General features: G+C 32.6%; 13 protein-coding genes across 24 annotated transcripts in view; 11 read left to right on the forward strand and 2 right to left on the reverse strand.

The window, feature by feature from the left end:
• Nucleotides 1-7,663: 7,663 nt before the first annotated feature.
• On the reverse strand, nucleotides 7,664-11,551 carry LOC103866304 (NAC domain-containing protein 43). The gene is made up of 3 exons (XM_009144197.3): nucleotides 10,041-11,551; nucleotides 9,424-9,710; nucleotides 7,664-8,499 (listed from the first exon to the last, which is right to left on the reverse strand). Exons 1-3 carry the CDS (start codon nucleotides 10,225-10,227, stop codon nucleotides 7,879-7,881), a joined length of 1,095 nt encoding a protein of 364 aa, XP_009142445.1. The 5' UTR covers nucleotides 10,228-11,551; the 3' UTR covers nucleotides 7,664-7,878.
• An 8,917-nt stretch (nucleotides 11,552-20,468) lies between these two features.
• Nucleotides 20,469-23,873, forward strand: LOC103866305 (probable RNA-binding protein ARP1). 2 transcript variants are annotated; one of them, XM_033290786.1, is made up of 6 exons: nucleotides 20,469-22,091; nucleotides 22,178-22,313; nucleotides 22,461-22,602; nucleotides 22,695-22,731; nucleotides 22,806-23,151; nucleotides 23,235-23,873. In XM_033290786.1, the coding sequence occupies exons 1-6, from the start codon at nucleotides 21,900-21,902 to the stop codon at nucleotides 23,354-23,356; spliced, it is 975 nt and encodes a 324-aa protein (XP_033146677.1). In that variant the 5' UTR covers nucleotides 20,469-21,899; the 3' UTR covers nucleotides 23,357-23,873. The 2 variants fall into 2 exon arrangements, with proteins under 2 accessions (XP_033146677.1, XP_009142447.1); XM_009144199.3 differs by having other exon boundaries at nucleotides 20,478-22,091; nucleotides 22,455-22,602.
• A 1,169-nt stretch (nucleotides 23,874-25,042) lies between these two features.
• Nucleotides 25,043-27,752, forward strand: LOC103866306 (two-component response regulator-like APRR9). Of its 3 annotated transcripts, none has more exons than XM_009144200.3 (5): nucleotides 25,043-25,443; nucleotides 25,994-26,155; nucleotides 26,254-26,384; nucleotides 26,464-26,843; nucleotides 26,914-27,752. In XM_009144200.3, the coding sequence occupies exons 1-5, from the start codon at nucleotides 25,254-25,256 to the stop codon at nucleotides 27,473-27,475; spliced, it is 1,425 nt and encodes a 474-aa protein (XP_009142448.1). In that variant the 5' UTR covers nucleotides 25,043-25,253; the 3' UTR covers nucleotides 27,476-27,752. The 3 variants fall into 3 exon arrangements, with proteins under 3 accessions (XP_009142448.1, XP_009142449.1, XP_018514071.1); XM_009144201.3 differs by having other exon boundaries at nucleotides 25,421-25,443; nucleotides 25,994-26,162; XM_018658555.2 differs by lacking the exon at nucleotides 25,043-25,443 and having other exon boundaries at nucleotides 25,994-26,166.
• Nucleotides 27,753-28,105: 353 nt separating this feature from the next.
• Nucleotides 28,106-30,048, forward strand: LOC103866307 (metal tolerance protein 1). The gene is made up of 2 exons (XM_009144202.3): nucleotides 28,106-28,356; nucleotides 28,810-30,048. The coding sequence occupies exon 2, from the start codon at nucleotides 28,810-28,812 to the stop codon at nucleotides 29,956-29,958; it is 1,149 nt and encodes a 382-aa protein (XP_009142450.1). The 5' UTR covers nucleotides 28,106-28,356; the 3' UTR covers nucleotides 29,959-30,048.
• A 233-nt stretch (nucleotides 30,049-30,281) lies between these two features.
• LOC103866310 (transcription factor bHLH70) lies at nucleotides 30,282-32,673 on the forward strand. Of its 3 annotated transcripts, XM_018658556.2 has the most exons (4): nucleotides 30,282-31,035; nucleotides 31,368-31,907; nucleotides 31,998-32,282; nucleotides 32,360-32,673. In XM_018658556.2, exons 1-4 carry the CDS (start codon nucleotides 30,997-30,999, stop codon nucleotides 32,432-32,434), a joined length of 939 nt encoding a protein of 312 aa, XP_018514072.1. In that variant the 5' UTR covers nucleotides 30,282-30,996; the 3' UTR covers nucleotides 32,435-32,673. The 3 variants fall into 3 exon arrangements, with proteins under 3 accessions (XP_018514072.1, XP_033146679.1, XP_033146678.1); XM_033290788.1 differs by having other exon boundaries at nucleotides 30,282-31,305; nucleotides 31,350-31,907; nucleotides 31,998-32,673; XM_033290787.1 differs by having other exon boundaries at nucleotides 31,998-32,673.
• Nucleotides 32,674-32,807: 134 nt separating this feature from the next.
• On the forward strand, nucleotides 32,808-34,280 carry LOC103866309 (protein CURVATURE THYLAKOID 1B, chloroplastic). 5 transcript variants are annotated; one of them, XM_009144203.2, is made up of 6 exons: nucleotides 32,808-33,075; nucleotides 33,169-33,284; nucleotides 33,353-33,439; nucleotides 33,528-33,590; nucleotides 33,842-33,879; nucleotides 33,976-34,280. In XM_009144203.2, exons 1-6 carry the CDS (start codon nucleotides 32,937-32,939, stop codon nucleotides 34,034-34,036), a joined length of 504 nt encoding a protein of 167 aa, XP_009142451.1. In that variant the 5' UTR covers nucleotides 32,808-32,936; the 3' UTR covers nucleotides 34,037-34,280. The 5 variants fall into 5 exon arrangements, with proteins under 5 accessions (XP_009142451.1, XP_033146683.1, XP_033146681.1 ...); XM_033290792.1 differs by having other exon boundaries at nucleotides 33,787-33,879; nucleotides 33,976-34,279; XM_033290790.1 differs by having other exon boundaries at nucleotides 32,813-33,102; nucleotides 33,787-33,879; nucleotides 33,976-34,279.
• Nucleotides 34,281-34,539: 259 nt separating this feature from the next.
• Nucleotides 34,540-38,749, forward strand: LOC103866311 (atherin-like). 2 transcript variants are annotated; one of them, XM_033290784.1, is made up of 3 exons: nucleotides 34,540-36,105; nucleotides 36,264-36,325; nucleotides 36,604-38,749. In XM_033290784.1, the coding sequence occupies exon 3, from the start codon at nucleotides 36,799-36,801 to the stop codon at nucleotides 38,041-38,043; it is 1,245 nt and encodes a 414-aa protein (XP_033146675.1). In that variant the 5' UTR covers nucleotides 34,540-36,105; nucleotides 36,264-36,325; nucleotides 36,604-36,798; the 3' UTR covers nucleotides 38,044-38,749. The 2 variants fall into 2 exon arrangements, with proteins under 2 accessions (XP_033146675.1, XP_033146674.1); XM_033290783.1 differs by having other exon boundaries at nucleotides 34,540-36,325.
• Nucleotides 38,105-38,899, forward strand: LOC103866321 (glycylpeptide N-tetradecanoyltransferase 1). The gene has a single exon (XM_009144222.1). The coding sequence runs from the start codon at nucleotides 38,105-38,107 to the stop codon at nucleotides 38,897-38,899; it is 795 nt and encodes a 264-aa protein (XP_009142470.1).
• A 277-nt stretch (nucleotides 38,900-39,176) lies between these two features.
• On the forward strand, nucleotides 39,177-43,047 carry LOC103866312 (FBD-associated F-box protein At3g49020). The gene is made up of 3 exons (XM_033289432.1): nucleotides 39,177-42,430; nucleotides 42,497-42,634; nucleotides 42,727-43,047. The coding sequence occupies exons 1-3, from the start codon at nucleotides 41,249-41,251 to the stop codon at nucleotides 43,045-43,047; spliced, it is 1,641 nt and encodes a 546-aa protein (XP_033145323.1). The 5' UTR covers nucleotides 39,177-41,248.
• A 961-nt stretch (nucleotides 43,048-44,008) lies between these two features.
• Nucleotides 44,009-45,936, forward strand: LOC103866313 (soluble inorganic pyrophosphatase 3). 2 transcript variants are annotated; one of them, XM_009144210.3, is made up of 9 exons: nucleotides 44,056-44,156; nucleotides 44,255-44,390; nucleotides 44,474-44,502; nucleotides 44,587-44,652; nucleotides 44,735-44,842; nucleotides 44,925-44,990; nucleotides 45,141-45,261; nucleotides 45,355-45,436; nucleotides 45,535-45,936. In XM_009144210.3, the coding sequence occupies exons 2-9, from the start codon at nucleotides 44,255-44,257 to the stop codon at nucleotides 45,575-45,577; spliced, it is 651 nt and encodes a 216-aa protein (XP_009142458.1). In that variant the 5' UTR covers nucleotides 44,056-44,156; the 3' UTR covers nucleotides 45,578-45,936. The 2 variants fall into 2 exon arrangements, with proteins under 2 accessions (XP_009142459.1, XP_009142458.1); XM_009144211.3 differs by having other exon boundaries at nucleotides 44,009-44,390.
• Nucleotides 45,937-53,023: 7,087 nt separating this feature from the next.
• On the forward strand, nucleotides 53,024-55,640 carry LOC103866314 (B3 domain-containing transcription factor NGA1). The gene has a single exon (XM_009144212.3). The coding sequence runs from the start codon at nucleotides 54,160-54,162 to the stop codon at nucleotides 55,072-55,074; it is 915 nt and encodes a 304-aa protein (XP_009142460.2). The 5' UTR covers nucleotides 53,024-54,159; the 3' UTR covers nucleotides 55,075-55,640.
• Nucleotides 55,641-57,837: 2,197 nt separating this feature from the next.
• LOC103866315 (F-box/FBD/LRR-repeat protein At2g04230) lies at nucleotides 57,838-59,568 on the reverse strand. The gene is given in 4 exon segments (XM_033290514.1): nucleotides 57,838-59,086; nucleotides 59,088-59,249; nucleotides 59,345-59,469; nucleotides 59,553-59,568. Coding segments are annotated over 3 exon segments (378 nt in total). The 5' UTR covers nucleotides 59,393-59,469; nucleotides 59,553-59,568; the 3' UTR covers nucleotides 57,838-58,918.
• Nucleotides 59,569-63,730: 4,162 nt separating this feature from the next.
• Nucleotides 63,731-67,712, forward strand: part of LOC103866316 (auxin-responsive protein IAA20) — a 5,075-nt gene continuing 1,093 nt past the window's right edge. The window contains exon 1 of the mRNA XM_009144214.3: nucleotides 63,731-67,712. This exon is cut by the window's right edge and continues 487 nt beyond it. The gene's annotated coding sequence lies outside the window, so the exon portion shown is untranslated.

Raw genomic sequence — 67,712 nt, forward strand, 5'->3', positions numbered from 1 at the left:
TTTATCAAATCTTTATTATTCAAAATTATTAATTGTCATATATACTTTAGTTACATCAAACAATTCCGTAATTTTTATCTATTGAAAGAATGAAAAAAATTAATAATTAATTTATGGTTAATTTAATAAAAAGCTTATTATATAATTAGATGAATCAAATTTTTTTCTAGAGATTTTAAGAATCATTGTGATGATGATATATGACTACTTCAAATAGTGTAATTTTGAGTGTAATGTTTCTTTTTTAATATATAGAGGATGATTGATTGAAAATTCAAAATAATTGCACTACACGTGTGTGTGTTCTAATCTTCTGGAGTAAGAAGAAAAAAACATATTAATGTCTGTTGTCATTAATTAATGATACTCAGTCGTAATCTCTTAAAATCGAACATAGAATCGACTGATAGTACTTGAGATGAGATCATATATATTATTTTCTTTGCCAACATAAGAAACACATACTGTATAATTCTTCTTTTACGAAGATAAATGTATTCCTTTGCTAATTATCGTTGGAAGACTCGACAACTGTATAAGTGTATAGTATCCTTTCGGATACTTTCCAAATATTAGTTCCTGGGAAAAATATTTCCTTTTGCGATCATGTGTTAAAATCTGTTTATTTAATCTTCTAGAAGCAAAACCAATAAGTAAATCAATGGAAGACATTTTGATTGATGATATTGAACATAATACTGAAGTCTATGCTCTCTATTGTTGTTTTAAAATTTCTAAACACATTTTACAATTGTATTAAGGTATATTAAACTCTCTTTCATGGTACATGAGTTTCGTTTAAATTTATTGTCAATTAATTTAGTAAAACTTCATAATACTCTCTAAATTGGTTGACTAAGCACTATAAAATCGCTATTATCTAGAAAAACGGAGACAAAAAAAGTTTCAAACCTCTTTGACCTTCATCATATGTTATTGAAGGATGCAACTATGCATTAAAATAGAATTTTTATTTTTTTGTATTTTTCTCAATATCTATGGGTTAACCCCTATGAAAATATTGATTTTTCGGTAAATGCTCTTTGTACTAAGCCTATGATCTTTAGTGTTGTTTTAAAATTTCTAAACACATTCTACATTTGTATTAATGTATATTAAACTCTCTTTCATAGTACATGGGTATTGTTTAAATTTGTTGTCAATTAATTTAGTAAAACTTCATAATACTCCATAAATTGGTTGGCTAACAACTATAAGATCGCTATTCTCTGAAAAAAACGGAGAAAAAAGGTTCCAAACCTCTTTGACTTTAATCATATGTTAATAAAGGATGCAACTATGCATTAAAATAGAATTTTCATTTTTTTTTAATTTTTCTCAAAATCTATGAGTTAACCCCTACGAAAATATTGAATTTTTTTGGTAAATGCTCTATATACTAAAACATATGATCTTTACTGTTGTTTTAAATTTCTAAACACATTCTACATTTGTACCAATGTATACTAAAATCTCTTTCATGGTACATGGGCATCATTTAATTTTTTTTGTCAATTAATTTAGTAAAACTTCATAATACTCCATAAATTGGTTGACTAACCAATATAAAATCACAATTCTCAAGAAAAACGGAGATAACAAAGGTTTCAAACCTCTTTGACCTTCATCATATTTTAGTGAAGGATGAAACTATGCATTAAAATAGAATTTTCAATCTTTTGAATTCTTTTCTAAATCTATGGGTTAACCTAACCCCTAACGGAAATATTTAATTTTTCGGTAAATGCTATATATACTGAATCATATGATCTTTACTGTTGTTTTAAAATTTCTAAACACATTATATATTTGTATTAATGTATATTAAACTCTCTTTGATGGTACATGGACATCGTTAAAATATTATAGCATTACTAGGAAAATATCGAATTTATAGCATTACTAGGAAAATATTATGAACGTTCAAGTTTCGATTCCATAACATCAAATTTATATATGCATACAAGCTAGGAAAATAATATGAACGTTCCACCCAACACAGCAATGATAGTGGAATATATGTGACTTTTGAGTCACATTGTTGAAATTTGCTGCCCATATAAGTTATGACATGCCTTTTACTATAGTAAGTAACCTTCCAATTCCTAATCAATGATATGTTTCTGTGTATATATTAATTATGACGTTATGGAGTAATTGTCAACTTCTTGGACAGATGCATGATCTTTCTATAGACCCATTCCTTAAAAATTATATGACAAAAAGAAGAAGAAAGGAAATTTCATTAACTAGCTAATTGAAAGAGGACAATTCAAATATTAATTGTATTATCTCCAAATGTCGCGTTTGTAGAATATGTCTTTTTGTGGTTTAATGTATAGAAGCAAATATTATTGCAGATGTAATGTTTATTGAAATTAAACATTACTTTTAAAATAATAAATTTTTAATGAATACTAATACTAATAATTAAAGTTTTGAATATTACGAAAGAATATCATATCATCTACGATTATATCCAAAAATCAGATCCAAACAAAAATAATTATATAAACTGCTAAGATAAAATAAAATCAGTTCTTAGTGATATTACGGAAGATAAGAGATCAAAATCAGAAAATTGTTTTATTGATCAAACAACAATGGTACAATGTATTGGGATAACATTAATCCTAATTCTACCCACTTGATTGTAGTAGGAATAGGTTGAATGTCTTAATCTGCATTCTTAGGATTTTGATCTTTTTGTCCAAAAAAGGGATTTCGACCTTATATTTATAGTATATAGTCGGTGTATTTCTTAAGATTAGAATACATTCGTTTATATCCACAGATATTAAAGATTTGTTTTATTCAAAATATTTTTTTATCCTTAAATCTTATATATTAAAACAAAAGTCACAACCTTGATTCATGTGTGATTTTTAAAAAAATGGACCTAATGGACCTATTCATAGAAATTCATACTATATTTTAATTCAGACTAATAATAAATATAATTTTTAAAATATTTTAATCATAGTATCTTTTGATATCTTTTCATTTTAAATATAAATATATTTATTTTAAAATTCTAACAAATCTGTTTAAAAATATTTTTACAAGATCTTCATTTTTGAAATTATACTTAAATATTTTCACTAATTTTGAAATTAGTTTAAAATATTATTATACATTAATATATTCAGTTATATAAAATGAAAAATAAAAAAATCTATAATATTTTAGTTATTATATAATCATAATCAATTATATTAAATTAAAATTATTATATTGAGCTAAATATAATAAAATTGTATTAAATTTATATATTTATATATTTTACTTTCGTAATTATAAAATATTTATGTTCAAAAATAAAATCTAATATGTTGGTAAGATGGGTTAACATTATCAAACTATATAATACATGTATAAAAATTAACATGTATTTCTTTAAAGTTAATAATATAAAATATTTGTAACTACTTTAATCATAATATATTTTCATTTTAAATATAATATATATTTATATATTATATTTTAAAAATTCTAATAAATCTGTGTAATATTTAAACAATAACTTAATGTATTTTAAGTTATCGTTTAGAAATAAAAATAAATAAATTATATCCTATTTTATCTACTTTTATAGTCATGATCATGTTAAAATATAATTATTAGACTAAAATAAATATGATAAATTTATATTCAATTGATAAATTTATAAATTTTATTTTCATAAATATAAACTATTTATTTAAAATATAATATGATGATAGAACGACTTAAAATTAACAAACTATATAATACATGTATAAAAATTAACATATCTTACACTTTTATAGATACAATAATAAATTATCTAAAATGAATAAGCATAAAAATATTGGTAAAAAAGAAATCCAGTTTTGAAATACGTGTCAGAATTTAGCATAAATTAAATACAAAATATTTTTTAAATATATTTTCTCATGAATATATTAATTTGCTTAATAACTAAATGCAAATACAATAAGATAAATATATAATAAGAAGTGGCAAATACATAAGGTTTAAACAATTAATTAATTATAACATGTAAATTATAAAATTATTGTATTTGAAATAGTTATATAAATATTTAAGTATATGATTAACATTAAAAATATATACCACTTATGTTCTAAAACAATAATTTATGTATAGAAAAGTGAAAACAAACACCCGTGCGGTTGCACGGGTCAAAATCTAGTATAAGTTTTATTTCTTAAGCCGTAGGTTTTATAGATGCTTCATGGAATCATGGCCCATAAATTGGTGTTTGGCATATTCTCAACAAATTTTGTTTTGTACGTACCAAAACAATTTTTTTAAGCAGTTTTTTATATAGAAGACTAGCTTATATAAACATAATAATCGTTTTAGGTATTATATTTTCTTAGCTAAATAATTTGGTTGCACATGTGTGTAATTGGTACATTGTTATAGTCAAGACTCAAAACGAAGAATAATAGGATACCTTTTCGTCGGTATACCACATCACTCGGTACTATAGTTTAACGATTAATAGATAACTAGGTTAAGAACTGCTAAGATAAAATAAAATCAGTTTTAATATTAATACTAGATTTTGACCCGCGCTTTGAAAGCGCGGGATTGTATCTTTTGAAATATTTTATTTTATAAAATATTAAATTTTATAACATATATTTTTCTGAAAAAATTGCATATGATTAGATTTTTTTTTTTGTATATGTGTAGTAGTTCTTTTATATGTTTAGGATGATAATTCATAAGATATAAAGGTAATAATATATAATCTAATGCTAATTTATAATATAATATATATATCTATACTATTAAAGCAGAATTCCTCCTATGATATTATAATATCCTACTTATTATTAAATTTGTAGTTCTTTCAAAGCGCGGAATCGTTTCTTTTTACGTACTTATTATTATTATCCATTTTAGTTTCTACCAAAAATTGATATCATATAATTTTATGATTTTTTTAGTAGTTGTTGTTATAAGTTTGGATGATCTATACGTATATAAAATGTTAACCTTAAAATGAAATAATTATTTTGCTGTTGGAAATTTCAGCAAGAAATTCAATTCAAAAATATTTGCAATATAATTTAATTTTAGAATGGTAGTATAATTTAAATTAAAAATGACTTGCAACATAATTTAAATTAAAAATTGCTAGTAATAACATCTAACCCATATTGTAAATGTATGTTTACGTTTTATAATTGTATTTTTCATTAGAATCACTCAATTTTTTTATTTGCATTTTAGAATCCATTTTTTTGTTTGACGGCATGAGTTTGATTAGGAAGAGGCGTTGTTATTTATAATAGGAAGAGGCGACATGGAGAGGTGTTTAGGTTATTGGAAAAACTTGTGGCATACTCTAAATCTTGGCGAGATTTTCTAGTTAATATTAGTAAATATAGTTACCAATTTGAAACCTAAGATATTATTGTACACGCAATATAATTATGGATTATATTTTTTGAATCGTGATTGTAGCTAATTGTATCATCTTTTTTTTCTATATTTGTTTTTACATTTATTAAAGGTATCAAATAAGGAATATTGGGGGTGATTGCCAAAATCTATGAGTACCTTACTCTTTTAAAATCGAACAAATGAAATAGGGAATATTATGCTGTTACAATTATGAATACTTGCTACAATCTAGGAGGACATACTCTTTTTTTTTTTTTGGTAAACTCTTTTTAAACCGAACACTGAAATTAGGGGATGGGTTGAAAAATATACTTCGAATAAATTTGGTATCAAAACTTTATATAAATTAAAGGTTGTTTAAAAGATAAATAGATTTTTTAATTAACATTTTTTGAAAAATTGGGAATATGCTGTAGTACCTTTGATTCAAATTCGATTTTCATATTTTTGGTTAGATTAAATAGTCCATCATTATACATTGCATTTTGATAAACGAATCATAACATATAGGTAGGTGTAATGAATCATCTTAATAAGCATGTGAACATTGATTTAATTTTCTGAGAATCTATACGTTATATTCATCTTGGTTAGTGTTTCATAGTTTTAAATTATTGTGTTATGGAATATGGTTTGTTTAGAGTTTTAACCCCGAAAACTTTATATTTCAGGGTGTAGGGTTTGATTACGAAAGATGATTTCGATGGGATTTTCATGGAATAGGGTTTGATTATGAAGATGATTTTGATGGGCTCATCATTCTTTCCAATTTATTTAAAAAGGCACGAGCTTACGCGGAAGTGGGCCTTAATTGTTTCAATGCATTTTGATGACGTTATGGATATGTTTTAATGACTGAAGATTTCTGATTGGTCGGAATATATTGGCGTCGTTTATTTTTTTTTAAAGGATAATAGGCAATGGCAGAGGATTGTAATTAACTTGAAAATCCAGGGGCAGAATCCTAGTAGGGATTCTGCTTTAATAGTATAGATTTATTAAATAATTTTTTTACTCATATTTTTTTGATCATTTATATATTTTTATAACAAAAACTTTGAATCACTAATACAAAAAATTTCATTGTGTGATATTTAATAGTTTTTTTGTAATTTATAATTTTTTTAAAAAAATTAATGCAAAGTTAAAATTTTAACTATTAAATTTTTAATAATTTTTCAAAGCTTTTATAAAAGAAAATTGTTCAAAGAAATTTTTAAAATTAATTTTTTTTTATGTATTTTATATGGTATATAGTTAATTCAAACGATATTAATATAGGCATATATATATATAATCTTAATATTTATTAAATGAATCTTCGTACTTATATGATTTTGTAATCATTTGTATCTTTTCATAACAAAAAATTTAAATCATGGTTCACAAAAAAATATAATGTGAGATTTTTAACAGTTTTAGTAATTTATATTCGTTTTTCAAAATTCAAAATATAACATACACGAAAAATCTAAATCTATATTATATGATTAATGTGGTTGTTTAATTTATTTTAATAAGTTAAAATTGAAAAAATGATAAAGGATACACTTTTTTATCAAATCTTTATTATTCAAAATTATTAATTGTCATATATACTTTAGTTACATCAAACAATTCCGTAATTTTTATCTATTGAAAGAATGAAAAAAATTAATAATTAATTTATGGTTAATTTAATAAAAAGCTTATTATATAATTAGATGAATCAAATTTTTTTCTAGAGATTTTAAGAATCATTGTGATGATGATATATGACTACTTCAAATAGTGTAATTTTGAGTGTAATGTTTCTTTTTTAATATATAGAGGATGATTGATTGAAAATTCAAAATAATTGCACTACACGTGTGTGTGTTCTAATCTTCTGGAGTAAGAAGAAAAAAACATATTAATGTCTGTTGTCATTAATTAATGATACTCAGTCGTAATCTCTTAAAATCGAACATAGAATCGACTGATAGTACTTGAGATGAGATCATATATATTATTTTCTTTGCCAACATAAGAAACACATACTGTATAATTCTTCTTTTACGAAGATAAATGTATTCCTTTGCTAATTATCGTTGGAAGACTCGACAACTGTATAAGTGTATAGTATCCTTTCGGATACTTTCCAAATATTAGTTCCTGGGAAAAATATTTCCTTTTGCGATCATGTGTTAAAATCTGTTTATTTAATCTTCTAGAAGCAAAACCAATAAGTAAATCAATGGAAGACATTTTGATTGATGATATTGAACATAATACTAACCCCATCTATAACGAAATATCTCCTTTTTGAGATCTTTATTCTCCTCTTTTAAAGTTCTTTAGTTTTATATCATCTATTTTACAATATTTCACATAACCACTGTAATTATCACAAATTTGACTTCTTTTTTTAATGTCTCAACAACTATATGATATGATTATATCTTTCTACACAAATGTGAAATGTCTTCTCTGTGTGTGTCTCGCTTTCCCTCCTTTTCCTTATCCACTACCGTTAGACACGTGGCAAAATGGGTCAGACGATGATGATAGTGATGACGTTGTCGTGTTCCATAGCTCCAACTCCGCTGGATGTTCCTGCGATAACCCATCGTGGTACGAACCGGACCGGTTTAGGCTAGGGTATGGAGATCGGAGGGAAGATAAAGCGAGGTGATCTTGATCCGCGTGGCTCTCATCGACGGCTGAGATCGAGGGTCCGTTTAGCTGCGAGGCCACAAACCGGTCTAAAGCGGACCAGCTAGAAACGAAGCTAGTGTCGATCACGTTGCTGACCTGGATGACATGATTTGTGTCGGGGGAGCTGACGTGGCAGTTGTTGTTGAATGTTTGACTGTTAGGGCTCTCGAGGTTTGGGAGTTTCATGAGAGGGTCTAGAGTTAGCTCTTCTTTACAAGATCGCCCCATAAGTTCTAAGAATTGCTCGAGACTATCATCGTCGAAGAAGTGAGATGAGGACGACATCCTCGCCATGTCTCCGCTGCCACTCAGGGAAGCTCCTCCATTGGGACTGTTTAGGGTTTTGTGAAGATTCTTCTTCTTGAAAATACGACACACCACCCATCCTTCGTCTTGTGATGCCTCCCCAATGATAGTCACCACCTTAAATATTCAAAATAAGATAAAATTATATCAGAGAAATCCATATTTTAGATTTAGATCTCGTTTTCAAAGAGAGCTTGCTTATTCCCCTTAGGTCTCGCTTTACTTGCAACGAGTGAGCCATGTTTTCTTAAGTTTTTTTGTTTTAATTATCAAAAGAAAACTGTATTAAAAATAGTATTTTATAATTTACGTATATGATATTTTTGTGTTTATATATCTTTGTAATTATAATTTAAACATTTAAACATAAACATATGTCTATAATATACATATATATATATATATATATATATATATGACAGTTTTGATCAATGTTCAAGAAAGCGGCCTAAGCCTAGTCGGTCGCCTAAGCGGTGCTTAAGTGCTACGCTTTGTAAGACTGTAGTGATTAACTTCTAAACCGTCAAAATTACATCAATGTAATAAAAATAATATTATTTTACTATTCATAAATTATAATAATTAATTAATATATTATGATAGTTTTATGATCATAAAATAATATAAATTTTATTATTTGTAAATAATGATATTTAATATAAAATGTTATATATATATATATATATTTAATATATTGTTATAATTTATAATTAGTTTAGCCATTTAGTTGTTCTAGGCGCTAAGCGTTGAGTCACTGTCCGTTTAGCGTCTACCATTTTTTTGAACACTGGTTTTGATGATACATTTCGAGTGGAAATCACAGCAGTGCTTTATAGAAAATATTGTTTTGACGAAAATATTAGTACAAGTAATTAGTAATACCTTTTATAAGGGTCAGTGGCTCATAATCAAAATAAAAAGACCAAAACTGTGATGTACAATGAGACTTAACAGTCTCACCATATTCAAGAGAGAAAAATATATGGTTGAATCAGATATATCATAATATAACCCGTATAAATGTTATGAAATGATACATACCTCATGAACGGTGACATCTTCAGGGGAAATAACTTTGTCTTCGAGTCTGTATTCATGCATGATCCAGTCAGATTTTTGGCCATGAGGAGCTCGGCCTTTGTAGAAAACAAGAGTCTTTCTCATCCCAATCCTACGGCCATTACTATATATGATCTTGTCGCGGCCCGTTGCTTTCCAAAATCCGACAGTCGTAGCTCGGTTAGTTCTCGTTCCCGTCGGATATTTTTTGTCTTTGTGGCTAAAGAAATACCAGTCGTTTTGAGGCGTTGTTCCTATTTTACACATCTCTGCATAACGACAAAAACAATCAGAATAACTTTAACATAAATTATATAGTTAACCAACCTAGCCTATCTTGGATCTTTGTAGTAAATAACTAACTCCTAATATACAAGCAACAACAACGACTAAGTGAAGATTCTTTGCACTCTAGTCATATTCTCGTAAAAAGATACATGAGAACGTCATGTATCGAAAGTACTATATACAAGAAAACCATTTATACAGAAGTAAACTCATTCAAAAACTGAACAAAGAGAGACTGTGAAAAGGTTCATCTTTTTTTTTGGACAAAAGAATTTGTTCATCTTATATAAAAAAAAATTATGGAAATAAACCTTGAATATCCCAAGGCTCGAGCTTGTTGAGATCAACGTCGCGAATAACGTCGAGGTCGATCTTGATGCTATTTACTTTCTTCCGGAGATAATACTGCAACAGCTCTTCCTCGGTCGGGTGAAACCTAAACCCAGGAGGCACTTGAGATTGTCCGTTCACTGATATGCTCATAGATTCCGACATCATGATCAACACAGATTTTAAGATTATCTAAATCAAGAATCAAGATCAAGAGAACAGAGCATGTACTGTTTTTACAAAAAACTTATTTGTAACTACCAATATGAAAATTGGAGAATGAGAGAGCTAGAGGAGACTGAGTCAATATATATATATATATATGAGTATTGCTGTCTAAAACAAGATGCATGAGAAAACTCTTTGGTCCAAGAAAGAAAAAACACCAACTCATCAGTTGCAAAAAAAAACAAGATGCATGAGGAAAACACATGTGTCTGTTTGTACACCTTTTTTGTTTTCTTGAATAATAAATTTAACTCTTATTATACTTTCCATTTTGTTTTCATTTATTAGTTTAAAATAAGAGTACATTTCACTGTTCAATAATTAATGATTATTGCACTTTTGTTTTCTTCTCGTTTATTGTTTCAACTCTTGTTAATTATAGTTTTGTTATTTATTTCTTTGTTATTAGTTAATTAGTTTACAAATTAAGAGACGAGCCTCTCTGTAAAGCCAGTGCCGTGCGAAGGTTTTCGGAGGCCCGAGGCGAGTTCAAAAATATATTTTACATGATATATTTTTAATAACATATATATATATATATATATATATATAACACTCAAAAGTTTTGAAGTATTACATAAACGTTTTCTAAATTTTCTTCACCAAAATTTTATAAAATAAAATTTTAAATCATGAACAAAAAGTATGAATTTGTAATATAAATACAAAGATATAAATTTTTGATTGAAATGTTGGTAGCTGTCAAAAATATAAATCTTAGCATTTAAATTAACAATAATAAACTATATATTGAAAATATTATATTTTCTTTATCAAATTCTCATAAATATATAAAATAAATCTAACTCATAGCATATAAAAAAAGAGCAATGTGATCAAATATTTACAGTTTTTTAGAAGTAGAATCTTTATAGTTTTATTTAAAATATAGCAAAAATGATTACAAACCTAGTTACTTTAAACAGAAGTCCAATTTAAATTTAAATAAAAATAAAAATCTAACTAATAGAATATGTTAACTACCATGTAAAAGTATTTTTTTAATAATTTGGGGCCCTAAAATTTCTACAAAATTTGAGGGCCCTAGGCGAATGCCTTTTTTAAAAGGCTCTAAGCACGGCTCTGTGTAAAGCCATTTGATTTCTCTTGTCTTTTTCAGTAACATATATATCATCATATCTACAATTATGTGAATGTTTCCTTCGTCCATTTATTCACTATTTTCTCGAACGAAAAAACACGTACACTATTAAAACTTCAATTCATGAATGTACATATTTTTAAAAATCTATCTTAATCTCTTTTATATGTTTTCAAGACCTATTTCTGTATATTTACAGATCTCTCGATGAGTAGATATCGTGAGGATTAACAAATGGAAAACAAAAAAAGGTGATGTAGTTATCAAAAGGAAAAAGGTAGGGCCAGTAGGGCAACTAGATTGTAGGAAGCAAGCCCACATCGTAACGATGACCCTTGACCTTAAAAATCTCTTAGAAAAGCTCCCTTTAAACAAATTAAGAACCCACAGTCATCGTAATAGTAATGCATTCCCTATTTTTTATTGTAGAAAAACGATTTTCACAATGCATTCCTTTTTTCTTCTTATATTTATAAAGTATAAATTTTGTATGTCAGAAAGCTTCTCTCCGGAAGATGTGGCCTTTTTCATCGATAATTAAACGTTTCACTACAATAAGTTACTTGATCTTCAAGACGATTTAGTATATTCATATATATCTAACTTTAAATATTAAAACCTGAATTTCGAAAAAGCATATTTGATTTTTTTGGGTGCAAAAGACCTATTTATGTAATTTGTAGCGGAATGAAGTGAACCGGCAATGCCGAAAAAATTGAAGAAATGTTTCATGATGTCTTTCAAAAAATAATTGTATAATTTAGATTAATATACATTTTCAGCTTTTCACATATACTAAAAACAATCAATTAATTAATTTTAATGCTTCTTCTTTTGTGACTAACAATCTTTCGTAACTATTTCTCCAAAGAAAAACAATCTTTGATAACTTTAAATTAATAATAAATTAATAATTATTCTATATTTTTTAGTAATTTCTGATTATTAACTAATAAATATGTAGAAACTTCAAAATTTACGTTTTTGAAACATTCTTTTTTCTTTGAAACAAGTATTTAATACTTATAGTATTTCACTTAAGCTTTATAGTTAATCTTTAAAATTAATTAATTATTAATTTTCTTTTTCATTATTTTCTATTGTTATATCCTTAGCGGTTGGTTGTTGCTAGTCAATACATAAAGGTAAGGCGATAGGAAAATAATGATGACGTCAAAAGTCACGTAGTTATACTATAAGTACGTATACATATTGTGTAGAAAGTAGAAACTTAGCTTTTTTTTTTGATCAAAGGAAGCAAGTAGAAACTGTAGAAACTTAGCTAAAGGAAGCAAAATTAATGGAGTTTGTGTGATTATTGACAGTGAGTTGGAAGACGACTTTGTTTAAGATTAGTTAAGAGGCCTTTTTGCAATTTTCTGAACACAGAATCATTTCGTTTGTTTCGATTCCAGAATTCCATGCTTCTAATCATTATTTTAAACTTGATTAATGACATTGCACCCAACGTTTTGTGCGTCTCTCAGTTCCATGTGTTTATTGGGTGAGCTTTAAAAACTCAAAATTATAATTAAATTAAAGCAAAAGGTTTAAAATTTACAGGTCGGTAGTTATTTTCCGTGACGAAGACATATTTTATTTGTAATAATATTGGTTGAAAAAGTATTTTCAGTTTATATGTAAATTGTCTTTTATTAAATAGTGAGATAAAAAAGAAATATGTTACTTGAAATATACTGTATGATCAGTTTCAAAAAAAATATATATATATACTGTATGATACTAACTGCAGACATGTATACTATATATATACTTTTGAAAAAATTAGTGTGTTTGAAAGTTTTTTTTTTTTTTTGTAAACTAGTGTGTTTGAAAGTTTTAATACAATATTTTTAAAATATGAGAATAAATAAAAGAAAGCTGTGTTATTTGATATTATACATATTCCTAGATTACCAGTTTACCTCTGAGAAACAAATATACCGAAATAACACTGAATTACAAGAAATAATAACGGTGAATTCACCAACAAATTTACTTTATAAGGTATGATCATAGGCATGATCAAACTAACTAGTTCATTTTTGAAGTTAAATTTTAGTTATATAGAAGACCACATTTTATTTAACCGTCGATATGCGTATCCTTCCGTAGGTAGGTTTTGAGGCATTGCGTATACAGAGTTGGTGGTTCTTTTTTCCATAGGCACGTTAAAAGAACTTTAGTTTTTTATGCTATTGTCAATCATTTAATTTGGCTTACACGTTGACGCATATATCTTTCACACGCATAATATATATTCATGTACATTCTCAACAACACGCGTCCATAAAAAGTTTAGCACTGCTATTACTTAAATATTACCTTTTTCGTTTTACAAAGAGTAACGTTTTCAAGTTCCATTTCATAACAGTAACGTTTTAAAATTTTAATTTCGTTATATATAAAAAGTGTATTATTTTATCTTTTCAATACAAAATTTTTAATATAATATGTTTTTTAACATTGATGTTTTACTGTGTTAAATCATTAATAGAGAGAAAATATTACTAATATATTAATTGTACGAGACTTAATTTAAAATTTTTTTATACTACTCAGTACACATTATACGTACGATTCTTTTGGTGACGGATAATAAATAACGAAAGAAACTGGTCACAGTTACGAGTTTTAATAACATAAACAAATTTCGAAATTCTCTAGAAGATATGAAGAAAATTTGCATGAGAAGCAATCCAAGTTTGGTGGATTTTCGTCAAAATTTGTTATGGCCTCAATGGTAAGACGTCATGACTCCACACTCCATTTTCTCTAATGGCGGCAGACGAGGGGCAAATCTGTAGGTTCGATAGAATCTGTTGGAATATCGATTCCACGTGTTTCATATATATAATCCTTTTTTACATCCTCTATAGAGGTTGAGATACAGCCCTCCTGGATACCCCGAATTCCTACCTGTCAAATTGATGCATCATGGATCAATAATGGCAGCGTTAGTGGCTTAGGGTGGAGTCTTAGGGATGAAATGGGCTCGGAGTATTGCGGATTACGAGCGTGTAACCGGAGCCTCTCAGCTTTGCATGCTGAGATGGAAGGTTTACTTTGGGCAGCTTCATGTATGCGAGACAGAGGAATAACCTCGATACGGTTCGAGACGGACTGCTCAGATTTAGTGGACATGACAACAAACCCGGTGGACTGGCCAGCATTCGCAACAGAGATTGAGGTGTTCCAGAGGTTACATGAAAACTTCGAGGATGTGAGTCTGTCTCATATTCCTCGGAGTAGAAATGGCCAAGCAGACGCGCTAGCAAAAGAAGCAAGAACGAGAGGCTATGCTTTTTCCCATATAGATCAGACCCGGACAGATGGAGATGCTCTTCGGAGAATCGGCACGTCTGTTCTCCACTTGATCTAGTTTTAGATGGGTAGACGACAAAAAAAAAAAAAAAAAAATCCTTTTTTACATGATTTTGTTTAACATTTATTGTGTGAAAGGACTCAACTTAGAGTTTAGTAACTTTAGTTAACGTCGATTACACAAATAATATATTAGTATTTATAAAAAAAATTGTTTGAGAAATGGCATTAGTATCTACTCTATTAAAATAGAGTCCTAAATTTATCTACCATTAAAGTTGTCATTTAAATTTTGGACTGTTTCAAGTTTGTTACTATATTACTTAATTTTTGGACCATATCTGAGTTAGTTACAATATAATTATATTAGACACTATTATTACATTAAAACCGGACAACTTAAATTAAACCAACAATCTACTCTATTATAAGTAAACCAAACGAATTATGTTCTATTAAAATTAAAGTAGACCGATTGTATTTTTTTTAATTTATTAGCACATACAATAACTCTCACTTGGACCTCTTTTACTATAGATGAAACTTTGCTCTAAGTTGATTTATATTTTTTTCTTATCGACATCATATCAGCACACAAAGAACATGTATATGTTTGGTTCCTCTTTGCTTCTATAACAGACTAGATACGCTAACTCTTTTTACACCTTATTTTTGTGCTATATGTTAACTGAATCTAAGTTGATTGATTCTTTGTTAGACTTAAAAATAGCCTCGAAGATAACAATCTATTTACTAATAATTAATAGCAAACTATTTAAAAAACAATTAGAATTCGATGATAGCCTCGAAGATTACAAAATATTATCCCACATAATAAGGAATCCTTAAGCTACAGCAAACCTAACCATAAACATTATATATAGACAACGCTCGATTGCATTTTTCTAATCACAAGTTCACAACAACACCTCAAGCGTTCAAATTGAAAAAATCATCTGAAGCTTATTCATTTATGGATATTTGTAAAGGCTATGAAACCTAAATTAAAAGAATAGATTATATATTCGTTACAATAAATCTTAATTATCAACATATATAATGATTGTTACAAAATCGGGTAAGATTGATCTTAGGAATGGGTTGAGGATAAAACCTGATCCGCGTAATTTGCAAAGTAACAAATTTATAACCGCATAACCCGCAAAAAAATGTTGGTAACCAGCAGGATCTGCCAGTATTATTAAATATAAAATATATATTTTAATTATTTAGCTTAAAATCATTTAACTAATATATTTAAAATCAAAATAATATAAATATTTGTAATATTTAATATATTTCAACGAAAATATTTTTAGAAATTTGCGGGTTGGTGGTACATGTCCCGCCTAAAATAATTTTAACCGCACTCGCAATTCATATTTTTAAAATAAATCGATCCGCAAGTCAAACAGGACATGATCCATCGGTTTAGACTAAATTTCTCAGCCATAAATGTTTCCGCAATAGTGACACAAATCCAAACAATCAAATATCTAATCTAATATTTTGAATTAACAATAATTTTGATTATCGATTTTATAACTAAAATGAAAAAAAATATAACCGCGTTTCAACGCGGGCCAATATCTAGTTTATAATTTAAAATAAGGGCACAACAAATATATGTATCTTTAATTTATGACTTGAAATAATGAGTTTATTCAATTCATTAAAAGGATTTAGTCATTTTGGCCCTTCAAACATGTAATGAGATAAACTAGTTTTAATCTAGACTTCCCTTTACAACAATATGGATATTACAAATTATATGAATTTAAATTCGGTACGTATCTTTCTCAAGGTCATACAGACATGCATAATCAGAAGATATCTTTAAAATATAAACATATATACAAAGATATAAAAAGCCACAAACATTGTTTAACACAATGATTATCACAAGAAATGACGTTTCATTGTTGAATTAGTGTTTTGCTGTTGATTATTGGTGGATTTTTAGAGCTGAGACGACCGTCCAATTTTGTTGGGTAAACCCTAAAAACACCTAAGTGAATAAATAAATAAACAGAAAATATCGTCAGGGAATAATATGTGAAATGGATGGATGATCTGTCGACATTTTTCAATGTATTCATCTAAAATGCATTATGCATATACGTACGTAGCTAAAAAGATAACATCATTTTATTAGCTATTGTCGTAAAAAATTTCAGGATATCGTGTGATATATAACTTCAAATTTCATTCAACAAAAACAACTTCAAATTTTAACGCGATACCACTTGGCTATCTGCAAAGCTTTTCGTTTGAAAAACCATAATTATATATATATCTCAGGTTTTGGTCTGAATTTTCGTGTATATTTTCACAATTCTAAAAATTAAAATTACTTTTTTATTTTTTTGAATTTAGACTCGTATTTATTAACTGACAGCACATATATACATATATAAATTTTAAAAAATAAAAAAGTAATTTTAATTTGTAGAATTGTGAAAATATACACGAAAATTATATATGTCATTTTCCTGTTGTATATATATATGTCCTTTTCCTGTTTTTCTTTTTCTTTTATAGAACAATACTTTAAGGGTAGAGAACAATTTCACTCGATTAAGAATGTTATAAATTATAGGCGAAGATTTCCAAAACAAGAAGAGTATTATAGTTAAAATTTACAAAATTCTCTTAATGTTTTTTTCCTGGTTTCAACTCTCCTAATAAAAATAACAACTTGCCAAAAAACTGACCTATTAATTTATCTTAAACTAATTAAGACGTATATATTTAAACCCTTATAATATTATATTTTTTTGTAATCACACGTTAAAAGTATCTCTAACCCATTCCTATTTTCACCTCTATAATAGCATTTAAAGGTGAAATTGCTCCAACCCACCTCTATTTCTTCCTCTATAATAGAGATCTTTATATTTTCCTCTATTTATAGAGGAAGAAATAGCATTTCTTTATTTTTTACTCTATAATTGGAGATTGATATTATAGAAAAATACATTGGAGCATATCTTATTTCTATTATAGAGTTCCTCTATTTTAGAGGTGAAAATAGCAAAATACATTGGAGATAAGTGATAGTGTAAACCAACGAAAGCTTGTTACCTTGGACATTGCGTTAAAATATCATCAAAGATTTTCACTGTTCGAAATATCAATTTTACCGATAATCTTTACATATTAAACAATAGTTTACTCAAATAAAGGTGTTGTGTGTAAAAAAAAGAAAGAAACTTAGGTAAAAGAACCGTTCGGATATATAGTATATTGAACATTTGTTTTACTTTCTATGATACTTGCAATACGAACGTTGTAGTTTTTTTAATGTTATATATATCCTTTGTAAAGTTCTATAATAAGGCCTCATTACCTTTCAAAGTTTGCTGGTTGATGATGCTGCTGGGAAACCAGATTCCGAATCATTGTTAGATTTTTAATAAAATCTTTGTCGTCTAATATTTGTGTTCTTCTACGTATTGGTATCTCTTGACGGCTCGTGTTAATTAATTGCATGCATGAGAGGAAGGTGCGTATCCTTTTTACAAATAAAATAATACGATCGTGTAATTTAAAATTTGAACAATGCATGGTCAAATTGTTGTGTTTTGTCTATTTAATACAAACATGTTAAATATTAATATGTGATATTTTAAAGTTATAGTATAACATTTCAGCTTATTATATGCGCTGCATTTATTTCTTTATATGACCACCCAATGGATGGTTATAGAATATTTGTCTCTTCGTCATGATTGTGTCCCCATATGCTGGCAAAACTAGTATTTTTGCATAACTAGGTGTCCTTAGCTAGAGCACAGCCGTTAGCTAATTCTGGTAAATGTGCATTTCATGAAAGTCGATATCGTGCAAGGTGCAACTATAGAATTGGACACACATTAGATATCTGAATATATATTTCATAAGCAAACATTAGAAGCTAGTTTCGTGGCCAAAACATTGGACTGTATAATATTGTAAAAACATATTGAAATTGAGGAAGTTTTTCAACTTTTTTTTATGCTGAGCAGACATTTATTACAAATAATTTAAATACCAAAAGATTTATAAAAATCAGAAAATGATACACAATTAGTGAATTTGATAGAAAATCTGAGACATCATAATAATTTACAACACTACAAAATTTCAGTGTGATATTTCAAACTTGCTGAAAGAGTTTATCAGATGAATTGCTCCACGTTTGTTTTAGGAATGGATTAAAACTTCATTAAGATAATTTTTATAACCATCTATGTTTACATATAATAAAAAAATTATACGAATTTAGTAGTACAAAAGAGTTGGGATCTTAGTTTATGATAAAAACTTAATTTGAATCCAAAAAAAAAAACTTTGATCGATCTCTTGATCATAGTTTTCTGTTGCAATCAAACATTTCATATAGTATTCAAATTTTAAGATACCATTCATCGAACCATCTACACTTAGAATGTTCTTTATTTTAGTCTATCAGACTAGCTATTAGCAAATTAAACACAAGCTTTGTCTGAAACCAAACCAAAAATCTAACTAAACGAACTAAATATATGACTTTGACTAGAGTTTGTTTAACTAACAGAACCAAACGTGAATAAAAAGGACCGATATATGCACACCCCTAATCAGATCTTAGGGATAAAGAGAGAACTAATCAGTGAATCTGAAACCTAATAGAAAATTAGAAATGTAGTGTACGAATGAAGTTATAAACGGGCCTTTAACCAACGGGTCTGGTGTGACGCATGCATAAAGAGCTTAACACGCACGAAGACTGATTAAATGGGCTTCAGGCTTTGTAATATAACAGATGGATTTAAGCCCAGTAATTAGTATCTGCTAGAGTCCAATTTGCTGGAGTGAATATTCTATCACGTGGCACAATAGCGTTGACGATCAAAGCAAACGGAATCCGTATCACACGCTGTCACGTTCAAACGCCACGACACAATAAACCAATCAACATTTCTAACGGGTTTCAGACTTTAAGGAAACAAAATCGCAGGATACGTCACGCGTTAATTAACATATCAGCATGATGGCAATGGCATGCAGGAGGGACCGCGTACGCGTGAGAAAGTATAAACATTTATACCGTTGGATGAAAAAGTGCGATCCATCTAACGGTAGTCTTGTGCAATTAGTGAAAAAAATAAAAGATCCAACTAACTTTTTTATAATAATAATATTGGAAAGTGGCTGAGCACAAACATGCATGTGCATGCCTGCCTGTATCTTGCAGCCTTCATGTGGGGATCTATAGTGCGACAATCCATTATCAAAATAACTCATAATATGCACTTTCTTATACATTTCCTAAAATATCTATATTCTATATTTTTCACACATTTTAATAAAATACATTAAATTTGCATAATTTTTTGTATTTTTTTTTTCAATAACTTTAAACCAATAAAAAATCAATTATTACAATTAAAATTTTTTGAAGTTTACAATTAGTTAATAACACATACATTGAAAAAATAAAAAATAGATTTTTTTGAAACAAAAATTTTCTCTAAAATATACTCCCTCCGTTTTTTAATATAAGTCGTTTTAGAGAAATTTTTTTGTTCCAAATTATATGTCGTTTTCGGTTTTTTATGTAACATTTATTAGTAATTAATGTTGTCTGACCAATGATAATATATCTTCTATTTTTCTATTGGTTAAATTGTGGTTAGGTAAATAATTAATGATGTTTTTGTTTCGAAAATATAAGAAATTAATGATTTTCTTAATCTATGTGCATAGCTTCAAAACGACTTATAATAAAAAACGGAGGGAGTATAACTTTAAGGAACGGAGGAAGTATAATATATTCCAACATTAACTCACTATAGTAATAGTATTAGCGGTAATAAAACATACTCCCTTTGTATCATATTAGTTGGTGCTTAAGGATTTTACACAAAGATTAAGAAAATACAGAATTCTATATAGTTTATCTTGGTTACATAAAAGTAACATTAAATAAAATTAGTTTAACCAATAAGAAAAAATACAATATTTTATAATTGGTCATAATTTTTTAATGATATTAAATTTTATCTAGAATAATGAAAACATCACATAATATGAAACAAAATTAAAATCCCTAAACATCACTTAAAGTGATAGGGAGGGAATATATCTTGATGTTTTAGATTATTATAATATGGAAAAGAAAACATTAAATTGCATGTAATTCCACAATAACCGTTAATACTTAATACTAGTACTGAATTTGGCGGCTCTGATCATTCGAATAACCAAAAAAAGTAGTACTTAATTAGAGACTTTATATTATACAAAAAGACAAAGCTAATAAAAAAAATAGTAGGAATTGTAGTGTCTGAGAAGGGTTGGGATGATTTGAGGAAGACAACCTGCCTTGGTTATGTTCTGTGTTGTTAAAACTCCTAGAACTATAATTATCTTATTGTTTATGATAAATGATTCATTTTAATACTTTGAAAAAACTAAGTATCATATATGGATGAATTTCAATGATGTAATAATTTTCTTTTCTAATTTTGCAATCAAACGTATACAAAAATACGATGGCGAATTAACTTTCATGAAGTACTCAGAATTCTATGTTTTATGTTGATTTTGTTTTACCGATTTGATTTTTTGAATGAATTGTTGGCAAAGCATCCAGAAAATCTTCTTTAATTTTTTTTTAACACCCATCCAGAAAATCTTAAGATGGAAGAAAACATAGTATTATTTAGAAGGTTGTGCCCGAAAGTGAAGACCCACAACAACAACCAAAAATCATCCATATACAATACAGATATATGTAATATATTATCTATAATAAAATCATTTATTTTATTTATAAGAATATGAAGATTTCAAGAGAGGGAGGTTGAAGACAGCGAAGCAGATGTTTTGTGCAGCGGACCCAATATATATACAGCGAAAAAGCTTTTCTAATCAACTTGCTTCTCTCTTTAGCCATTGACGTGGGTTCCCACTAGCAGCTTTCTTGTCTGCTCCATCTCCATTGGCTCTCTCTCTCTCTCTTACTCTTTTCTTTTGTTCCTTCAATCAACACAAACATCCCACTCTTCTCGTACAAAGAGTTTAGTTTTTTTTTTTTTTTTTTTTGTTGGAAGGGGAAAAGTTACAGTTTTCTTTTCCTTTTGTAAATCGCATATAGATTTTTAAAAAGGGTAAAAACTAAAAACTTAGAGTTTTGATTCTGGGGGAAATAATTAATCAGATGGCTCAGCAGAGACAGTTTCAGATGGAAGGTGGTAATAACGATACGAAGCTGACGAAAATCTTCGTTGGAGGATTAGCATGGGAGACGCAGAAAGATACAATGAGACGTTACTTCGAGCAGTTTGGTGAAATAGTAGAAGCTGTCGTCATCACCGATAAGAACACTGGCAGATCCAAAGGCTATGGCTTCGTATGTTCTTCTTTAAAAAAAAAGTTTTACGTAAAAAGGAGTCTGCGTTTTTTTTTCCCCTAAATGGGTTTTATTTCTTTGATCAGGTGACGTTTATGGAAGCTGAAGCAGCGATGAGAGCTTGTCAGAATATGAATCCTGTGATTGATGGAAGAAGAGCTAATTGCAATCTTGCTTTTCTTGGTGCTCACAAACCTCGTCCTCCTACTTCTCCTAGACATGGTTTTTTTTCTCTCTCTCTCTAGAATGTAATGGTACATCTAGTTAACTAGCTTTTAGGGTTATACAGAAAATATGATCTAAACTAACTTAGATCTTTTTTGTTACTTGACTAACAAGCGAAGGAGGAAACTTGATTTGTAGGAACAGGGAGATTTAGGTCGCCAGGAGGAGCAGGACTAGTGGCTCCGTCTCCTCAGTTTCGAGGCTCTTCTTCTTCCTCTGCTTTGGCTCATCATCATCAACAACAACAACACATTGGTCAATTCCCATTTCCTTACTCTTCTTACGGGTAAGTATAATTAATCATCTCATCAACAACAACCCATCTTGTTTACGTGTGTGTGTGTGTTTTCATTCTTGTTTGTGTTTTCTTTTCTTCAGATTTTCTGGTTATTCTCAAGAGGGAATGTACCCAATGGTTAGTTAATTTATTCATCTTTCAATGTATTTTTTTTTTCAGTTCCACTGAATGTTGATGTTTTAATGTTGCAGAATTACTACAACCATCATCTTTATGGAGGACAACAGTATTCTCCATATATGGGTCCTCCATCATCAGGATCAACAGGAATGTTCCATGGCTACTATCCTTACTATCCTCAGTACAATGCAGCACAAAGTAGCAATCAAGCTCAAGCTCAAACACATCATCATGGTTTCAGCTTTCAATACACTGCTACTACTCCTCCTCCTCCTCTTTTGCAATACCCTTACTTGCCTCATCAGCAATTCAGCTCCCAGCCTCCCCCACCACCAATCCTCTCCCTTCCAACCTCTTTGGCTCTATCATTAGCATCTTCAGCTTCATCTTCCTCCTCTTTGTCAACCTCCACCTCAGGTTTGATTTCACAAATCATTAAATCTAGATTGAAACCATTGTTTCGATTCATATTCTTGACTATTTTGTTTTGTTTATATTAGCTGCCACATCTGCAACAAAAACAGTTGTTATTACTACAACAGCTCCAAAAGCAGCAGCTGAAGCTAGCAACAAAGATGGTCATGAAGCAATTACATCATCATCCATCAAGATAGAGGATTGATTTAGTACTACAATAGCAGAGCAAAGGGACTACTTCAGTGTGCACTAACTCATGATCAATCTATCCAACATGTTCTAGCTAGAAACATTTATTCATATCATTTTTAGGTTTCTAGAATCTTAATTAGTACCTAGGAGGAGGAGGAAGAAAGACAGAAACCATCCTTCACATTCATTGTTTTATTTATTTTCATGATTCATATTGCATTTTAGGTTAAAGAATCAAAGAAAAGGCATTGGTGGCCTTTTTCTGGATTCTTGGATTGATGCAGAAAGCATCATTCAACATTACATTAATTTGGGGATTTATTTTTCATGTTCAGAAGAATTATTTTATGTCTTCTTCTGAACCCAAACATGATTTTAAAGCTTCGGATAAGCTTGAAATCCTTTTTTTTTTCACATTTGTAATTCTTGAAATTGTCTTTTAAATCTCATTGCTTGTTCTTGTTCTTCATTATGATTATATAAACTTTTAGATGATAACATCTTTTAATATCAGCTGGAATATTCTACTTTTTTGTCAACTTGTAGATGATATGAACTACTCTGCTTTATAGAATGTTCAACTTTATAATTGATTAATTTGAATTACCATGATTATATTATCAAAGTAACAATGATCATTGTCTTTGGATTCCAAAGGGGATCTTATGAAGACAAAAGTACCGGTCAAAAGACCGTTGGGAAAGATGGATCTTTTTCTTTGCCAGTGGATACCATTTCACGATTATTATTGTTTAAACAACTTTGAAAGAAACTCAGCACCTACTTAACACACATATACATCAGATTGTTTTGGTTTTCATTAACTTATGAGAATGTTTTGGCAGATACAACATAATGTTATTTGTCTGCAAGTACAAATTAGAAAATGGACAGAAACAAGTTATTTGAAAAAAAAAATTGTTTGAAACAACCAAAGAAAATATAGCCAAGGAAAACTTATGTGAAAGTCAGACTTGGGTTCCAGTTTAAGCCTAAGTCTACAAACTAATGGGCTTAATACATGTAAGGCCTAATTTTTAACAAAGCCATTAAGTTTGGTACTGTAGACATGTGTGATACATATGGTAACCAAGTTAGGCATAAAAGCTTATAGCCTAATATATCTAACCACGTAAGCATATGTGAGTTGTTTATTACGTATTAACTGTCCATATCATAGACCAATAGATATTTTGTTTTGCTTTAACTTTGATGGGGCATTTTTCTACTCAAAGCAAATTTTATAGATTGTTCTAGAACTCTTCTTGTTTCCACACAAAAAAATATAAAATTTACACCACAAAATATGACTTAATCAATGCTGGCATTTAATATTGAGGCTGATGGGTCCATTTTTTATTCCAAAGAGTCAATATCTAATATGAAACTCTAATTTGAAATGCTGCAGAAAGATAAAGAAAAATATCTACATTTGAAACCAATCAAAATCCCTAAAATCAAAGTTAGCCACACAAATAAAATAGAACCCCACGTGTCATCCTCAAAACCACTAGATATTCCAAAAACTATACAATAACGACACGTGTAATGTGGACCTGGGAAGCAGAGCTACGCCATCTCCACCGAATCAAACACGATACAGGAAAGATCAAAATAATGGCCCATATTGAGCCACGTCAGCCCAAAGAAGGCCCGCATGATTATTCACCGTTAATTAGATTTCCCCAAGTTGTTTATTGCTATTCTCCGTTGTCCTCTGAGAAAGCAAAGCATAGAAGTCGTCTGATATTTTGGCGAGAGTTCTAGTGGCTGTGAATTTAGATACTAATAATAATAATAATAATATAACTCTTTGCCTTCTTCTTCTTCCTCTCGGCGAATTAAGATCTAAAATCTCAGTTTTTTTGTTTTGTTTTGGAAAGTTCTGCTTTTTCTCTGTTCTGAGATCGATGGGGGAGGTTGTGGTTTTGAGCAGCGACGAAGGTACTATGGAGACGATGATGAGCAGAGGCAAGTCATCGGAGGTCGTCCGGTGGGAGAAGTATCTTCCGACAACGGTGCTTAGGGTTTTGCTTGTCGAGTCCGATGATTCAACTCGCCAAATCATCACCGCCCTTCTTCAGAAATGCTCTTACAAAGGTCATTTCTTTACTCTGTTTTAATAGGATGTTTTAAAGTTTCCTTCTTTGTCTTGATTTTGAACTCAAAAAGTATGTCCGGTCTTAATCTTAATCTGTTTCAAGTATGTTCGGTCTGTGAATTATTTGTTCTTTGTCTTATTCTGTTTCAAGTGTCGTTCTTTTATGTCTTAATTTTGAAGTTACAAGTATCATGTTCGGTCTGCGTCATTGTCTTAATCTGTTTCAAGTTTCAATCTTTTGTCTTAATTTTGAAGTTACAAGTATGTTCTTGTCTGTGAATTATTTGTTCATTGTCTTAAATCTGTTACAAGTATGTTCGGTCTTTATATGTCTTAATTTTGAAGTTACAAGTATTATGTTCTTGTCTGTGAATTGTTTGTTCATTGTCTTAATCTGTTTCAAGTTTCGATCTTTATGTCTTAATTTTGAAGTTAGAAGTATTATGTTCGGTCCGTGTATTATTTGTTCATTGTCTTAAAATTTTGAAGTTAGAAGTATGTTTCTTGTCTGTGAAACTAAACTCGAGTTTTGTTTTGATTTCGAAACAGTTGTGGCTGTCTCCGATGGTTTAGCTGCGTGGGAGATTCTCAAGGAGAAGACACATAACATCGACCTAATACTAACGGAGCTCGATTTGCCAGCTATATCCGGTTTTGCTCTACTCGCATTGGTGATGGAGCACGAAGCTTGCAAGCACATTCCTGTCATAAGTACGATGTTGGTGATCCCCTAAGTCCGTTCTTTTGTAAAAAAAAAAGCTTTCTCTTTAGTTTTTGTTGTTCTGATGATTTTATTTGTTTTCTTCTAGTGATGTCGTCGCAAGATTCGATGACGATGGTGTTGAAGTGTATGCTTAGAGGTGCTGCTGATTATCTCATCAAGCCCATGAGGAAAAACGAGTTGAAGAATCTATGGCAACATGTCTGGAGAAGACTTACTGTAAGTTCATTTCGTTATGTTTAATTAATTTTAAGCTTGAACGAACGACTTATAATAATTTTTTTGGGTTATGAATCAGTTGCGTGGTGATCTTACTGCTAATGGTCCTAGCTTACCAGCTTCACAGCAGAACGTTGAAGAGAATGATGAAACTTGTGCAGATTCAAGATATCATTCTGATCATGGAAGTGGTTCTCAGGCTATCAGCGACAACGGTGAGGATAAGCTGATGGGGGATGTCAAACCGCTGTTTGAATCTTTTGATGTGACAATGGATTTGATCGGTGGGATAGACAAACGGAGTGAGTGTTACTATGGAGACAACGCACGTGAGCAGCATGTTGGGCCCGAGCTTGGGCTTTCTCTGAAGAGATCTTGCTCTGAAAGAAGTTTAGAGAAGAACCAAGATGAAAGCAAGCATCAGAAGATTAGCCTCTCTGATGCATCAGCCTTCTCAAGGTTTGTGTGCTTTCTTTGAATAAAAACAGAATGCCTTAAATAATAGATATTAATTATTTATAACTTGCAGATACGAGAATGGGAAGGCAGGAGAGAAAGCAGTTGTTGTAGCTGTAGAGGCAAGTAGTTCAGCTGAGCCCAAGACACCAAGCGAATCACATGAAAAGTTGTTCAGATGTGATCACGGAAGCGCTACAACGAGCAGCAACCATGAGAACATTGGTTCATCAAGCGTAAGCGGACACAACCAGTTTCTTCAGTCCGGGACTACGAAACAGAAGCAAGAATCTCTCTTCCCAGTAGAATCCAATCGCCCGAAGGCAAGCAAGGAAGTGGAAGTTGGTTGTCAGAGCACCAACGAGGGGACAGTAACAGCAGGAGGACAAAGTAGGAGCAGCAGCACAAGAGAGAAAGCAAAGGAGGAAGAAGAAGAAGGTGAAGGTGGTGTCACTGCCCAGCAACGCAAGAGTGAGAGAGAAGCTGCGCTGATGAAGTTCCGGATGAAGAAGAAAGATCGATGCTTTGGTAAAAAGGTAAGATATGAGAGCAGGAAGAAGCTAGCAGAGCAGCGTCCAAGAGTGAAAGGCCAGTTTGTGCGTGCTGTAAACTCAGATGCGTCTATTACTAAATAATGCCTCGCAGCCCAACGAGAGAAGTTTCCACACGGTGAAAGGCCCAGTTATAGAGAGACTCGTTGTAATATCAAGTGTGGCTTATTTTGTATTTGAGTGTTATTTTCTCTGCTAATCTTATTAGAATATTGGGGTAACTATTCCACTTACTATTAGATAGATCATCTCTATTATCTGCGAATGATCAAAGCTACGTTAAACCGTAACTCCAGATTTTCTGCAAGTTTTTTTTTTCCATATTGACTTGGCATTTAATGTAAGAGGACTATCAGTATTATCTTCTTCTTTTTTTCACTTAAATGGTAGTACTAGTAAATGATTTGGACATTATTTTCTTTGTGATTCAATTCAATGTATCCAAATATTTTTCCAATTTTGTATTTATTCTACTTTTACAATTTGTTTTCTTCTTCTCAAAACTGTGAACCAATAAAATTATTTCATTTAAAGCCGTGGAAAACCACTGAAAAGGCCCAATCATTTGAGAGTAAACCAGGTAATTAAAGCCCCAATCATTCGGTTGGATTAGTAAAGTAGTGCCAGAAAGACAGGAGAGCAATAATTACGGTGTAATAAGTAGAGTGGCGATGCCACGTGTATATAAAATTGACCGTGGAAAAGACACAACAAGAAAACAAAACCATAGAGAATAGAGATCTGTAAAGGAGGAGTACAAACAAGGATAAGAGAGAGAAAAAAAAAAAAGACCCCGGAAAGAAAAGGAAAAGAGAAGCTGCCCCCATCTCATCTCTCGTGGCCGCCTCATACTTTTCTATTCATAAATAAAAGGCTCCTTCCTTTTTCCTTGACATTCTTTAAAGGGCGAGGAGGAGTAGTGAATCTATCAAACCGGCAACTTCAGCCTCTCGACTCTCTCTCTGGTTAGTTCTTTTCTTTTTTACGTTTTGTACGCTCTGTGTTTGCTACCTTTATTATTATTATTATTATTCGTGTCGAAGTTGAAGAATCAGTCTTTTTTGCCGATGCATCTCTGTAGCTGTATACTATATCTGTTACAGTGTTTCTAGATTCTTCATTGTCACATCTGGAATTGGTCTGATTGTGACTCTTTCATACTTTTAATTAATTATTATAATGATTAGTCTGTTAATATTATTATATCGTATCTATGTGTTTGTGCTAGTAGAACCTCCTCCTGTACAGGACTAGTTGTGCGATCCATGTCTGATTTGTTCTTTTTTAGATTATAAAGTTGCTTTCTTTTTCTTTTTGCTTCAAACAGGTTTACCCAATTTCGGACAACTATATAGCTCCCTTCTTGTTCTTGTTCTTGTCTCATTCTTGCTTACCCCCTTTTATTTTTATTTTTTCAGATGGCGTCTTCAAGCCCCCAACATTGCCACATCATCGAGGTCAATCGAGGTAAATCCGCTGAAGAAAGCACAACAATTCTGGCAAGCAAAGCCTGTGGAGAAGCTCCCTGCGGCTTCTCAGATCTCAACAACGCTTCCGGCGACGCCCAAGAACGCAATGCCTCCATGCGCAAGCTCTGCATCGCCGTGGTGCTATGTCTTCTCTTCATGACCGTTGAAGTCTTCGGTGGCATCAAAGCTAACAGCTTAGCTATACTCACCGACGCAGCTCATCTTCTCTCTGACGTTGCTGCCTTCGCCATCTCCCTGTTCTCCCTGTGGGCTGCTGGCTGGGAAGCGACGCCGAGGCAGACTTATGGTTTTTTCAGGATTGAGATTTTGGGAGCTCTTGTCTCCATCCAGCTCATTTGGCTCCTCACTGGTATTCTTGTCTATGAAGCTATCATCAGACTTCTTAGTGAGACTAGTGAGGTTAATGGTTTCCTTATGTTCCTTGTTGCTGCTTTTGGGTTGCTTGTGAATATCATAATGGCTGTTCTGTTGGGACATGATCATGGTCACGGTCATGGCCATGGTCATGATCATCACAGTCATGGGGTGACGGTTACCACACATCATCACCATCATGGTCATGGAGAGGACAAGCATCATCATCACGCTCATGGGGATGAAGATGTGACTGAGCAGTTGCTGGAGAAATCAGAGAAGAGAAAGAGGAACATCAATGTCCAAGGAGCTTACCTCCATGTCCTTGGAGACTCAATCCAGAGCGTTGGTGTTATGATTGGAGGAGGTATCATCTGGTACAACCCGGAGTGGAAGATAGTTGATCTGATCTGCACGCTTGTCTTTTCCGTGATTGTCTTGGGGACGACCATCAACATGATCAGAAGCATTCTTGAGGTGTTGATGGAGAGCACGCCGAGAGAGATCGACGCTACGAAGCTGGAGAAGGGTTTGCTGGAGATGGAAGAAGTGGTGGCGGTTCATGAGCTTCACATTTGGGCTATCACGGTGGGGAAAGTGCTGCTTGCTTGCCATGTCAATATCACACCGGAGGCAGATGCTGATATGGTGCTTAACAAGGTCATTGATTACATCCGCAGGGAGTATAATATCAGTCATGTCACTATACAAATCGAGCGCTGAAAGGCAAATCAAATATCTCAAGAGTATTTTGTATAAGCATTTGCATTGACATGATGATAAAATCAATAAAGTTTTTTATCTTTTTGTCCACTTTCTCTTGTTCTTCATGCTTTAGGTATATTGGTATAGTTATATGTCAACTTGCTTAAGAACAGAGACGTCATCCCAACTTTTTATGAGATTAGGTGTGTCTTTCAATTATCCTAGGAGTCACAGGGCTTGTGAATGGTGTTAGAAGCAGGATCTGATTTGTCACAAGTGGGGCCATTGTTTTGTCCTGAGAGTCTGGTAACAAGAGGTCGTAAGTTACATCAGCTTTGTACTTTTATAAGCATTATTTTAAAAATGACTATGTAAAGATTGGATGTTATTAAGTTGCATAGGCTGTTCTGGTTTTATCACAGTAGTATGAATATGAGTGAAGAAAAATAAATATATTTTAGAGACAAACACTGGTTAGTACCCTTGAAGCCAAGGCATCAACACTTGTATGCTTAACAGGTAAGAATCCAGAATTCACGCGTTGAGGGGATGAATGTATAAACGCTTCCTTAGACTTTTAAAAGGTTAAATGGTCTTCTTCTTCTTCCTCTTCCTCATCATCATCATCATGTATTAACGAAAGCCCCCACAACTGACTGTCTTCGCTGCCAGACAAAACTGCCAAAGCCAATAATGTTTCTTTGAGGGACCTTTCTTATGTCAGAGATACTCTCTCTCTCTCTCTCTCTCCCTCCTCTCATGTTCTTTGCTCTTCAACAAACATCTGTTGTCATCTCTTTGGTCTTTATTTTTACCTCTTTGTTTACTTCCCTTTCTCCTCTCATATCTCACTTTCAAGTTCCCATTTCTATTCAACATCTTCATAACAATTTAGGACCAGTGTTGTATATAAAGCTAACGGCCTTAGCTGCAGAAGCGAGTACATGAGTATCTTTTTTTTTTTAATTCTTTAAAAACCCCTCACATTTATTTCAAGAGAGATACAAACAAACAAGAGAGAAAGAGTATTAAAGAGAGAGAGATCTCAGCTCTGTAATGGAGAGGATACAAGGGCAAAACAAGCTATGTGTAAATGTATCTTTATCTCAGTTTGGAACGTTTTTCATTTATTTTATTTCTTCTTTTCAACTATTTGAGCCTATAATCAAAAGATGTGGACATGCATATTTACTCCTTCCCCTAATGAGTTGCATTCAGTGCTTGTGGATGTTTGTTATACAGAAAACACTAACAAATCTGCTCTCAGCTGATTACCTCTCTTTGAAACATTCCATTTTTCATTATAGTTTTGTTTCTCGTTACTGACGCACTCACCAAACCACCCTACAGTAGATGAATAACCAGATTTCACTTGTTTCTATATTCTCTCTCGCTCACTTGGTAGGTACCTCTTTTTTTTCTTGCAGTTGTTGGATCAAAAAGTGAATGTGAGAAGAAGCCTACAAGTTCAAGCATCTCCGGAGGATCATAGCTTTCCTCTTGAGGAAGATCAATACTCAACTCTTACCTTGCAAGGTACAAGACTTCCATTTCAACAAATGCTGCAAGACCCTTCTTCGGTTTTGTCCTTCAAAGACCCACACATTCTAGGAAACTATCTCCCATATGAAGTTCCAGAGTTTCATTCACCGTTCCACTCAGACAACAACCATTACTATCAGAATCCATTTTTAGAAGGAACCAATGAAGACATCTCAAGCCAAGAACTTCAGCTGAACCCAGTAGACAATGCGTTTTCAAGACGCAAGCTCAGAAACAACAACTTGGCAGCATCAGTGAGCAGAGAGAAGAGAAAGAGAAGGAGAAGCAAACCAATGAAAAACAGAGAAGAGATGGAGAGCCAGAAGAGAATGACACACATAGCGGTTGAAAGAAACCGCAGACGCCAAATGAACGTTCATCTCAACTCACTCCGCTCACTCATTCCATCTTCCTACTTCCTTAGGGTATCTATACATAGCACAAACCAAAACTTGAAACCTTTATAATTAACAACGTTAAAGTCTTTTAACATAGTTTTTTTTGTTTTCTTATAGGGAGACCAGGCGTCAATAGTAGGAGGAGCTATAGACTTCGTGAAGATCCTCGAGCAACACTTACAATCCCTTGAAGCGCAGAAGATAACTCAACAAACTAGTAAACTGATAATCGATGCCACAGTGACGGAGAGGCACGTGAGTCTCAAAATCCAGTACTGCCAGAGGAAACAAGGACAACTTCTCAGATCAATCTTTTTGCTAGAGAAACTTGGACTAACTGTTCTTCATCTCAATGTGACATCTCCGTGCAACGCATCTGTCTCTTATTCCTTCAACCTCAAGGTACTTATAAAACAAAGAACCATATTATGCAAAACAAAAACACATATCATTTCTAAACATTTTTTGGTATTTTTCAGATGGAAGAAGACTGCAACTTGGGATCAGTAGATGAGATAACGGCGGCGGTTCGTCAGATATTCGACTACTGTTGATTAAAATAAAAGTTATTTAGGTGGAGTCTTCTTCTCAGCATGGTGGCATTTAATTTGACTTTAGTTTAAGGATACTCTGCAGAACTGGGCCCCACCAGATAAAGTTTGACGTTTGTTTTAAGAGTTGTGTACGTACGCCACGTCAGCACTATCCTGTTTGAAAAGTCGTTATCTTTCTTCATTGGAAAATGTAAAATGTATCTACAAATATGTTTTCGAAAAAACTCTAGGCAACACCATCAAATCACAGTTCTATCCAAATGAAAGCTCCAAGATGGCCTGTACGTACGCCACGTCAGCACTATCCTGATCGGGAAACCCAAAACGAGTGGTGGGAATGGTTACTTTCCCGTCTGCTCATATCTCCCTCCAAAAAGAAATATCAAATATCTCTCACACTCAACACTGATTCTCCCATTAATCTCAAAGATAATTATACTATTTAATAAGCTTCTTCTGATTTGTTGGTTTGATTCTGTGATTGAAGTGCCACCAGAGCGCCATGGCTTCCCTTTCAATCTCTTCATCTTCGACTATCATCAACTCTAGAGCTTCTCCTCCTGGACAAGCCTCCTTCTCTTCTCCATCGTGTATTTCACTTCCGATGCTTCCTCCTAAGCCGCTTCAGTCCACTGCTTACTGTCAGTTTCCCACTCTCCACAAATGTGAAACCTTTTTTTCATTGTTAATGTCCGATTCCGAGTTTTAAAAATGGCTTTTTGTCTTTTTTATAGGTCGGAAGATTGCGAGGAGGAACGTTCCGACGAGAGCTACCGAAGTTGAAGCTCCGGTCACCGCCGAAGCTGAGACTACAGAGTTGCCGGAAATCGTCAAGACCGCTCAAGAAGCTGTAAAGAGACTTTTGCTGCTTTGTTTTGTCTTTCCTATGAAGTGAATTGGATTTTGATTTGTTGACAGTGGGAGAAAGTGGAGGATAAGTATGCAATTGGTTCTCTCGCATTTGCTGCTTTGCTTGCTCTTTGGGGATCTACTGGCCTCATCTCGGTCACTTTCCATCTTCAAAACTCTTTTTAATTTCCTTTTTTGTTTGATTCTAATTTTGTTTTTTTGAATATTTGTGGTGGTGAAACAGGCAATCGACAGGCTTCCGTTGTTTCCTGGTGTTTTTGAACTTGTAGGCATTGGTTACACTGGGGTGAGAGTTTATTTCTACCTGTATGATGAGTATCATCTTTGCCTTTGTTGTACCTTTTCTGAGGATTTAGAACGAGATTGGATTGAGGATTAGTCCTCTGTATCCTAAGAAATACATGCAATTTAGTGTTTTCCTTACTAACATCTGATTTTCACAAATGGATTGCTGCTTCTCATGACTCATCTTGAATCTCAAGACTTGGTTCATTTTATTTAATGGACCTTTGAAACGTTGTTGTTTTGTTAACACAGTGGTTCGTTTACAAGAACATGATCTTCAAACCAGACAGGTCAAGCAATCTCCCCTCAATTACATAATTTGGTTTCGTCTAGTGTTTTCTTTGAGAAATATGAAACTCATATTTTTCTATCGTAACGTGTTTCAGGGAGGTGCTGTTTCAGAAGGTCAAGGATACATACAGAGACATATTAGGGAGCAGCAGCTGAATCAAAGGAAGAAGTGTGAGAGACATTCATGAAGGAAAATCAAAAGAAGAATCTAACACGTGCCTCTCTCTCTCTCTTTGTGCTCCTTGTAGCTCAAAATATCAACCACCGTCTTATATAAGTGTTGTAGATTCCATCCTCTATCTCTCTCTATGTGTTCCTTGTAGCTCAAAATATCATCCACTTTATGTCAAAGTGTTGTAAATTCTTCAAGACTGCAATGATGAGATGTTTATTTCATTCCTCTCAAGTTTTCAAAGTCTCTTCTCCATTTTAGTTTATATACAAAGCAAAGACTTTTAGAACGTTCTTAAATTGATCATTTAGGCACATTTAGAATTTGTTCAGGATGCAATGTATTGCATTTGTGTGTTTTACAGGTTTGGAGAAGTGCTAGTCAGATTTTGGAGCCCAAGGAGTCAATAAACGTTCAAAGGTGATGAAGAATGGCGTGGTAGCAGTCAACAGCCGCGATTTTAATTAGTTTTTTTTATCTTCCTCATATACAGCTCCTCCACTTTCGGAGTACTTTGATGAGATCTAATATCATTTTCTCAGGCATAAGAATAAAACTATAGAACAATATTCTCTTTCCGATTGGCCCAGGAATGGGAGCAACGTCCAAAATGCGTACCGGAATGTTTGTTATTCCATCTTGTGACATTCCTGTGAACAAGATACTTATGGGAACAAGATGAAGAGCGACAAGTGGCAAAATACATTTTGAAGAATGTAAGATGGTTGAAGAAAGCAACTTTCTATACAGAACCGGAAGATGTACGTCGAATCCTTGGAAGAGAAACCTGAGATGCTAAACGAGTTGGCTAGTGTAGTTAGAGCTTCAAATTCATGTCACCTCGTCTTTGAATCATCCAACTAATCTCTTTAACTTTTTTTTTACTACTATGCTCTTGTTGAGTCATTGAGAAATGTGAAACTCGATAAATTTAGCTAAGTACGGATGGTAATACTAAATCTTGATGACATTTGGGGGAAGGGACTGATGAATATTATAAATGGCACCAATATGAAACTTGGCATCATCACTGACTAACCATATCGCTGATTCAGTCAAAGATATAATAAATTTGTAAGTTTTGCCAGAAGAATTGTATACCTTGTAGCTTTCAGCTTTCACCCAATGCATTCTCAAACACAAATTATTTACGGATGTCTCATACAGCGCCGTTTGAAAATTGGTTCTATTTCTTGTGTTACAAGGTATCTCCCTACGCCTTCAATGCAAAATGGGCTCTCACTCAAAGATGCAACTGCGAACTGCCCCGAGATTATTTAAATGGCTTGTGGTACAAGCTACGTACGGTATATAACATCTGGGCAGAACGTAACCGAAGACTCCATGACGGCGAAAGTACAACTCCACCTTCAATATACGCTCTAGTCAGTTGAAAATATGATAACTGGTTAGATCAAACGAATTAAAAATTGAACTGGAGTTTCGAATAATCAAGGTAGAGTTTTAGAGTTGAACCTTAAAACAATCACACCAAATATTATTTTTATTAATAACTAAACAACATGTTGTTTTCGTTTTACAATCTTTTTTCTCAGTATAGCTTCTGCACTCACCGAAATCAAACGTTATAAATTTTTTGAAAAGTAAAACTCTAATCTGGAATCATATGGCGTTTCTGAAAGTTGATTTGTAACAAAAAAAAAAAAAAACAATGAACAATCAGTCATTTAGTAAGAAGAAAAAACGCTACACGTCAGCAATCCGCGTACTACACAGTTAACGAGAAGTATGAAGAAAGGGCAAATCGGTAAAAGCCTAGAACAAGGAATCAGGGTAAGACACTTGTCATTAACTAAGTGGCTGATTCAAAAGAGTTTGTTAGAAGTGGCAAATCCGTCATTTTACACACTCTTGAACTTTATTCCTTCTCTCTCAAGTCTCAACACGCTCTCTCTCCCTCTCAAACTCAAACTCTCTCACCACCACCAGAGATCAAATCTTCTGCAATTTCGGTTCCCGTTATCGTTTCTCGAGAAATCTTCACTTTCGATAGTTCGTCAACCGAGAAATCAGAGCAGAGAGCGATTCACAGGTTCGATTACTTGATCACGACGAGTCTTGTTTCGATTGTTCAAAACAAGATGAGTATAATATGTGTTTATCGATTGTAATATGAGTATCGATTGTATAATATGTGTATAACAAGATCACGAGAAATCTATGTTGAAAGATGATTCTGATTTTGTTTAGGTTTCGTGCTTGGATTGGCTGATCATTCTGTTCCTTCATCACTCCCAAGTTCACGAACGCAGGTTTCACTTTGTCGCAACTTTTTTTTTTCTTTTTTTCGTTTGTTGAAAGATGATTCGTGACACGAAATGATTCGATTTAGAAGTTGTTTATATATATATATATATATGATGTGTGTTCTCTTATAGAATCCAGAACTTGTTGTTCTGCCGCTTGCTTAGTATCGGATAGATGATCACTCGCTTCGTGTTTGTGTTTGACGGATCTTCTGGTTGCGCTTAACTGTTTTTAGTCTTGTGGCTTTCTCAAAAATCCTGAACCATTGCTTTTTTTTTTTCAGGATCAAGGATGGCTGATGGTGTTCGTTTTCGTGGGTTAACAGATCCTCTGTTCAAAGATCCTCGGTACAAAAGGTTTTTTTGACTTACTGATCGAATTGGACCTTAACTATCGATGTGTTGTTGAAAAGTACAATCAGGAGAAGGAGAAGGCAGCAAACAATATATCAACTCAAAAACAAACTCTATACCCCGAGATGGAAGAAGATGATGTTGTCCCTGCAAGGTTCAGAGCCTTTTTGCACGAAATTAACGAGTCTTATGGAGCTGTTTATCAAAATTACAAAGAGGAACAGGCCAAGAACATCAGCAAAGGAAAGCAGCAAAGATCTTATGCAGAGGTTGTTATGTGTCCAGCTGCAGCTAAGGTGGTCGCAGGAAGTGGTATAGTTGCAGCTCCTCCTCCTCAGCAGAAAACAGCTGTCTTGTCTGGTCCTCATCAAGCAGCTCATGCCCCAGCTAAAGTGGTCACAGGAAGTGGTATAGTTGCAGCTCCTCCTCCTCAGCAGAAAACAGCTGTCTTGTCTGGTCCTCATCAAGCAGTTCATGCCCCAGCTAAAGTGGTCACAGGAAGCGGTATAGTTGCAGCTCCTCCTCCTCAGCAGAAAACAGCCGTCTTGTCTGGTCCTCATCAAGCAGCTCATGCCCCAGCTAAGAGAGTTCTTCCTCAGCAGCAGCAAAGAGCTGTCTCATCTGGTAGCAAAGGATTCAAGACGGAACCTAGGAGACCACATCAGGTTACAGCTCCTCGTGCCCCAGCTAAGGGAGGTCTTCCTCAGCAGCAGCAAAGAGCCGGCTTGTCTGGTAGCAAAGGATCCAAGACGGAACCTAGGAGACCACCTCAGGTTACAGCTCCTCGTGCCCCAGATAAGAAGGCTGCCGAGCAAACATCATCGAGCCTTTCTGGATTGGACAAGAAAGTTAGTGGAGCACAAAAGGAGGCACCTTGCCCATCAAAGAGCGATGCCATCTCTAGTCCTCAGCACGGGCACAGTGGGAATGAACGTTCTGGTCCCTCTGATGGTGAGTTGATGAAAAAAAGGGGTAAGGAGAAGGTTGTGGATGATGAAGAAGAGCCTCCTCCATCTGGACTACTTGAAGTCTCAAAGCAAGCATCTGATGGTTCTTCTGAAGCTGAAGCAGAGATTGTCAACGAGTTGATGAGAAAAAAGGGTAAGGGGAAGGTTGTGGATGATGAAGAAGAGCATCCTCCATCTGGACTACTTGAAGTCTCAAAGCAAGCATCTGATGGTCCTCACCGCAGTGAAGAAGCTCCTTCTGAAGTTGAAGCTAGTTCACCAGCAAAGGCCGAGCTCAAGAGAGAGCCAAAGGAACTGCATTCCTCTCTTGAACTGGTCACATGCGATTTGAGCTCAGATGATATGTGTGCACAGGTTCAGACACTACTCAAAGAAAACTTCTCGGACACTGCAACCTTTTGATTTATCCAAAGATTATCTGAGGTGGGCCTTGCAGCCATGGGGTTATAAGAAGGAATGGCATATGGGAATCTGTTCCAAGCGCAACAAGAAGCTGCTTGGCTTTATCAGTGGTGTCCCTATCAAAATCCAAATAGGTGAGGATGTGGTTGAAGCGGCAGATTTAAATTTTCTCTGTGTTCAGAAGGGTTTCAAGAAGTTCAGCTTTGGTTCTTTGGGTTCATTCATGATCGATGAGATGAGAAGAAGGGTTGACCTGGAGGGTGTTAGCAAAGCTGTTTATCTCACAGTTTCAGAGCGCTCTACACCAAGCATCACCTGCCAACCATGGTACAGGGCATTGAAGGAAGAAAAACAACCACTACCTGCAGCAACAACACAAACACCTGGCTTAAGACCAATGTTACCATGTGATGTCCCTGCTGTTACAAAACTTATAAGAAGCTACCTTAGACAGTTTAGGGTTTCATCTTACCTTGAAGAAGCAGACGTCACCCATTGGCTTCTGCCACGGGATAAGGTTGTGTACTCTTACGTCGTGGTCAACCCTTCCACTGAGTTTGTGACTGACTTCTTCAGTTTCTACGCTAGGAAAAATTCTGATTTGAATGTAGCATTCTCCTTTTATCATGTTGCTAGAGACACCTCCACCAAGACTCTCATGAGCGATGCCTTAGTAGTGGCAAAGGAAAGTGGATTTGACTTCTTCGGCGCCTTGGACATAATGGGGGACAGATCTTTCTTGAAGAAGAAGCTGAAGTTCGTTAAGGGAAAAACTCTTGCTTATTACCATTTTAGCAACTTCAATCTTCCCCACCTGAAGCCACGAGAGATTGGTGTCAACATCAAAGCTACTTGAAATTCTAGTTTTTTGCATTGTCTTCTCAGCATATTTTGCTTTAACAATTGTTTTGTTTTGTATTGAAGATGAGATCTTGTTTAGTTCTTGTTTTATAAAAACAGAGGAATGATGATTAACTCTAGTTTTTACATCAGTTGTTTTGATCAAACGTGTTGTTTTTTTTTTGCTCCATCTGATCATCTCCTTGCATCAGTCTCTTGCCCTAGGTGCCTCAGAGTGCACCTCAAGCTTTCAACCTGAAAGACGAGGAAGCAAACTTGTTACCTCTCTAGACAAACAAACAAAAATCTATTGGGACTAACGACACTAGTAACAAGTTTAAATGAAAAATCCTAATTTGTTATCTCTCTCAATGGTTCGGTTCACTCATCACAAAGAATATTAAGATGGTGAACCAGAATCCCACTTTAGCCACACTACCTCAAAATCCATAATTAAGACTTTCAAAAAGGCACAAGTAGTTGCTTTCACACAAACAATACAACATGTGTATATTAACAACACAAAGACCAGACAAAACAATTACATTCTCTATCTCTACAAACTCTGTTAGCTCATTACTTCTCCAGCTAATCTTATATTAAGCTCATTACTACTTTATCTATGTCTCTCCTGACTAAATCAAGAAGTATAAAACTAAGCCTCAACAGCAGTTCATATAATCTGATTTCACCTTGGAGAAAAAATTTCTGAGCATGACTTGTAGTAATCTGGACAGCAGTTTTTGTTGCTATCTACATGCTCTGTCCAAAAGAAGAAGCAGATCAGTTTAACAGAAATAGAGCAAGAAAAAGCTTCTGCAAGAAAACAAAAGAAAAATAGACCTTCAATATTCTGTCATTAAAAAAAATACATGGACATTTATCTCTGTTAGCGCAATTTGTCTCTCAAGTCTGCAAGCCCACAAACAGAAGAAACGAAAAATGAGTGCGTGTAAATGATTATTTAGTCCCTGCAAGCAAACAAACAGATATATAAATGTATAACCGTGAAGCACGCAAGACTCTTGATAGACCGACCCGGGAGAGTGGTTAGCTCATCCGTGTTATAAAACAAATCTTGTATAGCCTTCAATTGTGAGCATATATATGTAGATGATAGGCAGATGATTGCATCCAATATTTTGATGAAACATTCAAGTAAACATATATATAGAGTTATCCTCCTTGTGATGAATCAGAAGGGAAATTTGAAATTCTCTCTGCTCAGCTGGCTTTTAAAAATGTCTGCTTCAGCTCTTTATATAAACTAATCTGAAAACAAGTTAAAATCAGTACTATAGAGACAGAGAGGGGTTAGTGAGTACCAGCTCTTTGAATCAAAAGTGAGAGGCACCATAAGATGCTGCGAAGAAGATGAAGATGTCGCCGCCAATTGACTTTCCACTACCGAGGTACTGCCAAAGTCGATAAATAATTGTTCTTTCTTACATTTTTATGGTATTTAACACTATCTTACACGATTTCTTGCACCGTTCTGTGCTTCCCCTAGATTGTAACACATGTATGCAACAGAGCTTTCTTTTGTTAACCTTATCATGTTTCGAGTGGATTAATTTGGACTTTCCACTAATGAAAACTTTTTATCTAGTTCAAACTTTGCAAACATATTTTTTAACGAATGGGATATTTGATGTTGTGATAATCAATAAAAAAGTAAATCAAATATTTTGTTAGAGTTGTTAAATTATAATATATGGATAAACTCTTCCTATTTAAACCCGTCTAAGATCCATTCCATTTAAATTTCAAATTCTGTTCATACCTTTTATATTTTAATATACTTATTGAACTTGCATTTTAGATAAATGATCATTATTTTGGATAATTTAGACCCTTTTAAATGTATTTAAAGCCTTTTAAATAAATGTTTTAAAAGTAATTCGTAAAAATTCAGAAATATATTTGAAAGATTATCATATACTTATATCTAAACTTCAAAAATTATATATATATATATATATATATATTTATATAATAATACAATAGAATATTCTATGCATACTTGTTAGGGTTTTGTGTTAACCTTCAGAAACAGAATCGTCGCCATTATCATATGCTTCCGATTAGTAAAGTTTGTCATTGCGTTTGGAGTAGTGTAAGTTGAAGGCATACATCTGTTATTAGCAACGATGGAACATGAAAGGTACGTGGAGTTTCTTAGTTTAGTTAATGGTTACTTTATCTTGTGCTCTGAATCCTTTTTTTTTCTTGCGGTTGTAAACACCAAAGTACCCAGCCCTAATATTTAAGAAAAAATCCTAATTAAAACTCGTATCTGTATACATGCCATTGACTATATCCTTACAGCAAAACCGGTGGTGAAAATCTGAGAAATCAAGATATGATGGACTGGATCAGTGAGCTGCCTAGAGATTTGATTATACAGATACTATCTTCACTTTCGACAAAAGATGTCACAGCAACAAGTGTTTTGTCTAAGAGTTGGAGATCTGTTTGGAAGATGGTGCCAAACATCAAGTTTGATTCTGGTTATCACTACAAAACTGAAAGCCATAGTTTTTCAGAGATTGTTTGCAAGTCTTTGCTTTCATGTAGCTCTCCGGTTCTAGAGAGTCTTTATTTGGTAAATATTTATGAATCTGAAGCTTCAGATGACATAGAACTATTGATTGGAGTTGCATTTGCACGCCCTGTGCGTAAACTAGTACTGGAGCTTCTTCTAGATAAAGACTATGACGGGGAGTTGATTAGAATATTGCCGAGTGTTTTCTTTAGCTGTAATAACACACTGGAAATATTGGAACTCAGCAGTAAGTTATTGCTTTTAGACTTCCCTTGTCGGGTCAGTTTAAAGTCTCTTAAAAAGCTGCGCCTTATAGATGTGGAATTCAAAGATGACGAATCTGTTTGCAACCTTTTATGTGGCTGCCCTATTCTCGAAGATTTGGTTGTGCACCGAAGGAACAGTTATGATTCAAAGGCCTTCATTATGGCGAAGATTTGCAATTCTAAGTATGAGGACGACTTGATTAGATTTCCGAGTGTTTTCTCTAGCGGTAATAACACACTGGAAATATTGGAACTCAGTACTATGCTTTTAGACTTTCCTTGTCGGGTTGGTTTGAAGTCCCTTAAAAAGCTGCACCTTATAAATGTGAAATTCAGAGACGAGGAATCTGTTTGCAACCTTTTATGTGGCTGCCCTATTCTCGAAGATTTGACTGTGGACCGAAGGGGCAATTATGATGCAGAGACTTTCACTATTGCGGTTCCATCATTACAGAGACTAACCATAGTAGATACTTTTCAAGGAACAGCTAATGGAGGCTATGTGATAAACGCCCCTTCTTTGAAATACTTGAACATCAAAGGGGTTGGGTTTGAATGGTTTCGCGGACTCATCACCCTAGGCGAGTGTTATGAGTTTTTTCTGATTGAGAATGCGACAGAACTGGTGGAGGCTAAAATCATAGGCGTTATAATGGATATCCATGTACACAATGAGGATATTTTGGCTTCTCTAGCTTCAGTAAAACGTCTTTCTTTAGACTTTTCACCCTTGAAGGTACGATATCTTTTTTTAGTGTTCATCCTTGTTTTATATACTAATTAATATTTTCATCATGGACAGATCAAGTGTCCTACTGGTATTACCTTCTACCAGCTGGTATCTTTGGAGCTTAATACACGTAAAAGTGAGTGGTCGAATCTACTTGCTCGCATGCTCGATAATTCTCCTAAATTGCAAATCCTCAAGCTCATTAACACCGTAAGAAATTTTAATTAGTTTTTTTTTTTACTCATATACAGCTCCTTCACTTTCAGGGTACTTTGATGAGATCTAATATCATTTTTCTTCAGGCAAATGATTATAACAATAGAACATTATACTCCTTCCGATTGGTCGGCGAATGGGAGAAACGTCCAAAATGCGTACCGGAATGTTTGTTATTCCATCTTGTGACATTCCAGTGGACAAATTACCTATGGGAACTAGAAGAAGAGCTAGAAGTGGCAAAATACATTTTAAAGAATGCAAGATGGTTGAAGAAAGCAACTTTCTATACGGAACCGGAAGATGTCGAAACCTTGGAAGAGAAACGTGAGATGCTAAACGAATTGGCTAGTGTAGTTAGGGCTTCAAATTCATGTCACCTCGTCTTTGAATCATCATCCAACTAATCTCTTTAACTTTTTTTTACTACTATGCTCTTGTTGAGTCATTGAGAAATGTAAAACTCGATAAAATTTAGCTAAGTACGGATGGTAATACTAAATCTTGATGACATTTGGGGGAAGGGACTGATGAATATTATAAATGGCACCAATATGAAGCTTCGCATCATCACTCACTAACCATATTCGCTGATTCAGTCAAAGATATAATAAATTTGTAAGTTTTGCCAACATTCATAGAAGAATTGTGTGTACCTTGTAGCTTTCAGGTTTCACCCTATGCATTCTCAAACACAAATTATATACGGATGTCTCATACAAAAATTGGTCTAATTTCTTGTGTTACAAGGTATCTCCTACGCCTTCTAAACTTCAAATCTGGAAAGGTTGAAAGTGAATCAAAAGAATCATATACATGTGAGGCTAAATTCTCGGAGACACGGAATTTTGAAGCTGAGAGTTTATATCTATGAATCTTCAATCATGTTCCTTCCTTGGTGAAACAATTTGTGAAAACGCTTCTTTCTTTCTGCCTTGTAAATGATGTTTTTGACCTTTCAAAACGGCTCTTTCACGTGCTTGGATAACACTACAATTCCCACAAAATTGTCAAAACGCTTATCTTTTCTAACTTTTTCAATATTTCTATTTATTTTAAGAGACTCTATGTGATACCTCAATGTTGATACTCTTAAAGAGTCGAGCTCGTAAGTTACATCAGTAAGTACACACAAAGATAAAGTTATGTAATAAGGCTTGTATAGCATTTCTTAAAAGGACTATGTGAAGGTTGGATGTTGTTAATAGACGAGGAATCTGTTTCCAACCACGAGATCGTGTTGTGAAAAAATAAATCGTGGTAGTAATTGGTAGTCACGGTTATAACAACGTGCATGCACCTTAAACAAGTTGAATGCTTTGTTTTCAATTTATTTTCTAAAATAAAATATTGAAATCAAAGGGCTGAGAAAGAATATCTCTGGTATCAATATTGATTTTGACCAAGTCGTTATGCTATTATTAAACTCTGGTTTCTCGTGTGTATATAAACCTAGCTCTGTTTCTGCAGAAATTACATTTGTTTTTGTCCCTTGTAACCGAAACAGGATCCAAAGGTAATTTATACTAACATCTGATGGTTCTTGATCTAATAGATCTTAACAAAAGGTCAATGCGTTTTGAATCATATTTGTGATTTGATGTGATTACACAGATGAGTGAAGAAACGTATGAAGAAACGATGGAAACAAGTCAATCTCCTCGTCCTGCTCCAAAACTGAACGAGAGGATCCTCTCAACTCTATCCAGGAGATCTGTAGCTGCGCATCCATGGCACGACCTTGAGATCGGTAACTTCACTTTTTTTTCAATGGCCCTTATAGTCACATCTACACACAAATTTTGAAGTTTTATTTTGTTTTTTTCATTTCAGGTCCTGAAGCTCCATTAGTCTTCAATGTGGTATGTCTCTTAATTATACCTATTAGCCAAAATAATTTTTTTTCATTTCTCTTTTAATTTGTTAACAAGAGCCTCCTTGGTCAGGTGGTTGAGATCACAAAGGGAAGCAAAGTGAAATATGAACTTGACAAAAAGACCGGTCTTATCAAGGTAAGAGTAATGAAATTCACAGATTGTATCTTATTCTTTTCAAATAGTTCTTCTCATCGATGACATTGGGTTTCAATCTCAGGTTGACCGGATCTTGTACTCATCTGTTGTGTATCCTCACAACTACGGATTCATACCCAGGACATTGTGTGAAGACAATGATCCTCTTGATGTTCTTGTCCTCATGCAGGTACACAACATCAAAATCACTAGAGGAAATGTATCATCCATTTTTCAAAGTTTTTTTTAAACCTGTTTAAGCTTGTTTATAGGAACCAGTGCTTCCAGGATGTTTTCTCCGTGCTAGAGCCATTGGATTAATGCCCATGATTGATCAGGTTTCTCCTCTTCAATCTCTTACCACAAATATCCATAAATGTTTCCTTGCTTCTCATGCAACATAGAAAGAGCTAAAATGTTAAATCTTTTGCATTGAGAGAGTGAATAAGAATCAAACCTGAAGATGATGACTAACACTCATCATACAGGGAGAGATGGACGACAAAATCATAGCCGTGTGTGCAGACGATCCAGAGTACAAACATTTCACCGACATCAAACAACTCGCTCCTCACCGCCTCTCAGAAATCCGCCGTTTCTTCGAAGACTGTAACCTCCTTTTCTTTATTTATAAGATCAAATTGTGAAAAAATAAAAAAAAACAATACCTAATGTTTTCTTTATTGGATCTTATGCTTGTAGACAAGAAGAACGAGCACAAGGAGGTGGCTGTAAACGATTTCTTGCCATCGGAGAAGGCACATGAAGCAATCCAGTACTCCATGTAACATTCCCCAAAACCCTAAACCTAAAATTTGCAAAACTTTGATAAAATATTGGAAAAGAGAGTAATGAATGTATAATCGTTTAATGAATTTACAGGGATCTATACGCTGAGTATATTCTCCATACGTTGAGGAGATGAACCAGCAACAACAGGTTATCTTCACATACACGGAAAGAAGTTCATGCTTCGCAGCATCCCCCCAATGAAATATTTTCACGGAATTTATTATTTTGAATATTCATTTTCCGACATTATTTTGAATATTCATAGTTACATATATATGTTCAAATTTTCCAGTTTTGTCTTGTTAATTTTTTTTTTCGTTTCTTTTTCTTGTGATGTTGCAATTTTGTTGATTTGTGTAATTTGAAACTGATACAAACTGTCTTTTTCTTCTTTCGCTTTCTGTTTACCCACTGATTATTACTCAAATGTTGTTAGGTAACTTATTCACTAAGAACATTAATAGGATTTTTAGGGTAGAGTTCTTAGTGTAATATAAAATACGTCTCTTAACTTTTAACTAAAAACACTAATTAAGAAATATTTTTAAATATGAGATATAAAAAATGTCTCTTAGCAGAAAAGTGTCAAATCATACTCTAAGAATTTCAAACGGGTCTCCTTCATTAATCATTCTTTTTCTTGTGATGTTGCAATTTTTTTGATTTATGTAATTTGAAACTGAGGCAAACTGACTTTTTCTTCTTTCCTTTATGCTGACCCACTGATTATTTATCGCTCAAATGTTGTTTGGTAATTCGTTCACTAATGGGCTTTAGAATCTCTTTAGGCCCAAATATATCGGGCTTTTAAATTTTATTTTGAGTACTCTTTTATTTTTCTCTTAAGATGCAAAAGAAAAACAAAAAGAAAACGTCAGAAAAGAGAGAAAAATCGTAACGAGATCTCTCTATCTGTGTACACTAACACTACAGAACATTGAACATAAACAGATTTTGTTTAGTTGGTAAATATTGTGAAGTGTGGATCCAAATGAGAAAGCGACTAAACGTGAGTAGCACATATATAGATAGAGAATGGGCTATTGGATTTATCATCTATATCGTATTTATTTTGGGCCTCACTTTTTTCATTGGGACCACCCTATAGTCCCCTCCAATTTGTTTTTCTTTTAAACTGTAATCAACTAAATGACGAGTTAACTGTAAAATATGGTCCGACATGTGTACGTGAGTATGTATGTATTTATCAAATATGATGTATATATAATTAGTATTTTAAGATTTGTAACAGTGATTGAATGATTGAATAAATGTGAATATAAGATTGGAGCTGTAGGGGAAGCTGACATACATCAATGGAGTTATACACTAATATACGAATGTCTAATAGTATAAAGTTTGATAGATAATAGTGAAAGCATCCAAATTCAATATACAGTGTTTCTGGCCTTCGTAGTTGAGACAGCCTGAGCGGTTTGATTCCTTTGCGTCCATCCTACCATACAAACCGACCCCATCTTATTATATTTCTCATTTATATTTCATCCACATAAACAAATCTAACATATTTTCTTTCACTATCACTAAATAGTTTGTTTTACTTTTAGTAATAGTACTATAGGCTAACTAGCACCACTAACATTAAATCATAGTTAAAAATCATAGTTAAAAATACTGAAAATATGTAAAAAAGGATGATGAAACCAAATTATGTGAACATAATGAAAACATATTGAAGACTATTATTGTTTTTTCCTTTTCGCACATGGACTTTTCAAGTAGATGCATGCTTAAAAGACTAATTATGTTTTTCATTTTTTTTTAATGGAGAAGGCAGGCTAGAGAGATAGAGATGGATAGAGCCTTAGACTCTTGGGGCAAATGACAACTTGAGCATGTTGTTGCCATTATCGCACCACCGATTCTCCGTTTTTAAGATTTTAAGTTAAGCAAAATAATTTTAAAAATTGGACCGCCTTCAACTTCACCACTACCTCTTCGATGGCGACCGATCTTATATGTATTATTATCATACCTTTTTTAACAATCAATAATGGTCGATTTAATTAAATTAACACGAGTGACTCTAAGAGCACCCGCAACGGGAATCCTTAACGGGGAGTCCTTAGGGAAAAAATAATTAAATAATCGGTAGACCCCACCAAAAGCTAAGGATTCAATCCTTAAAATTCCTAAATAAGGACTCTTTCTTAGTGAATCATTGTACTATTTGCGGGTTTCGACGACATGTGGCGACCCGTGATTGGTTGATATTTATTTATTTTATCTAAAAAAGAATAAATAAATAATAATATTTAAAAAATCAAAATACACTTTTTCTAAGGACTCCTCTTAGAGTAACACTATTGCAGGTGTTCTAAGGAGATCGCGTCGGTCCAAAAACCTACAACTAATTTATAATATAAACATTATCTTTATAAAAAACAGAGAAACCCTAATTTTCTAAAGGCTACATTTTCTTGTCTTGCCCACATACACACCTTAATGGGTCGAGCAAAAGCCAGGCATGCCATACCCCCAATCTATTGATCGAACTATTTATAGTCATGTGCAGTATGATCAATTAATAACGTAATTATACATTGAATTAAATGTACATATTGGATGCGTGTGTATGTTGCCAAAAAAAAAGTTGGGTCGAGATGCGTATGGTGGTTTTTCTGGTTAATAGTTGATTTTAGAAGAAAAACAAAAATTACAAGATTTAATTTTTAATTTAGAGAGGATTTAAATTAGAGAGGATATAGAGTTTGGCCTTGGCATTTGAAAGGATGGGAAGACTCTATGGGATTAAGAAGGTCTCAGGTGATGGACAAATTAAAGAAATTAAGGATCGCGAGTGGGCATTTATTTAAACAAGAAAGAGTGCGAGTCTGGATTTTTCGGTATACATTAAAAAGTGGTCCTTACCCTAAACCCCATCTTTTCCTTCTTTCATTATCATATGCTTTATATATCTCTCTATACGTACACCTACTCACCATCATTATCATAAGCTAATCTGGCACATTAAACAACTATTATAAATTGGGTTTGCAAAATTCTACTTTAATTCCATAGCAAACTAATTCGATTCGTTCTTGTGTGTGTTAATTATAGCCATATATAGAGTATGAGCTAGGTTCAAATTTGGAATGTAATGCTGTGGTTGTAGTTATGAGGCTTTTGCTACGGAAATGGCTATTGATCATAACCTTTTTGGTTAACAAAGTGTTCCGCATTTAAAATAATGAAAATAACATATTATTGACTTTGAAAAGAAAAAAAAACAAGAAAAAGCAAGACAATAAAAACTGGATTTTGTGAGAGATTTTAAAAGTTGTTAAGTTTTAAGAAGTGTTAGAGTAAATAAACAATTGAAATACCATATCAGATATTAGACCAAAGAAAAACGAATATAAGTGTGGTTAAACTCAGCTTAGTATGGAGATCTTTTTTTGGAAAATAACTAATTCAGGAACAAAATTTCGAGGGTTTAGATTCAAAGCGGATAATAACATACTAATCGGGTGGTTAGACTTTTGATGACATATATTTAGTTTTAGTAGAGCATATATCCCTAGCAAAGAGCATTTAGTCTCTTTCTTGTAGAGCATTTAGTCCACGAAGACATTTTATCCGTCACAACAAATTGATAGAAAAATTAAGGTTTTGTGATTATTGGTTTGAGAGAAATTATTTGAATAAATAAGTAATTAAATATCAGATATTAGACTGCAAAAATCTAATATATAAGTCTGTTTCAATTCTATTTAATGTGAGATTTTTTGGAATAATCGATCCAAAAATTAAACTGTTAAAGTTTTTTTTTTTTGAACAAACCAAACTTTCATCACTTAAATAGGAAAACTCAAACAGAGTCGATAAGGTTCATCAAGGCCAGTTTAGCCAAAGCATCAGCTTCGGTATTCTTGAGCCTTGGTACATGCCGAAAAGAAACAGCAGAAAAGGAATTACATAAATGTTCAATATCATACAGCACTCCAAAAGGTTCGGTGATCCTTCCTCTTGATGTAATGGCTGTAATGAGAGACTGTGAGTCCGACCAAATGGTCAACGTTCTTAGTCCCATTCTGACTGCTTCTAAGAGAGCAGTTTTAACCGCTAAAGCTTCTGCAGTTTTACTGCAAACTGTTAGAGTTTAGGTTCAAATAAATTGCTTATTTACTCTAACAAGAACGTTAAATTAATTGCATTAGAGTCTGTCTCTGATTCAGTGAATACTGAAAAAGTTGACCCCTTGACCGTGATCGTGAAATCTATATATGATTTTCTAATTTTAATGCTCCAAAAATAAATTACCAGTCAAGACTCAAACCTAATTAAAAAACTGACAGAAATATATATGGAAAAAGAGTACTCTAAGTTCTTAAATTAATGTAATTGTATACATATTTACATTTTTTATTGTTCAAGTTTAGTGTGGGTATTGAAACGATAAATATATTTTGTTCTGTCAAATGAAGCAACAGTACGTTTTTAACAATACTGGTAATACTATCAATCCCTTGTGCATTAAACTCTAGCTACACGACTCGAGGCTCGAGCTATTGATGTTTGGTAGAGCAAATAACAACTATATGATCCTTTAAGGCATTAATATTTGGAAAGCTAAATCCCCATCTTCAAGTCTAAACATCGAAACTAAGTTGATTGATTTTGTGGATTCAATTCATATTTAAAATTTAGAAATAGGTTGATAGGAATTGAAGAGTTGGATGTATGGAAATAGAGAGGTCCCCCAGCCCCAGGACATAGCTTTGAAAAGGACGACGCTACGGGCTCCTCGTAATTTCTTGACATTTCTTGTATTTTTCTCTCTCTCTCTACAAGAAATCACAGAAATAGAGAGATGCTAATATGTAAAGATTGACAAAAAAATAGAGGTGAAGAGGAGAACAAAAAATAATTGTATTCATTTATATAAAGAAATTTAATCGGATTTTCTTTTCTTGTGCTTAGCTAATTTTACTGATCATAACTTATGACTCATATTTCTTTTGCTGATAGCTTGCTATCATCCAGACTAATATTTAAATCAATTATATATCGTACTTAGGGGGGTAATATTATAAGATGTGCATGAAAGAAGAGACAACCCATTATATTTAGAAAGTTACAAAGGAACATGACGGTAAGCCATGCAAATAGTAATGTATTAAAAAGTACAATGTTCCAAAAAAAAGTATCTTAGCAAACAGTTTGATATATATTACGAAACAATTTGGAGTGTTAATTAAGATTTCAAATCAATAACGATTAAACAGAAGAAAACATTGTATCGACCACTAGAGGCTTTTGTGTCTAGCCAATTATGGACTGAGGATGAGGTTTTGGACCACGTTTATGAAAAATTTGTGACAGGCTGTTAGTAAGGAAATAGTATAACCGTATAACTATCTACTATATAATAGCGTCGCTTAACAGGAAAAAGACTATACGATTTTTTTTAATAAAGTTATAAACTTTAATCATCAACCAGCTAGCACTTGATTACCGTTAACCGAAATTAGACAAAGGGACAAGGAGTTGCTTAGTCTCTGTCAGGACCACGTACATAAAAAGATATAGATTAACTATAAGTGAAAACAATCAATTTACCTAGTTATATCAAGGGTTTGGAACTATGCTGACATTGTTAAAGCATGCATCTCTAACTAAAAAAATATTGAACGACAAAAAAAATATTGAAAAATAAAAATAAAGACAGGAAAGGAAAGGAAAGGAAAGATAAATAAAAAGGTTCTTTTTTGACAAAAACTGTAAAAACATTATGATACATGTTTTTATCACTTATCACTTTATGATTAGTTTGTTTTTATAATCTAAATTTTAATTAATTTATGATAAAATTATTATTGTTATATATATCATAGATAATGATGTGTTCATAAATTTCATAAAATTTTCACTTTAAAACTATTGATCTCTTTTTACTTCTTTGATAAATTAAGAATCCAAAGAAAAACTTCGGTTGGAGATGGCTTTCCAAGCTGTTTGTATGATGCGCTGGAACAAACAAATGTATCGATTCTCGTTTTGTGCGAAAGTTATATATCTTGAGCCATAAACTCTAAGATTCTTTGGCCGGTCCAAGAATAATGAGATACCAAGTCTATTTTAGATAATCTTTTCGATTGGTTGTGATCAAGCTTGTGTATCCAACTTTTAAACTGGCCTGGCCAATCCTTTTGAAGAAAAAGTTAGGGCTGTTCAATATGGTAAAACCGTACCGAACCGAACCGAACCGAAATAGACAATATGGTTTGGTTTTGGTATATACCATATAAACCGAATGGATATAATTTTATAAAAACCGTAGGATTTGGATATGGTTTGGTATATAACCGATTAAACCGAATAAACCGAACAAAACCGATTAAAAGTAGAAACATGTAAATATGTATCTATTTTAAAATAATACATGAAAATCTATTTGTTACATAAGTTAAATTTGTGTTAATAACTATTACCATAATTTTATAGTAATAAAAAACCTTAATTTGTAAAACACTTGAACTATAACTAAATAACAATACATCGCAATTCATACATCTTATTTTCTAAGTCTTTTTTGATATTTTTGATTTATTTTAGTATGCACTTAATTAATATGAAGATTATAAATTTGATGGACAATAATTAATGGGAAATTTTCAATTGAAAAAACATGACTTTAATGAACACTAAATATGGAAGAGTGAAAAAACTTTTCTTTTATGTTTCTGTTTTGTTTCATATTTTTATTTTCAAAATTTCAAACTTTGATTTTAGTTATAGAATTGATTATTTTATTTGATGGTAGAAGCATTTTTACTTTTTTGTTCATCTATTTGAACATGTAATATATTTTTAATAAATGACTGTGTTGACAATATGACTCTAAAATTCATATAATATGATCTCAAACAAAATAATTATGTTTTTTGGTATAAAACCGAATAAACCGAATACCGACAGTATATAAACCGAACCGAACCGAAGTAAATATGGATTTAGAATGGTAGTTATATTTTACTAACCGAAATACCGAAAACCGAAAAAAACCGAACCGAAACCGAACCGATATCCGGATTGAACACCCCTAGAAAAAGTAATCGGCCAACCAAACAATATATACATATTAAGATGTTGACTGATCCTTGATATATATATGTATATCATAACTCTGAGAAGATATAACAACATACTAGATTATTTACTCTGAATCCGGAAAATAAAAGTGACTCAAAACACTTTTTATATCTTAAAAGTTAAATAAGTTTTAAACTAGCTAGATAATATATCGACAAGTGGACAGTTTGATAAGAATTCTTATTTTTATAGTAGGCAAAAAAATAACTATTTTAGGTTTAGGTCATGTTAAAATTAACGAGATGTATGTTATAGACTTATAGTCTTAGCTTATATAGCTCAGTAACGATTTTAGGTTTAGTGTCATGTTAAAATGAGATGCCTGTTATAGCGCAGTTGTTAGGTTCTAATTTCTGCCGTTCAGAAGAAAAAGGCCCTAATTTTCTGTTGTGGTAACTAACAAGATATATTTATTACATTTGTAAATATTTAATTTGTAACATTAACGTAATTACTATCGACTGATCTTTTTGATTATCCATGATTTATTTTGGTTATTTTGATGTTTTGATCATCCATGATTTATTTTAGTTATATATATAAATAGCAACTGATTACATAGACATGTAAATAAGCCAAAATATAATAATATTAAAGTGGTCATAAATTGGATTTTATTATTACAAGGTAAGAGGTATTAATGTGTTGATTAATATAAAAAAAACACCCAAACACATACAATGTTAGACATAATTGTGAATAATTTATACACCAAGAAGAAATTAAGAGAGAGAAGGGGAACCATAACAAAAAGTCAACAGTAAATACCAAACTAAAACAACATGCCAATCTTGTCTTTGTGAAACCAAAAACTGCAGCAACCCCATGAAAAAGGTCCCCATTCGATACTGAGCATTTACTAAGGCGAGATTGTTTATTAAGTAGTAGTATTTGTAAATCACTTTGATTGTTGATAGTTTTACGATTCTAATTATTTGAAAAAAAAAAAAAAATTCCCTAAGAACGCGACATTATCATCTCCTTTCTCTTAATATCTCAACTCTTTACGATCTGTATTCGTTAAACAAATTTGATTTCTTTGGCAAATTAAAAATATTTTTGTATGGAAATTAATTAAAAGTATAGTTTATGGAAGGAGGAAAAGAAGAAACTAAGATAGTGGTAAAAGGACAATAATGTCACATGAACTGAACCAGATCTATTCAAGGGGTCCCTCTAAATTGGTTCTCTCTTGCCCATATCTCCATCATTCTCATTATAACATTCAAGATTTCTATCATTCTTCAAAAAAAAATCTTAACAGTACTTTTTGTTTTCTTCCACTATAACTCTGAGAGCTATAGCTATTAGCCTATTGCAGAAAACCAGTGAAAGATAGAGATGAGAAAGAGAGAGAGAGAGATCATGCTGATAAGAAGTTAGGCAAAACTAACTTTCTATTTATGTATAATTAGGTCAATCACATCACCAATTTAACCTTTTTTCCTCCTCTAAATCTCCTTCACTTCTCCTCCTCTCCTTCCAAAATTAGGGTTTGTTGTTTCTCACTTTATTTCTCAATTTTCAAAGTCATCCAATCTGGATTCAAGCCAAGAACCCAATCTTAGCCACACAATTAAGAGATCTGACTTCTAAAAGATGATGACCAACTTGTCTCTTGCAAGGGAAGGAGAAGCACAAGTAAAGAAGCCCATAGAAGAAGTTGAGAGAGAGCACATGTTCGACAAAGTGGTGACTCCAAGCGACGTAGGGAAACTAAACAGACTCGTGATCCCAAAGCAACACGCAGAGAGATACTTCCCTCTAGATTCATCCTCAAACGAGAAAGGTTTGCTTCTAAACTTTGAAGATCTAACAGGAAAGTCATGGAGGTTCCGTTACTCTTACTGGAACAGTAGCCAGAGCTATGTCATGACTAAAGGTTGGAGTCGTTTCGTTAAAGACAAGAAGCTTGACGCCGGAGATATTGTCTCTTTCCAGAGATGTGTCGGAGACAGCCGCTTGTTTATCGATTGGAGGAGACGACCTAAAGTCCCTGACTATCCGACATCGACTGCTCACTTTGCTGCAGGAGCTATGTTCCCTAGGTTTTACAGTTTTCCGACAGCAACTACTTCGACATGTTACGATCTGTACAATCATCAGCCGCCACGTCATCATCACATTGGTTACGGTTATCCACAGATTCCGAGAGAATTTGGATACGGGTATTTCGTTAGGTCAGTGGACCAGAGAGCGGTGGTGGCTGATCCGTTGGTGATCGAATCTGTGCCGGTGATGATGCGCGGAGGAGCTCGAGTTAGTCAGGAGGTTGTTGGAACGGCCGGGAAGAGGCTGAGGCTTTTTGGAGTCGATATGGAATGTGGCGAGAGTGGAGTAACCAACAGTACGGAGGAAGAATCTTCATCTTCCGGTGGGAGTTTGCCGCGTGCCGGAGGTGGCGGTGCTTCTTCATCTTCCTCTTTGTTTCAGCTGAGACTTGGGAGCAGCTGTGAAGATGATCACTTCTCTAAGAAAGGAAAGTCTTCATTGCCTTTTGATTTGGATCAATAATAATTGATGAGAGATTAGTTGGTATTATAAGCTTAAACCACACATAATTATATATATGACAACACACTGCATTGGTTTCATTATAAATTTATAGTGAAATGATGTACATGTGTTATAGTGATATACATTCATAGTCCATATAGAGAATTTTTATGGATTTGAATAATCCTTTTGTCAAGTGTTCTTGAAAAAATTGTTGATTGTCTATACATATGAAGTACCTCCACCATTTGTTAGTCCTTTTATCATTTTACCCAATATATCATCTATCGATTGATTAAATTATTAAAATCACATTTGGCAAAACATATCTTAGGTTATGTAACAAGATTGCAAGGCTGTTTATAGTAGAAAAACTGGGTACAACAAATAAGTGAGATTTGTAAGAAGAGACATGAACTAGGATTGGGATCAGTGTAAACCCATATCTCTTCGGTCAGAAAGTTTCAGAGTTTGATGGGCTGTCTTAGAAAAATGAAATGTCTCTATATAGGATTGCTGCTTTTTGTATATATATGTGTGTATCATTAATTATTGTCCCTGCAATAAAATTTGTTATGGGTTTCTATGTTTGGATTACTAAATATGGCTGCTGCGCGGCTGCTTTTCTCTGAAGCTATTGCTGGATATCAGTTAGGCAGGTAGACTTGCAGGAGATGGGCAGTGACAAATCAGTAATTAAAAACTTGCTTATTTATATAACTGTGTGATGTCTATATTAGCAAAAACGAAAAAGAGAAGAGTTTTTCTTTCTTTCTTTTTCATCTTGGGGAATGGGGCGATTGAAAAAAGGTGTGATCTGAAAATAAGAAAATTAACAAAACAGTATTTTTGTTGTTGTCAGGTATGTATTGTATTGTATTGTATTGTATTTTGGGTTTCTCTTTTCGGCTCTTGGTTTGAACTCTGCAATCTCTATATCTAGATATCAATGCAGAAACACATTTAGTGTAAACATATGTTATAGTTATACCCTTACGTAAGATGTGTTGATATCTATATCTTATCCGATCATCTAGTAAGATTTATCACGAGTATATATACCATATAGCTAATTTTATACTCTGGTTAATGACTTGCATGGTTTTGTTATAAAGGCATACATTCATTAGTCAAATTTCAAACGTTAAATATATGGTTTGTATAGTATATATATTGCTAACTAAATTAATTCACCTTAAATGTTTGGGTTTGTTTTCAATTTGATGTGGTGGATTACATAAATCGTGAGAGATTGGCACAGATAACATCAACTATCGATTGGTGGGTGTGAATGAAGACTATCTCAAACCATTTTTTATAAACCGAACGGATCGGAGCAGATTAAACCGTGAACCCGGAAACATATAGGAACCGAATCAGTCATTCAGTTGGATAAAACCTTGAGTTTGTTTATAATTTTCTATTAAAAATTAATTTTATTAATTATTTTTTATCACTTAAATTATACAAATAAAAACTTTTCTATTTTTATTATATTAATTTTATATAAAATTATAACTCACAATAATAAATATTTAAATTCAAAAAATTGGTTTTATATTTTTTATTTACACTTAAATTTTATTTCATAATTATTTTTATTAAAAAATTAATTATGTTTGTAAATTTACCAAAATAATTAACAAAGCATTTAGATTTAGTTTTATTTTCATTCTTCGTGCGATTGAACTGATCAGCTGAATTAAGTTAAAACCGATTGAAACTTTCCGAAGCATATTGATCAATGACCCAAAAATCATTTTGGTTAGCTATCAGTTCGGTTTTAGAAACAATTACCTGAGACCAATGAAAATTTCTCGACCGGTAAAACTCAGAAAACAGCAATCAATTTCTAATTTAAACATTCATCATTCAACGTCTCGGCGTTTCTACGAGTCAAAGTAAAGAGAAATTCAAGCTTCATTCACTCTTCCGAATTTCTCACTCGGTCCCTACATTATAAACTATGTTTTATGATTTTCTTGAAATTATTGAATTAACAGAAGCATACACATTGACTCACGTAACGTTTATAGATTAAAAAAAAAAAAAAAAAGAGAAAATCGCATAAAAACCTTGAAAGTGTCACTTATTAGCACTTTAAACCTTGAAGTTTTTTCACTAACACTTTTAACCTTCAAAGTGACATTTTTATCATAAAAAACCTCCAAAGAAGAAAAATGGCCGGCTGAACAGGTTAAAAATAGTTTTTTTTTTCCAAAAATAATTATTTATTAATAAATAAACAAAAAAATTAATAAAAATAGTAAAAATTAACAAAAAAACTCATAAATTAAAAAAAAAATTGAGAAAAATAAATAAAGATTTAGAAAATTAGATAAAAAATAACTAAAAATTCAGAAATAAATAAGATCAAATTAAAATACAGAAAAAATAATAATTTTCAAAAAATTGAAAATTCAAAAAAGTTTTTTTTCATTTTCAAATATAATTTCCGACATATCTCCAATGACGGTTTTTGGCATATCTCCAATGATAATTTCTGACATTATATTTGAAAATGAATGTTGATAAAAAAAATATTTGAAAATGATTTTTTTTTTGAATTTTCATTTTTTTTTTTGAAATTTATGATTTTTTTTTATTTTTCTCTATTTTAATTTGATCTTATTTATTTTTTGAATTTTTTGTTATTTTTTATTTAATTTTTTAAATCTTTATTTATTTTTCTCATTTTTTTGATTTATGAGTTTTTTTGCTAAATTTTTCGATTTTTATTAATTTTTTGTTTATTTTATTAATTAATATTTTTTGAAACAAAAAACTGTTTTTAACCTGTTCAGCCGATCATTTTTCTTCTTTGAAGATTTTTTATGATAAAAATGCACTTTGAAGGTTAAAAGTGTTAGTGAAAAAACTTCAAGGTTTAAAGTGCTAGTAAGTGATACTTTCAAGGTTTTATATGCAATTTTCCCTAAAAAAAAATATCAAATGATATTTTGAGGAAAATAAAAAGAACTTAGTAGAAAGGAAAATCAATAGATCCCAAGTATCTGAATCTAGAAAACGGAGGAGAATGTATGGTTCAAAGGTCGTTAGATGACTTAGATCACTTGACAGGAGCAGTCAAGATGGGGTGGTGGTAGCTCTAGACAGGGACGAGGGGAAGACGTGGAGTCCATCACATCACAAAGGCGGTTTTGATTTCTCCAATGGAGATCAGGGCTCGCTTGGAACGTTCTTTCTCAATGGAGTTTCTTGAGACTAAAGATGCATACAACTACTTCAGGTAATAACATCTTTGATAGTTTTTCTTTCTTTCCTTTCTGATGTGTGGCGATAGAAATTGTAAGTCTGATGAATTACTTTCCTTTTATGCAACAGATATATCCATTTATCCTCGTATATGAGTAGGCTCAGAGAGCTTTTCAGGCCGCACTTGCGCTTCATGATCTAAATGGTGTAGCAAGTGTCCTTCCTTACCATATTGATTCGCATATAACTATGGCCGACTATTTTGAGTTTGTGGGAGAGCATCAAGTGCCGCAGATGCCATGCTTGTACCGTTTGGAGCGTGCGTGGCATCCTATGTCCACTCCGTTCAATGGTAACTGCCGGTTGAAGTTTACTCATGAGACAAACAAGCCATTTTTCACGTCACTTTTTCGTTACATGAGAAACATGGATAGGCCTATGTGGCTGTCGTAAAGCCTCGTTACGGGATATGTCAGATGGAAGGCGCATGCTGGCATGCAGTGTAAGACGGTGTTAAACGGTGTCGATGAAATGGAGGAAACTGTTGAAAAGTTATTAATTGTTTGATTTTCGCCAAAATATCTTAAAACTTATTTATTAGCTAAAAACTGAAATCTATTCAAACTCGCTGGAAGAGTTTAAGAGATTAGTTGGATGATTCGAAGACGAGGTGACATGAACTTGAAGCCCTAACTACACTAGCCAACTCGTTGAGCATCTCATGTTTCTCTTCCAACGTTTGGAAATATTCCAGCTGTATGGGTTCTGTGTAGAAGGTTGCTTTCTTCAAGTGTCTTGCGTTCTTTAAAATGTATATATGTTGCCACTTCTCTATCATCTTTACGATCCCATATGTATCCTGTCCACATGAGTGTCTCAAGATGGAACAACAAACATTCTGGTACACATTTAGGACGTTGCTCCCAATCCCCGGCCAATGGAAAAGTGGATACTTTGTTGTCATGGTACAAATATGCCTGAGACCAATGCAATAAAAATGATATTAGATCTCATCGAAATACCTGAAACTGGAGCTATGAGAAAGAAAAAAAAACTAATTAAAATTGCTTACGATGTTGACGAGCTTGAGGATTTGCAATTTAGGAGAACTATCGAGCATGCGCGCAAGTAGTTTCGACCATTCACTTTTACTTGTATTCAGCTCCAAAGATACCAGCTGATAGAAGGTAATACCATCTGTGCATGATGCAACATTAGTATATTAAAAACAATTAATATTAGCCCGGAAAAAAATCACCTGTGAGAACCTTAAATTGTACCTTGAAGGGTGAAAAGTCAAAGGAAAGACGTTTGGCTGAAGTTAAAGATACAAAAATGTTTTCGTTGTGTAAATTTATATCAGTAAAGCCAGTGATTTTTGCCTCCACCAGTTCTGGAGCATTCTCAATAAGACAAAACCCATACGACTCGGTGCGATGAGTCCTATGTAACCAAAAACTTAACAACCCGACTCCTTTGATGTTCAAGTATTTCAAAGAAGGGGCGTTTATCACATATCCTCCCCGACATGTTCCTCGGAATGTATCTACTATGGTTAGTCTCTGTAATGATGGCACCGCAATAGTGAAAGTGATCACCCCATCGTAACTGCCCCTTCGCTGCACAACCAAATCTTCGAGACTAGCGCAACCACATAAAAGGTTGCAAACAGATTCGTCGTCTCTGAAGTTCACATAGCTAAGGTGCAGCTTTTTAAGGGACTTCAAACCTACCCGAGAAGGAAAGTCTAAAAGAAATAACTTACTTATTTCCAAGGTATCGAGTGTGTTATTACAGTTACAGAAAACACTCGGAAATCTAATCAAGTTGCCGTAGTACTTTTCATCTAAAAGCAGCTTCAGTACTAATTTACGCACATGGCGTGCAAATGCAATTCCAATCCATATTGTGATATCATCTGAAACTTCAGATACGCATATATCTACCAAATAAAAACTATCTAGAACCGGAGAGTTATATGAAAGCAAAGACTTGTAAACAATCTCTGAAAACCTATGGGGTTCAGTTTTGTGATACCAAGAATCAAACTTGATGCTTGGCACTTTCTTCCAAAGAGATCTCCACCCTTTAGACAAAACACTCGTCGCTATGACATTTTTTGTTGCAAGTGAAGATAATATCTGCATAAGCAAAGCTTCAGGCAAGTCACTAATCCTGTCCTCATTCAGGACATCTTGATTTCTCAGATTTTCACCACAGGTTTTGCTGTCAGGATTCAAATATATATAGATATAAGGGTTTTAGGGTTTCAAAGAATTAGGCTAGTGGTGAGTGTTTACAGGCAAATAGATGCATTCATGAGCAAAAGAAAGTACCCATTAACGAAACTAAGAAACTACACATACCTTTTATGTTCCATGTAGTCACTAGCAGATTTATCCCTTCAAGATTTCACTTACTCCAAACGCACTGGCAGGCAAACATACGAAATCCGAAAGCTTAGATATGATAGTGGCCACAATTCTTTTTCAAAAGGTTAGATAACAAAATTTAACATGTGCTAATCTTTTGATTGACTTGACCTAAAAATAAAAAGAAGATAGAATGATTTTACACGTGAAATTATGAGTTACAACTTACATTGCCGACACCAAGCCTTGTTAAGGAGGAGCACAGATTACAAATTAATTAAAGATTAGAGCTTTGATAGTGGACCAGACTATTAATGGCCGTATGATATTGGGCTTTTTTTAACCTGTTACCACGTATTATCCCATTGCTTGATTCGATCGAATATTAATCGCAGACCTAATCGTAGCCATAACATTTGGTTCTCAGTTTGGTTACACTTCGATTCTGATCCGGTTCTAAAAGTTTTAAGATCCATTCGGTAGTTAGAAAATTCGATTCAGTTTGGTTATTTCGGTTTTTATTTGGTTCGGATAAAAATGTTGGGAATGGCAAATATCTGAAATAATTTTGGATTCCATTTTCCATCGGTTTGATTCCAAGTTTTTTAGTTAATTCAAATTTTCAGAAAATTTAGATATTTCAAATTAAATATTTTTTTAAAAAAATTTTCGTATAACAATTTGGATATTCAGATAATTAAAAATATTTTAGACACAAAATATTCGAGTAGTTTATTTTTTTTTTTGGATATTTATGTTTATAAATAGTATTTTTAAATTTTTTTGCTAATTTAAGAAACTTAATATAGTTAATATTTATACATATATAAACTAGATTATAAAAATTCGGGTACCCATTTAGTTTTTTTTGATTAGATTGTAGTTTTTTTGGTTCTAGAAATATAGGATTCCTTCCTATGGAGATCAGTACATAGAACAATACATATTTTCTTTATTTTTTTGTTTATTACAACACCACGCATATGTACGCAACAACTATGGTAAATTTGAATAACGCAAGGATAAAATTATAATTTTAACTAAAATGTTGGGGCCTTAACTCTGCATCGAGTTTATCAGAACAAAGTTTAAAACTCAAAAGTTTTTAATATCATTTTCAAAATCATAGAACGGAGTTTTGAAATTAACAACATGCGGATGAAAGCTTGAAGCTGCTCACTGATATTTAATGTTTTTAACACTTAATATTTGCAGAAAGTCATGAAATTCAATCCAGATTATTTCTGACGATAGACTAATACTGAAAGCTGAGAAAGCAGACAACTTCTTCAAACTGATAAGGTAGATGTTTCAACTAGAGAAATTATCAAATTTTGCAGTAACACAAGTGTTGCACCTTCTTGATCGTGTCATGGATTGATTCACTTACACTAAACTGTCTGAAAAAAATGTGAAGAATTGAAAGAGTTGCAACTACAAGAAGAGAAGAAGCATCCAGAAATCTCTAACAAGCTTGGAACACTCCACCACTGAACAACATTCCGAATGATCTCACCAAACCGACAAATGTCAGCTTTGAAGCAGCTTCAAACAGAACAAAAACATCAGGTGTAGATGTATTGTAGCCTCCATGTTCCATCTTTGCAGGGAAGGCTTCTTCCCTTGCACGAAAGAAGTTCTCTGTTTCAGTGCATAATCCCATGAAAAGAGTTTCCGAAACTTCCAGCACCACAACAAAAAAGCACCTGACATCTCTTCTTCGTAGACATTTTTCCTCCTGTCAACTCTCATTCCCCTCTTCCGCCGTGACAGTGTCCTTTGTCCGATGTGTCTCTCTCACTCCTTTTCTTCTCTGTGATCGTGGGGAGAGCGTAAAATCCTCCAGATTCCTAATCGGAATCCAGTTCTTCACCGTTCTCCGTCCGAATCTGCTCACGTCGTCGAATCTCTTCTAGCGATAGCTCAGATATGAAATTACCCAACTTTGCTGGATCATCTGTGAAATGGTTTTTCTCGATCGTAACGTTATCTTCATCGTTGTCGCTCGTAAGTTAGAACTAGATTTTGACCCGCGCTTTCAAAGCGCGGGTTTATTTTTGTTTTTTTTTTTCAATTGACAAATATTTAGTAAATGTCACATTTTCATATATTTGTGTTTTATTTTATAAAAGATTTAAAAAAATTATCTTTATTTATCGTATTTCATTTTAAATGATTATTTATGTTAAAAAAATTAAACTTTATTTTTTTAATGAATTAAGTTGGTATAACTCTGATAAATTAATTTTATTATGGGGTTAATATTTTAATTAAAAAATTATATACTTTTAATAAAGATTTATACTTTTCAATAAAAAAATTCAATTATTTTTATGAATGCTTAAATTATATTAAGAAAATAAAAAAATAATAATTAAGAATAGTTAAAAAAAATTATTTGAACTTGGACTCAATGGCCCAAAGGAAGAAAAAAAAGTGAGAATTGAATCTGATTTTTTAATAGGCCCAAATGGCCCAAGAGAGATTTGATTTGGGCTGGATCCAAAAATAATGACCCAATATAGATTTGTTATTAATATTACTTAATTGCCATTAATGAAACATGCAATGTTAGTGAAAGAAACATGCCTCTAAGGTAATTATGACAATAAGATCCTGCTTTAATAGTATAGATGGTTAATATTGTTTATACCTTTAATGAATAAAATGTATAAATAAAATAAAAATAATTTTCGTAATGGAGCTCTCACATTAAAAGTTAGACGGGTTAATGTCGTTTATACCCTTAATGAATAAAATGTATAAATAAAATAAAAAATAAAAACGAAATTTTAATTAATTTTGATTAGATAATTGATTAATATTAAGAATAGTAAGAATTATCCAAAATCTGAAAATATAATTTAAAAAAGAGATAACATCTGTATATATTGTATTGTTATCTGAAAAAGTCTTTAACTAAAAAGTTAAAAACATAAATTAAATAACTAAATATTAATTAAATAAAATTCTTAATTATATAATTAAAAATAGAATATTGAATTATCCAAAATCTAAAAATATAATCAAAAAAGATAATTACTATATATATTGTATTGTTATCTGAAAAAGTATTTTAGTAAAACGTTAAAAACATAAATTATATAATTAAATATTAATCAAATAAATTTTTTTAATTATATAATTAAAAATATAACATTAAGTTATTTTAAAATTTATTTTAGTAATGAATATAGTGTACAAAGAACTTGCGTACAAAGAACTTTTCAAAAATTTATGAAAATGTTTAAGTTCGCATCGCGGACAAAACACCTAGTTACATTATATTCGATCACCGTACGATTGAGGTGGGAACACGTGTCCTAATCTGCTTATTGTTTCCAATTGCTACAAACGGAGACGGTCGTCCTGTGTGAAAACTTAATTAAACGTCACCGTTTACAGCGTTTAGAAGATCCGTCCCCAAATACCCGGTGAGAAGCGTTCATATGCATCATTTATTATTTCAGTTCTATTTAACAAACACGAAATAGTTATTCAGTATTTTATGATAAACATCCATAATAACATGTCATATTTGATATTTTAAATACATCATACAGAAGTAGAGTTTTAAAAATTGCCTCTGCTATGTACATATGGACCACTAAATATAACACCACATTTGGAGTTACAGGAACCATTTATTTTCGGTGAACATTATAGAACACATCTTATGCTTGTTCTGCGCATGTTAGTCCAGCATAGAAAAACTCTCTCTACTTATTCAGATTTTCTTATGAGTTACAACCATTAATTATATTATTAACAAAATCTATAACGTATATCAGTAAGGTTTAATTTGCAAGAAAAGAAAAGAACTCAGCACATATATAGCCCAAATTAGAGTTGAGTCGAGCCTGCTTGCCTTTATGAGAAGGTGACCAAGCCCATGATACAATCCTTTCTAACGATGGTTGGTTTGTAAAAATCAATTAAATCCAGAGTCATGATTCTAAGTTTCTAACGAAGGTTTGCTTTGTAAGAAACTCTAAATCATTTCAAGATTTGGTAAATCTATATACTACAATTCATGAATTGCGTGCGTAATCCAAGCATTTTAAGGATTTTGATGAATATTATATAGTATCTATAAAAAGACACGCACGTAACATCTCGACTCTATATCCGCACCGCACGCATGCACGTATTTTAACAAAACTTTATAGAGTTTTATTTATAATTCATAAACGCATTAAGCTTCATAATACACTTTACCTGACTCGGTAATTAGGAAGACATGTCAGTATTTCCCTGTTAGTTGGACTTCGTTCAATATTTTTGTTTCTTAATAGATGGTTTCGCTTAAAATAGTAAAAAATGTTTGACTCAGACAAAATTTAATTTTGATACATTTGTTTAGCATGAAATAGGTAGTTGTATATTCCTGTTAACGTATTTTGTAACTAATAGGTTTGTTTAAAATCATTTGGTAAGGAAAATGATTGAGTGACAATTTCAAAATTCAATGGAAAATACATGTAATATATTCAGTGAAAAAGTTCTACTGTTTCAGTAATCTTAAAGCAAAGGAGAAAACAAAAGGCTATGATTAGTCTAACAAGAGGGGCTAGAAAATAAAAGCCATGAGACATGCAAATGCAATCACGCATCTTGAAAAGCAAGCCCTAGTTTTGACTGACAAGCAACCACAACGCAGTAAAGTTAGGTTCTCAAAATTAGCGCATAAATAAAGAAATATATGATTAAAGTACTTGAACTATGTATGTATGTTTCCAATAAAATGCGTTTCTAGTTAAATAATAATTACCGAAATTATAGTAGGCATTCTTTTGTAGAATAATGTATATACATATACTTTTATGTATGCTAGAAAATTCGAGGGATATTATTTTTGGTAAGGAAAATATAGAAAAAAGGAGGGGACAGATAGGAGGCGGAGGCAGTTATGTAGTGTTGTTAGGGAACAACTCTCTCCTTTGTAATATTCTCCAAAATCAATTGGTTCCAAGTAAGTCCATATTCTTCTTCAAGTTAATTGACTACGAAGAGTAGAACTCGAACAAATTGAGAGTAATCAAGCTGAGTATAAGTTTCAGCTCCAATTTGTGGTGTGCGTATGAGTCTCAATTTTGTTTACATGGTTCAAGCCAAACCAAAGCTAACTGGGGTTTGATAGAAATATCTAAATTAAAAATAAACAAATTGATTTGTAAATAATCAATGTTTTATTTTCATGCAAAGCATATAAAACTGAATATACAAAGATTAAGTTGTAGAATCTAATTATATATCATATCATAAATAATATATGTGTAGTTTTAGATAATATTTTTTATCAATGTGGCCATTTAGTTACTTTTTTTGTTGAATTCTTGCTCAAAGTATAATTGAATATGATTGTAGTTTAGTCACATTAGCTACTTTTTAATATTGGTAAATATGCTATTATAAACTATAAAAAATATTACACGATGATTTTGCATCCGATAATTCTACCTATTGTATGGGAATTATTGTATCATTTTTAGCTGCTTTATAAGATCCCCAATTGGTTATATTCTTCGTACATTTCTGAAGATCTCCAACAAATATTCTATCCATTAATCTCTTGTAAATCACACTAGCTACTTTGAAACCAACAAATTGAAAACTTTTTCCCCGGTTGAACAAACCCAAAAAAAAGCTATAATCAGTCTACACTAAGCTAACAATCCCGAGCGAAAACTCAGAGTAATCTATGAAATACGTATAAGTATTTTTTTTTGTACATGAGTACATTAACTATTATACCGACCAATTTAGCAAAAAAAAAACTATTATACCAACCATAGTAAAATCTGTATAACGTACACATTTGACTGAACCGAACCAAGCCACACTTGCATCTCGTCTTGCATGTTTTTCTAACATAATTTGATTCATTACATAGTTCTACTTTCAACACAATGTACATGCTGACATGTTGTAGGGAGTCCACGTGAAAACAAAAGTGCCACGTGGGAAATGACAAATGTAGTCATTGGTCGTCGTGTCGTATGTATGTCTCCTTTTTCTCGTGCTTGCAAATATAAGAATTGTGACGTCTCCTTAAGTCCCATAGACAAAGGAACTCTCATTAGGTCCTCCCTTTAAGGTGAACCATTCATTACTCATCATGCCCCCTCTCTTCTTCCTTTGCCTTTTTCTTTCAAACTTTCAATTCTTTCTACTTACTTATTTATGATTACGTGTAACAACTTCTCTTCTTACTAAGATGTTACGTACGATTTACATCATTATAATGGCCATGTTTTGATCGGATTCACCATTTGCAACGGTCCGTTAAAGCCAATTATGTTTAATAGAATGTTATTTAACTAAAATTCTATGATTTCATGTTTGGTTAGCTCTTATACCGGGAACAAATCTATAGTCAACCGTTAAATACAAAATAAATAAAATTGTTTATGATCCTGTTTCGAACTAATATATGGTAAATGATAAGATCATCCACATTGGAAATTTCTCAAAAGAAATCTCTAAAAAGTCATATTAACAATTAGCTGAAACCTTTTTAATAAATGTGAGACTTATGTGAGAATTTCTCAAATGAAAGACTCACATATTCTCAACTTTATTTAAAAAATCATTTAATTAATAACATAATCTGTGAAAGGTACATTTTGATAAATTCTTAATGCATGTCCTAAATATAGAATCGCATATTTTTCAATAGTAAAATATATTAAAGAACATTCGTACTCGTCACATCAACCTAGTGAACATAGTTACTAGAATAATTAACGATAATCAATCTGAAAATTAGATTGGAAACCGTCCGCTTGATACGGATTTTTTGCTTCCACTAACTTGTTCGTCAATTGTTTACGTTAGCCATACATTTTAGTTTTAGAGAGAACCCCGAACCCACAAAATCATAACCAGCACATTAACCGAATCAACATTTGACACGTGTTTCTGTCTGCTACACTAACAACAACTTTAGCGGACGCTGTCTCGTCATTCCACTGTCGCATTTGTACTTGTGACTGTGTATTTATTTTATAAACCAAAATACGAAGACCACGCCAAACTATAATAAAATAAATTGAAATTCCCAGTCTA

The sequence above is a fragment of the Brassica rapa genome, chromosome A04, assembly GCF_000309985.2.
Source record: "Brassica rapa cultivar Chiifu-401-42 chromosome A04, CAAS_Brap_v3.01, whole genome shotgun sequence".
Classification (NCBI taxonomy): domain Eukaryota; kingdom Viridiplantae; phylum Streptophyta; class Magnoliopsida; order Brassicales; family Brassicaceae; genus Brassica; species Brassica rapa.

What these genes read in the sequence shown, in the direction of transcription:
- LOC103866304 (XM_009144197.3), bottom strand. Translation starts at nt 10,227, where the DNA reads ATGATGTCGGAATCTATGAGCATATCAGTGAACGGACAATCTCAAGTG. An exon ending in CGAGCCTTGGGATATTCAAG is followed by an intron (nt 9,711 to 10,040) that starts GTTTATTTCCAT and finishes GTCGTTATGCAG; the next exon opens with AGATGTGTAAAATAGGAACA. An exon ending in AAGATGTCACCGTTCATGAG is followed by an intron (nt 8,500 to 9,423) that starts GTATGTATCATT and finishes TGAATATTTAAG; the next exon opens with GTGGTGACTATCATTGGGGA.
- LOC103866305 (XM_009144199.3), top strand. Translation starts at nt 21,900, where the DNA reads ATGGCTCAGCAGAGACAGTTTCAGATGGAAGGTGGTAATAACGATACG. An exon ending in TCCTACTTCTCCTAGACATG is followed by an intron (nt 22,314 to 22,454) that starts GTTTTTTTTCTC and finishes CTTGATTTGTAG; the next exon opens with GAACAGGGAGATTTAGGTCG. An exon ending in AAGAGGGAATGTACCCAATG is followed by an intron (nt 22,732 to 22,805) that starts GTTAGTTAATTT and finishes TTAATGTTGCAG; the next exon opens with AATTACTACAACCATCATCT.
- LOC103866306 (XM_009144200.3), top strand. Translation starts at nt 25,254, where the DNA reads ATGGGGGAGGTTGTGGTTTTGAGCAGCGACGAAGGTACTATGGAGACG. An exon ending in CAAGCACATTCCTGTCATAA is followed by an intron (nt 26,156 to 26,253) that starts GTACGATGTTGG and finishes GTTTTCTTCTAG; the next exon opens with TGATGTCGTCGCAAGATTCG. An exon ending in ATGTCTGGAGAAGACTTACT is followed by an intron (nt 26,385 to 26,463) that starts GTAAGTTCATTT and finishes GTTATGAATCAG; the next exon opens with TTGCGTGGTGATCTTACTGC.
- LOC103866307 (XM_009144202.3), top strand. Translation starts at nt 28,810, where the DNA reads ATGGCGTCTTCAAGCCCCCAACATTGCCACATCATCGAGGTCAATCGA.
- LOC103866310 (XM_033290787.1), top strand. Translation starts at nt 30,997, where the DNA reads ATGGAGAGGATACAAGGGCAAAACAAGCTATGTGTAAAT. An exon ending in AAAACAAGCTATGTGTAAAT is followed by an intron (nt 31,036 to 31,367) that starts GTATCTTTATCT and finishes TTTTTCTTGCAG; the next exon opens with TTGTTGGATCAAAAAGTGAA. An exon ending in CATCTTCCTACTTCCTTAGG is followed by an intron (nt 31,908 to 31,997) that starts GTATCTATACAT and finishes GTTTTCTTATAG; the next exon opens with GGAGACCAGGCGTCAATAGT.
- LOC103866309 (XM_033290790.1), top strand. Translation starts at nt 32,937, where the DNA reads ATGGCTTCCCTTTCAATCTCTTCATCTTCGACTATCATCAACTCTAGA. An exon ending in TCAAGACCGCTCAAGAAGCT is followed by an intron (nt 33,285 to 33,352) that starts GTAAAGAGACTT and finishes ATTTGTTGACAG; the next exon opens with TGGGAGAAAGTGGAGGATAA. An exon ending in ATGATCTTCAAACCAGACAG is followed by an intron (nt 33,880 to 33,975) that starts GTCAAGCAATCT and finishes AACGTGTTTCAG; the next exon opens with GGAGGTGCTGTTTCAGAAGG.
- LOC103866311 (XM_033290783.1), top strand. Translation starts at nt 36,799, where the DNA reads ATGGAAGAAGATGATGTTGTCCCTGCAAGGTTCAGAGCCTTTTTGCAC.
- LOC103866321 (XM_009144222.1), top strand. Translation starts at nt 38,105, where the DNA reads ATGGGAATCTGTTCCAAGCGCAACAAGAAGCTGCTTGGCTTTATCAGT.
- LOC103866312 (XM_033289432.1), top strand. Translation starts at nt 41,249, where the DNA reads ATGGACTGGATCAGTGAGCTGCCTAGAGATTTGATTATACAGATACTA. An exon ending in TAGACTTTTCACCCTTGAAG is followed by an intron (nt 42,431 to 42,496) that starts GTACGATATCTT and finishes CATCATGGACAG; the next exon opens with ATCAAGTGTCCTACTGGTAT. An exon ending in TCCTCAAGCTCATTAACACC is followed by an intron (nt 42,635 to 42,726) that starts GTAAGAAATTTT and finishes ATTTTTCTTCAG; the next exon opens with GCAAATGATTATAACAATAG.
- LOC103866313 (XM_009144211.3), top strand. Translation starts at nt 44,255, where the DNA reads ATGAGTGAAGAAACGTATGAAGAAACGATGGAAACAAGTCAATCTCCT. An exon ending in ATGTTCTTGTCCTCATGCAG is followed by an intron (nt 44,843 to 44,924) that starts GTACACAACATC and finishes GCTTGTTTATAG; the next exon opens with GAACCAGTGCTTCCAGGATG. An exon ending in TAATGCCCATGATTGATCAG is followed by an intron (nt 44,991 to 45,140) that starts GTTTCTCCTCTT and finishes CTCATCATACAG; the next exon opens with GGAGAGATGGACGACAAAAT.
- LOC103866314 (XM_009144212.3), top strand. Translation starts at nt 54,160, where the DNA reads ATGATGACCAACTTGTCTCTTGCAAGGGAAGGAGAAGCACAAGTAAAG.